Source organism: Coregonus clupeaformis, chromosome 6 (genome assembly GCF_020615455.1).
Source record: "Coregonus clupeaformis isolate EN_2021a chromosome 6, ASM2061545v1, whole genome shotgun sequence".
In the NCBI taxonomy this organism is placed as follows: Eukaryota; Metazoa; Chordata; class Actinopteri; order Salmoniformes; family Salmonidae; genus Coregonus; species Coregonus clupeaformis.
Window position 1 is genome coordinate 41,514,762 of NC_059197.1, and position 60,948 is coordinate 41,575,709.

Consider the following 60,948-nt stretch of genomic DNA (forward strand, 5'->3'; position numbering starts at 1 on the left):
GGCAGAAAATTGACGAACTGACTTGTTGGAAAAGTGGCATCCTATGACGGTGCCACGTTGAATGTCACTGAGCTCTTCAGTAAGGCCATTCTACTGCCAATGTTTGTCTATGGAGATGTGCTCAATTTTATACTCCTGTCAGCAACTGGTGTGGTGAATAGCCAAATCTAGAATTTGAAGGGGTGTCCACATACTTTAAGGAGAAGAGATCAGAGCAGCCTCCCAATACAGTAAGGGGTTGTGTTTCAAATGGCACCATATTCCCTATATAGTGCACTACTTTTGACAAAGGCCCATATGACTCTGGTCAAAAGTAGTGCACTATATAGGGAATAAGGTCCCATTTGGGATGCACCCATGGTGTTGGCTGCTTCTGCTGCGGTACCTCAGTCTTTTGGGTGGGAGAGTGACGTGAGGGGAATCAGAGAGTACACAGGAAATACAGTGGCTTGCGAAAGTATTCACCCCCCTTGGCATTTTTCCTATTTTGTTGCCTTACAACCTGGAATTAAAATGGATTTTTGGGGGGTTTGTATCATTTGATTTACACAACATGCCTACCACTTTGAAGATGCAACATATTTTTTATTGTGAAACAAACAAGAACTAAGACAAAAAAAAACAGAAAACTTGAGCGTGCAAAACTATTCACCCCCCCCCAAAGTCAATACTTTGTAGAGCAATTACAGCTGCAAGTCTCTTGGGGTATGTCTGTATAAGCTTGGCACATCTAGCCACTTGGATTTTTGCCCATTCTTCAAGGGAAAACTGCTCCTGCTCCTTCAAGTTGGATGGGTTCCGCTGGTGTACAGCAATCTTTAAGTCATACCACAGATTCTCAATTGGATTGAGGTCTGGGCTTTGACTAGGCCATTCCAAGACATGTAAATGTTTCCCCTTAAACCACTTGAGTGTTGCTTTAGCAGTATGCTTAGGGTCATTGTCTTGCTGGAAGGTGAACCTCCGTCCCAGTCTCAAATCTCTGGAAGACTGAAACAGGTTTCCCCTCAAGAATTTCCCTGTATTTAGCGCCATCCATCATTCCTTCAATTCTGACCAGTTTCCCAGTCCCTGCCGATGGAAAAACATCCCCACAGCATGATGCTGCCACCACCATGCTTCACTGTGGGGATGGTGTTCTCGGGGTGATGAGAGGTGTTGGGTTTGCGCCAGACATAGCGTTTTCCTTGGTGGCCAAAAAGCTAATTTTAGTCTCATCTGACCAGAATACATTCTTTCTGCTTATTTTTTTCTTTAAGCAATGGCTTTTTTCTGGCCACTCTTCCATAAAACGCCCTGCTCTGTGGAGTGTATGGCTTAAAGTGGTCCTATGGACAGATACTCCAATCTCCGCTGTGGAGCTTTGCAGCTCCTTCAGGGTTATCTTTGGTCTCTTTGTTGCCTCTCTGATTAATGCCCTCCTTGCCTGGTCCGTGAGTTTTGGTGGGCGGCCCTCTCTTGGCAGGTTTGTTGTGGTGCCATATTTTTTCCATTTTTTAATAATGGATGTAATGGTGCTCCATGGGATGTTCAAAGTTTCTGATATTTTTTTATAACCCAACCCTGATCTGTAGTTCTCCACAACTTTGTCCCTGACCTGTTCGGAGAGCTCCTTGGTCTTCATGGTGCCGCTTGCTTGGTGGTGTGCCTTGCTTAGTGGTGTTACAGACTCTGGGGCCTTTCAGAACAGGTGCATATATACTGAGATCATGTGACACTTAGATTGCACACAGGTGGACTTTATTGCACTAATTATGTGACTTCTGAAGGTAATTGGTTGCACCAGATGTTATTTAGGGGCTTCACAGCAAAGGGGGTGAATACATATGCACGCACCATATTTCCGTTATTAATTTTTTTGAATTTTTTGAAACAAGTTATTTTTTTCATTTCACTTCACCAATTTTGACTATTTTGTGTATATCCATTACATGAAATCCAAATAGAAATCCATTTAAATTACAGGTTGTAATGCAACAAAATAGGAAAAACGCCAAGGGGGATGAATACTTTTGCAAGGCACTGCAGGAAGTGTTATCTGTCTCTGCCGTGAAGATAATAAACTGACTGATTGTTATCTTGGATCAGTGGGTTTCAGCTCCAATCGATATCACATCATGGAAATGCAATACGGACCTTATGGATCGCACAAACTTACTGCCCTTTTTATTTACTTACTGTACCGTACTTAACGGAAGCTCTAGTGGTCTAGTGAAATCAATGACCTATTCTTACATCATTGCTGTGTAATAAGAGATTGAATCTTAAACTGGGATCTCGTTAATGCAGGATTGGAGTAAAGCTCCTTCTCTCTCTGCGACCTGTCCTTTACCATCCTCTCCTCTTGGAAACACATCATTAGCCCGGCTGTTTCATTAACCTGGCTACACATTGATTAGGCTAAAGATAGACAGGTTTTTTTCTCTCAACTTCTGATATTAAATGTACATTTCAAATCGGATCATCCTCTAGCTAGCCTGTTAATACGCCTCAATCTACCTCTTGACAAATTAGCTTCTGTTAGCAGCTGTGACTGTGTACTCCTCAAGATAATGACAGTCCTAGTTTCATTCTCTCTGAAGTGTGTTTGAGCACCAGAGGATGAATATTCCATGTAATTGTATTGTCTGTAGGTCGTGTGACAGTCTAGTGTATGTATTCCACTCCACTGATAAATGTGCATCAGGTGCCTAAATGCAGACTAGGTATTCTGTTTGAGAAGTGCCGTCATACTGAGTGGACTAAGCCGGCGGTGGATTAATGGGCTGTGTGTGTGTGGTGTGCGTGTGTGTGTGTGTGTTCATGTAGCTCATGCGATGCGACAGTGTGAAGACCCAGGAAGCTAACACCAAGGACTCAGCCCCCTTCTCTCCATCCAGCCCACGGGAGAAGTGGCTTCGCAGGAGGACGCCTGTCAAACTGAGGGTGAGGAAACCAACATGACTTATTAATGGAAGATAAAGGACAATTCAGTAGGAAGTGTCAATATCACATTTAGCCTCACACTGTTGATTATATGGCTGTGTCCGAAATGGCACCCTATTCCAATATATATATATATATATATATATATATATATATATATATTTATATATATAGTGCACTAGTTTTGACAAGGGCCCTGGATAAAAGAAGTGCGCTATATAGAGAATAGGGTGCCATTTTGGACACACCCTACTGTGTGTATTGGAGAAAGAAGCAGCTTATAATCTGTTCAATCGCTGTATGAAGAAATTCCAATGAATATTTAATCATCTTTAGCTGAAATCTGCTCGAGATGTTGAAACGTTTTATAATGGAATCTCAGTCAGAGACAAAGCGATAAGGACGTGCGCACACACACTAAGTCGCGCGAGCACGCACTCGCACTTGCACACACACACACACACACACACACACACACACACACACACACACACACACACACACACACACACACGCGCGCACACGCACACACACTTACACACGCACTTTTAACATCAGCTTCACACATCTTTTCACAGCTTTAATAATTTCTGCCTCAATAGCCTTGGTCTCCTATAACAAAAAAATACACCAACACTGAATGGGTGAAGAGCTTCTGCAATCTTGTGCAATTGTTGCTTGTGTGTCATTGTGTGGGCTGAGACCTGAATGTTTGAAAAAAGACTCAGTGTTTCACCTTGGATCATCGATGCTAGCACAACAACACAATTACCTGACGCTCCAGCATAAAAGACACCAAGACTACTGCCAGGCTGAAAGGTCAGCCCAGTCTATTTCTGGGACATCTTTTAGTCACAGTATATTCAAAGGAAATAATTCAATAACAATGGGCTTTTGTCCTGTTATATTATGTACTGTGTGGCCCACTGGAACATATACAGTATATTTAAGGAAACTTGCCATAGGTTTTATTTTTGGACTGTGTCTTACATGCACTGCTCCAGCCTCCAAGCCTGTGATCTGTGTCTCTTGTGTAAGTGGTAGAGTAGGAACAGCTGGAGGAGGAGCAGCTTGGAGAACATGACCTGAATATGATATTTGTTATAGCTGTATTGCTATACAGTCTCCTGGTGCCATGTATAGACTTCATCAGGGCTCTGCCAGCTCATCCAGGGGATCGTGATACCATTCAGAGTTGCCTGCCTGGCGTCTGTGACGCTGTGACTTCAGTTCACTCTCCGAGGAAGGGGCTTTTTGTCACTGATGGAGTGGGGCCACTGCTGTCTATGCTGCTACCTGAGCACCGCTGTGACCAGGAAGACAGGGGTCTGCCTCTCTTCACCATCTCCTCCTCTCAGTGTGTGTGTGTCTGAGGGCAAGGTGAACTCACCACTCACCCGGTGTGATAGCGATATGTTCTGCTATTTTGTCATAAGACAGGCATTCATGCAGAAAGATTCGGCAGTGACCTGTAGCAGAGACATGTGGCCACTGGCCAGATATTAGAATCAATCTGGCCTTTCAGCCTATTCACAGCAGTAGACAGTGCTGTAGACGTGCCAGTGTTTAGAAGTCTCTCTCTCTGTGTGTGTGTGTGTGTGTGTGTGTGTGTGTGTGTGTGTGTACGGCATGCTGAGATGCCACAACTTCAGCATGGCTAGGTACTGGCAAGGATTCATTATTGACAAACTTAATCAATATGCAAATTGTGTTGTGTCTGGAAATGTTTAACTGCTTCATTAGCTGACATTAGCTGGGGTCCCACTATTCATGATACAGAGACTATCACATCAGTCTACACCATATGTTAGTGTGCTCAAACTATGCTCCTGGAGCTATATTTTAAGAGTATTATGGAGACCTATATACAGTTCCGCTGCATATGATGTGGTAGTTCATGTACAATAAACGATGTACCATTTGGTAACACTGTGATTTTCTGTGACATCAATTATGCTCAGAAATGCCCCAAAAAGCATGTCAGGTTTCATTAGATACTTAGGGCTCTATTTTCAGCTGGCGTTAAGGCAGCGCTAGTGTCTAACTCACTCTCTTTGGCAATTGTGACTTGTAAAAGCAAGTACTCTGCTAGGGTTGGTCATTTATCTGTCTTATATCAGCTCACTTGCGCTGAGGTGGGAGGGGTGGAAATATTGAAGGTGTGTTCTTAAAAACGTGCGCCAATGTGCCAATTTCAATCAGCACTACTGGTGATATTTAAGACTGACCAAAAACTGGTCTTAGCGGTAATGCAATTGGTTATGGCGTCGATTTTGCCATCGGAAGCGCAGTAGCCTAATCAGTAGCCTATAACCAATGTTTTATTATATCACGAGCATGCAGCTTGTTCTTCATTAGGCATATGTGCGATGTCCATTGAATGAAAGGTTTCAGTGACTGTAGGAAGTTTGTTTAGGAACATCAAGTTATTACAATAGACTGCTTATTGTTTTCCTTCATCAGTTTGTAAAAAAATTGCATCTTCCACTTTCATCTGTTGGAATTAACAGTCAAATCACGGGAATTCCAATCACTGTCCTTGGTGCTATATCCACTTGTAGCCTAGGCTATTTGCCAGTTCATTTGTTTACCTTTCACGTGGGCCATATCAACGGTGATGGTAGGCTTATCTTATTATAACGTTTGGGCAATGTCCAATTGTCCATGAATCGAACATGCAGTGCATTTTCCAAATGCGAATGCAATGTGTGTAGTCAAATATTTCCATGTTGAAGCCAATTAAAGAACTAGATTGGCTACATGTTTGTTATAACTAGGCCTATTGTAGGGTTACTGTTTAGTGTTTAATAAACCATATTTAATGGATAAGACAAACATCCATGCATACATTGCCTTATGCTCATAAAACGAGATTTGTGATTTATGATATCACGCTTCTGAGCCGATCCTACGCTGAACAAAAATATAAACGCGACATGTAAAGTGTTGGTCCCATGTTTCATGAGCTGAAATAAAAGATCCCGAGTGGCGCAGCGGTCTAAGGCACTGCATCTCAGTGCTCGAGGCATCACTACAGACCCTGGTTTGATTCCAGGCTGTATCACAATCCGGCTGTGATTGGGAGTCCCATAGGGCGGTGCACAATTGGCCCAGCGTCGTCCGGGTTTGGCCGGGGTAGGCTGTCATTGTAAATAAGAATTGGTTCTTAACTGACTTGCGTATTTAAATTAAATAAAATCCATAAGCACAAAAGGTGTATTTCTCTCAAATGTTGTGCACAAATTTGTTTACATCCCTGTTAGTGAGCATTTCTCTTTGCCAAGATAATCCATCCACCTGACAGGTGTAGCATATCAAGAAGCTGATTAAACAGCATGATCATTACACGGGTGCACCAACACAAAACAATGGCACAGCTGTCTCAAGTTTTGAGGGAGCGTGCAATTGGCATGCTGACTGCAGGAATGTTCACCAGAGCTGTTGTCAGAGAATTGAATGTTAATTTCTCTACCATAATCTGCCTCCAACGTTGTTTTAGAGAATTTGGCAGTACGTCCAACCGGCCTCACAACCGCAGACCACGTGTATGGCGTCGTGTGGGTGAGCGGTCTGTGAACAGAGTGCCCCATGGTGGTGGTGGGGTTATGGTATGGGCAGGCAGGCATAAGCTATGGACAATGAACACAATTGCATTTTATCGATGGCAATTTGAATGCACAGAGATAACGTGACGAGATCATGAGGCCCATTGTGAGGCCCATTTTTTTAAGGTATCTGTGACCTACAGAGGCATATCTTTATTCCCAGTCAGGTGAAATCCATTAATTAGTGCCTAATCTATTTATTTCAATTTACTGATTTCCTTATATGAACTGTAACTCAATAAAATCTTTGAAATTGTTGCATGTTGCGTTTATATTTTTGTTTAGTATATTTAGAAATATTGTTGTTTTAAAAAACAGATTGATTGTTTTCCGTTGACTTTGATTAGAAACCAAACTTACTAGAAAGATTCACCATCCATGGGTTTAGGTTGCGAAAACGTACGTGGCTCGAATGCAATGCAATTTCGTCTGCTATTTCAGAAGAAGATGGTTTCATGATGTTTATAAAACATGACATTTGGGAGCAGTATAACAGCTTTCTCTTTATATTGGATCTTTATCCAGCTCCTGTGAAAAGTTTGGATGTGCGTAAAACCCTCCATAGTCTAAGTAACCTTGTCTGTATTATACGCCCACAAGGAGCAATTATGGTGCCTGTAACTTTAGTTAGACATAGCCTATTTAAAACAAGTTGTTGTTTCTTTTATTTCATTTTTTATTAGAATTATACACTTTTTAGGCCTTATCAGTAGCCTAGTGAATTGAATCTTGCTTATTGACTACGTTTGGCATGTCCATGTCCAGACTGCAATTTACAGTAGGCCTTAGCCCCTATATCAGTGTGAATGCTATAGCCTATGTTTAACAATGTAATTCCATATTGAAGCAATACAATTAGAACAATGTGGACTGCAAACGTGTTCAATATATTTAGCAAATATGGGGCTGGCTATTTAACAAACTAGGCTATAGCGGACTAACATTCGAATTGGAGTTGATGACAATGCAATACGTAAATACACAACTTGAAGCAACCACATATTTAGCCATTGAGCATGTTCTGACTGGCCAGTGAGGCGTCAATCCTCGACACACCCACAACTTGTTTATTCATCAAAACCCAGCCCTTTCGCGCCACCTCCAGCTACTGCTCCCATAATTCCGGTTGTGAAAATAGCATAAATATTTCAGACACACCCCCTAACCTATAGCGCTACCGCCAGCGCAAAAATGTACCATTGTGTTAGGTTTGTTAAAATAGAGCCCTTCATGTACAGATGCTACTGCACCACAGCCCTTTAAGTGTTCCTGAAAGTTTCCTTCAGTCAAACCCATCCCCAATTACTCTATCACCAACCACCTGTGGTTATGACTTATGTTATGACTGAGGTAACGCAGCTGGCATTGCTGTAACAGAGCCAGGGAAATACATCTGCAAACTCCTCTGCTTTCAATTCTCATTAATATCTCACCAGCCTAGCAATAAAGTTGGTTTGTGTCCCAAATGGAACACTATTCCCTATGTAGTGCAATACTTTTGACTAGAGCCATATTGGCCATGGTCAAAAGTAGTGTGCACTACATATAGAATAGGGTGCCATTTGGGATGGAAGCATAGAGTTAGAGGATTTCTTCTTTAGGTTTATTCATCCTGCTCTTTGAAATGAGAAGGGGAAGCAGAACCACACTGCTATTGTAGCCAGGCTTCATGGAGATTTGACACCCTCTTTTGGTAAGGTCCTGTAGTGCACACTTCTGAGACTCCTTCGACACACGTCTCAAATGTGATACATCAAAACAGGGATACATTGAAGAATAGGGCTCTATTTTCAGCTGGCGTTAAGGCAGCGCTAGTGTCTAACTCACTCTCTTTGGCAATTGTGACTTGTAAAAGCAAGTACTCTGCTAGGATTGGTCATTTATCTGTCTTATATCAGCTCACTTGCGCTGAGGTGGGAGGGGTGGAAATATTGAAGGTGTGTCCTTAAAAACGTGCGCCAATGTGCCAATTTCAATCAGCACTACTGGTGATATTTAAGACTGACCAAAAGCTGGTCTTAGCGGTAATGCAATTGGTTATGGCGTCGATTTTGCCATCGGAAGCGCAGTAGCCTAATCAGTAGCCTATAACCAATGTTTTATTATATCACGAGCATGCAGCTTGTTCTTCATTAGGCATATGTGCGATGTCCATTGAATGAAAGGTTTCAGTGACTGTAGGAAGTTTGTTTAGGAACATCAAGTTATTACAATAGACTGCTTATTGTTTTCCTTCATCAGTTTGTAAAAAAATTGCATCTTCCACTTTCATCTGTTGGAATTAACAGTCAAATCACGGGAATTCCAATCACTGTCCTTGGTGCTATATCCACTTGTAGCCTAGGCTATTTGCCAGTTCATTTGTTTACCTTTCACGTGGGCCATATCAACGGTGATGGTAGGCTTATCTTATTATAACGTTTGGGCAATGTCCAATTGTCCATGGCTCGAACATGCAGTGCATTTTCCAAATGCGAATGCAATGTGTGTAGTCGAATATTTCCATGTTGAAGCCAATTAAAGAACTAGATTGGCTACATGTTTGTTATAACTAGGCCTATTGTAGGGTTACTGTTTAGTGTTTAATAAACCATATTTAATGGATAAGACAAACATCCATGCATACATTGCCTTATGCTCATAAAACGAGAGATGTGATTTATGATATCACGCTTCTGAGCCGATCCTACACTGAACAAAAATATAAACGCAACATGTAAAGTGTTGGTCCCATGTTTCATGAGCTGAAATAAAAGATCCCGAGTGGCGCAGCGGTCTAACGCACTGCATCTCAGTGCTAGAGGCGTCACTACAGACCCTGGTTCGATTCCAGGCTGTATCACAATATGGCAGTGATTGGGTGGTGCATAATTGGCCCAGCGTCGTCCGGGTTTGGCCGGGGTAGGCTGTCATTGTAAATAATAATTTGTTCTTAACTGACTTGCCTAGTTAAATAAAAAAATTTCCATATGCACAAAAGGTGTATTTCTCTCAAATGTTGTGCACAAATTTGTTTACATCCTTGTTTGTGAGCATTTCTCTTTGCCAAGATAATCCAGATTTTTCATCCTTCCTTTGACATCCCATTTCCTCCTGCCGATGTAAACACTATGTCTGAGGAGGAGTGATGCAGAAAATAATGAAAGACATACAGAGTCTGCCCCTGAGCAAGGCAGTTAACCCACTGTTCCTCGGGCGCCTATGACGTAGATGTCAATTAAGGCAGCCCCCGCACCTCTCTGATTCAGAGGAGTTGGGTTAATTGCGGAAGATATTTCAGTTGTACAACTGAGTAGGTATTTCCCTTTATAGTGCATTACATTTGACCAGGGATCATAGGTCTCTGGTCAAAAGTAGGGCACCATATACACCAATTTGTAAGTCGCTCTGGATAAGAGCGTCTGCTAAATGACTTAAATGTAAATGTAAATATACGTAATATACTCTTAGAAAAAAGGGTTCCAAAAGAGTTATTTGGCTTTCCCCATAGGGTAAACCTTTTTGGTTCCAGGTACAACCCTTTTTGTTTCCAGGTAGAACCCTTTTCGGTTCAATGTAGAACCGTCTGTGGAAAGGATTCTACATGAACCCAAAAGGGTTCTATCTGAAACCAAAAATGGTTCTTCAAAGGGTTCACCTTTTTAGATTTTCTAAGAGTGTAGGGTGCCATTTGGGACGCACACAAAGGCAAAGAGAAGTGACAGTAAATCTCTTCTCCTCATGCAGAATGTGACTGGCAACCACAGGGTGAATGATGTCATCGCCACAGAGGAGGGACCACAGACTCTGGTTGGTCGGTTCATGTATGGCCCCCTGGACATGGTGACTCTGACTGGAGAGAAGGTGACGACACGACATAAACATTATTCCTGAACCTTTTTGCATCATTTGCAAACACTATTTGCACTATTTACAACACTATAGTTGCAACACTTTTAAAAGTGTCTGCATTTCAATAAAGTGAAATTGATACTTCTCTTATAGTGGTCTGACAAAGGAATTTGCTTTGACAGACGTCAACACTGAAGTTTATTGAAGGGATTTAATTGCTGCCCTGAGCATTTTATCTTATCATGAATCTATCTTGTCCTCTCCCAGGTGGACATTCTCCTGATGACCCAGCCCCAGTCCGGCCGCTGGGTCCACTTTGACACGGAGGTGACCACCAGTAGTGGCAGAGTGGTTTACACCATCCCCAAGAGCAAAAAGCTGGCCACCGGGGTCTACCCTATCAAAATGGTGGTCAAGTAAGCAAATAACTCCTTTTCATTTCTTATTGAGATGCAACCACAGAATATTTGATACAGTATGTTAGAGGTTGTATCAGTAATGAAATGGATGCGGGTTGGGACGAGTTCCCATGAAAGTGGAGGAATACTAAATGTAATTATGGCCCATATCAGTGATGGAGGTAAAGTACTGTGAAGCTCTAACAGTGTACTCACAGGTTGTTGAATAACAAGGAGCCCCAGAGCTGCTGCGGCTGTGAATTGCCACCATACCTAGCAATCATCCTCCCCCCTCTCCCCCTCTCTTTACCTCTTTCTACCCAGGGGAGATCAGACGAGTGCGGAGGCCTACTTGACGGTGCTGCCCAGGGGGATGGAGTGTGTGGTGTTCAGCATCGATGGCTCCTTCGCTGCTAGCGTCTCCATTATGGGCAGTGACCCTAAAGTCCGCCCCGGAGCTGTGGATGTCGTCAGGTAACTCATGCCTCCAAGTGTGTGTGTGTGTGCATGCGTGCGTGCGAGTGTTTGTGTGTGTGTTTGTGAATGTGAATGTGCCTTCCAGCTTTTGTTTGATTAAGGAGCAGTTCGAGCAGAGATAAATTATTAATGGAATAAAAATACTAACTAAATTACAACGCCAACAAGTCATCTGTTCAGCTCAGAATATTATCCTTGTATTTTGTCACATTAAAGGGAGTTTGAAGGAAGTTGCTAACTAGTGTTAGCATAATTGCTAACTAGAATTAGCGCAATTGCTAACTAGCGTTAGCGCAATGACTGGAAGTCTACATGAACAGCTGTAGACTTCCAGTCATTGTGCTAACGCTAGTTAGCATTTGTTCGCAAACCTACAGTGCATTCGGAAAGAATTCAGACCCCTTTACTTTTTCCACATTTTGTTACTTTACAGCCTTATTCTAAAATGGATTAAATAAAAAGAAATCCTCATCAATCTACACACAATACCCCATAATGACAAAGCAAAAACAGGTTTTTAGAAATGTTTGCGAATTTATAAAAAATAAAAAACTGAAATTCCTTATTTACATAAGTATTCAGACCCTTTGCTATGAGACTCGAAATTGAGCTCAGGTGCATCCTGTTTCCGTTGATCATCCTTGAGATGTTTCTACAACTTGATTGGAGTCCACCTGTGGTAAATTCAATTGATTGGACATGATTTGGAAAGGCACACACCTGTCTATATAAGGTCCAACAGTTGACAGTGCATGTCAGAGCAAAAACCAAGCCATGAGGTCTAAGGAATTGTCTGTAGAACTCTGAGACAGGATTGTGTCGAGGCACAGACCTTTGGCACGGTACCAAAAAAATTCTGCAGCATTGAAGGTCCCCAAGAACACAGTGGCTTCCATCATCATTCTTAAATGGAAGAAGTTTGGAACCAGCAAGACTCTTCCTAGAGCTGGCCGCCCGGCCAAACTGAGCAATCAAGGGAGAAGGGCCTTGGTCAGGGAGGTGACCAAGAACCCGATGGTCATTCTGACAGAGCTCTAGAGTTCCTTTGTGGAGATGGGAGAACCTTCCAGAAGGACAACCATCTCTGCAGCAATCCACCAATCAGGCCTTTATGGTAGAGTGGCCAGACGGAAGCCACTCCTCAGTAAAATGCACATGACAGCTCGCTTGGAGTTTACCAAAAGGCACCTAAAGGACTCAGACTATGAGAAACAAGATTCTCTGGTCTGATAAAACCAAGATTGACCTCTTTGGCCTGAATGCCAAGCATCACTTCAGGAGGAAACCTGGAACCATCCCTACGGTGAAGCATGGTGGTGGCAGCATCATGCCGTGGGGATGTTTGACTGGGAGACTAGTCAGGATCGAGGGAAAGATGAATGGAGCGAGATCCTTGATGAAAACCTGCTCCAGAGCGCTCAGGACCTCAGACTGGGCCGAAGGTTCACCTTCCAATAGGACAACGACCCTAAGCACACAGCCAAGACAACGCAGGAGTGGCTTCGGGACAAATCTCTGAATGTCCTTGAGTGGCCCGGACTTGAACCCGATCGAACATCTCTGGAGAGACCTGAAAATAGCTGTGCAGCGACGCTCCCCATCCAACCTGACAGAGCTTGAGAGGATCTGCAGAGAAGAATGGGAGAAACTCCCCAAATACAGGTGTGCCAAGCTTGTCGCATCATACCCAAGAAGACTCGAGGCTGTAATCGCTGCCAAAGGAGCTTCAACAAAGTACTGAGTAAAGGGTCTGAATACTTATGTAAATGTGATATTTCAGGTTTTTATTTTTAATACACTTGCCAGAAATTCAAAAAAACTGTTTTTGCTTTGTCATTATGGGGTATTGTGTGTAGATTGATGAGGGGGGAAAAATAATTTCATCAATTTTAGAATAAGGCTGTAATGTAACAAAATGTGGAAAAAGTAAAGGGGTCTGAATACTTTCTGAATGCACTGTACCTTTAACTTCCTTCAAACTGGACACAGATACATAAATAATGTATCCACGAGTTCATCTGACTCTGGGGAAGTAGATAAAGGGCTTCATTGCTAAAGATTCTGAAGTATTCCTTTAATACATGAAGGGAGAAAACAAAGATGACTGAAAAAAAGAAGAAAATAAACCATAAATCTCAGAGGAATATTATTGATGTCAATCTGTCTTTATGTTCAGTGAAAATGATAATTCTCAGAGGAATGTATCTATTTATCTTTGTGTCCAGACACTGGCAGGACTTGGGCTATCTTATCATCTACATCACAGGGAGGCCAGACATGCAGAAGCAGCGCGTGGTGTCATGGCTGTCCCAACACAACTTCCCCCAGGGCATGATCTTCTTCTCTGAGGGCCTGGTCCATGACCCACTGAGACAGAAAACCATCTTCCTCAGGAACCTAGTGCAGGAGGTACAACACATTCATAATACAGTGGATCTCTTTTTCATTCTCTCTATCTCGACTCCTTCTCTTTGTGTATCTCTTCCTGTTTTTCTTTCTTTCCTTCTCTCTCTCCCTCCCTCCTCTATTACTCACGCACACTTCCTTGGTTCTCACATTGACTTTGTAGGCACAGCAGTATAACCTCTGGTCGCGCTGCATAAAAGTCACAAACTCATTATAAAGTGTTACTTCTCTCTCTCTCTCTCTCTCTCTCTCTCTCTCTCTCTCTCTCTCTCTCTCTCTCTCTCTCTCTCTCTCTCTCTCTCTCTCTCTCTCTCTCTCTCTCTCTCTCTCTCTCTCTCTCTCTCTCTCTCTCTCTCTCTCTCTCTCTCTCTTCTCTCTCTCTCTCTCTCTCTCTCTCTCTTCTCTCTCTCTCTCTCTCTCTCTCTCTCTCTCTCTCTCTCTCTCTCTCTCTCTCTCTCTCTCTCTCTCTCTCTCTCTCTCTCTCTCTCTCTCTCTCTCTCTCTCTCTCTCTCTCTCTCTCTCTCTCTCTCTCTCTCTCTCTCTCTCTCTCTCTCTCTCTCTCTCTCTCTCTCTCTCTCTCTCTCTCTCTCTCTCTCTCTCTCTCTCTCTCTCTCTCTCTCTCTCTCTCTCTCTCTCTCTCTCTCTCTCTCTCTCTCTCTCTCTCTCTCTCTCTCTCTCTCTCTCTCTCTCTCTCTCTCTCTCTCTCTCTCTCTCTCTCTCTCTGCCAGTGTCACATTAAGATCAACTCAGCATACGGCTCCATGAAGGACATCTCTGTGTACAACATGCTGGGTCTGAGTCCTTCCCAGATTTATATTGTGGGCAGGCCTTCCAAGAAGTACCAGAATCAATGCCAGGTAGACATCAGGGGACTGTACACTCCTCTTCTACTTTTCTTTATCGATCAAGCTAATGGCATTGACTCACTAATAGCTATTGATCGTGTTTTGATGTATCTATTCTGGTCTGTCTGTGGCTTTTGTTCATTCCTGTCACTCTCCATCTCTCTCTACCTGTTTAATCTTCGATTATTTTATCTAACATGGCCTCTCTCTCTCTCTCTCTCTCTCTCTCTCTCTCTCTCTCTCTCTCTCTCTCTCTCATAGTTTCTAAGTGATGGCTATGCAGTGCACCTCTCCTCACTGCAGTTTGGCCACCGGGCCAGACCCAAGAAGACCTCCTCGGTCCGCATGGTCCTAAGGAAAGGCTCCTTCGGCCTCTCTGCCAAACCTGACTTCCTGTGTAAACGCACCCACCTGAGGAGAACCATGTCTGTCCAGCACGCTGACCCTCCCTGCACTCCCAACCCCAAGCCTGAGCGGGCCCAGAGCCAACCAGAGTCTGACCAGGATCCCGAGGGAGGAGGAGGGGGCGGCGGCCATGGTGTCTGGGGGCGGGCCTCCATGCACCGTGGAGAAGCCACACCCTGACGGACAGAGAGAGATGGAGGGAGGATGGAAGAGGAGGAGGACAAGGGTCACATTGTCCAGGGCCAAGGTGAGCACTCACACTTAAATGGTTTCAATTTCCCTATATTATACTCCTAGAAATACAGTGCATTCGAAAAGTATTCAGACCCCTTGACTTACAGCCTTATTCTAAAATGGATGAAAATGTTTTTTTCCCCCTCATCAACCTACACACAATACCCCATAATGACAAAGCAAAAACAGGTTTGTATTACAAATAAAAAAATGAAATATCACATTTACATACGTTTTCAGACCCTTTACTCAGTACTTTGTTGAAGCACCTTTGGCAACGATTAGTCTCGAGTCTTTTTGGGTATGACGCTACAAGCTTGGCACACTTGTATTTGGGGAGTTTCTCCCAGTTTTCTCTGCAGATCCTCTCAAGCTCTGTCAGGTTGGATCGGGAGCGTCGCTGCACAGCTATTTTCAGGTCTCTCCAGAGATGTTTGATCGGGTTCATGTCCGGGCTCTGGCTGGGCCACTCAAGGACATTCAGAAACTTGTTGCGAAGCCACTCTTGCATTGTCATGGCTGTGTGCTTAGGGTCGTTATCCTGTTGGAAGGGGAACCTTCGCCCCAGTCTGAGGTCCTGAGCGCTCTGGAGCAGGTTTTCATCAAGGATCTTTCTGTACTTCGCTCCGTTAATCTTTCCCTCGATCCTGACTAGTCTCCCAGTCCCTGCCGCTGAAAAACATCCCCACGGCATGATGCTGCCACCACCATGCTTCACCGTAGGGATGGTGCCAGGTTTCCTCCAGACGTGAAGCTTGGCATTCAGGCCAAAGAGGTCAATCTTGGTTTCATCAGACCAGAGAATCTTGTTTCTCATGGTCTGAGAGTCTTTAGGTGCCTTTTAGTAAACTCCAAGCGGGCTGTCATGTGCCTTTTACTGAGGAGTGGCTTCCGTCTGGCCACTCTACCATAAAGGCCTGATTGGTGGATTGCTGCAGAGATGGTTGTCCTTCTGGAAGGTTCTCCCAACTCCACAGAGGAACACTAGAGCTCTGTCAGAGTGACCATCGGGTTCTTGGTCACCTCCCTGACCAAGGCCCTTCTCCCCCGATTGCTCAGTTTGGCCGGGCAGCCAGCTCTAGGAAGAGTGTTGCTGGTTCCAAACTTCTTCCATTTAACAATGATGGAGGCCACTGTGTTCTTCGGGACCTTCAATGCTGCAGAAATGTTTTGGTACCCTTCCCCAGATCTGTACCTCGACACAATCCTGTCTCGGAGCTCTACGGACAATTCCTTCGACCTCATGTCTTGGTTTCTGCTCTGACATGCACTGTCAACTGTGGGACTTTATATAGACAGGTGTGTGCCTTTCCAAATAATGTCCAATCAATTGAATTTACCACAGGTGGACTCCAATCAAGTTGTAGAAACATCTCAAGGATGATCAATGGAAACAAGATATACCTGTGCTAAATTTTGAGTCTCATAGCAAAGGGTCTGAATACTTATGTAAATAAGGTATTTCTGTTTTTTATTTGTAATACATTTGCAAAAAATTATTAAAACCTGTTTTCGCTTTGTCATTATGGGGTATTGTGTGTAGATTGATGAGGATATAAAAAAAATTTTTTAGATTAAGGCAAAATGTGGAAAAAGTCAAGGGGTCTGAATACTTTTGGATGCACTGAATATGATCATACTGTCTCTCTATAATAGCAATAAACTGAAAAATATCCCCCCAGAACCTGTTTCTGAGTTGTCGTACTTGAGGCTGTGAAAATATATTGTTCCCTCTTCCATTGTGTATTTTTTGTAGCCTTTCCTGCAGCATATTGGCAATTATGTAATGTGAATAAATGATTCATTTGGAAAAATGTAGACATTCACCTTTGGCTCTTCAGCATTGTGTTCTAAGCCTTTGAGAACACAAGGCTTTGTAAAGCTTAGACTCCAACACAGATTGATTTGCTTTGCTCGTATTGTACTCTGGTGCAGTCAATAAATGTTCACCTTGATTTTGTTATGTTTTGTGGTGTGATACACATCACAGCTGAAGTAGGAGCTGCAGGCATTATGATTTATACAGAATAATAATAACAGCTTTACTGTCTGAGAGGAGGAGAGAGGGGCAGAGAGGGAGAGGAAGAGGAGAGAGAGGAAGAGGAGAGAGAGATGGAGAGAGAGGGAGAGGAAGAGGAGAGAGAGATGGAGAGAGAGGGAGAGGAAGAGGAGAGAGAGATGGAGAGAGAGGGAGAGGAAGAGGAGAGAGAGATGGAGAGAGAGGGAGAGGAAGAGGAGAGAGAGATGGAGAGAGAGGGAGAGGAAGAGGAGAGAGAGATGGAGAGAGAGGGAGAGGAAGAGGAGAGAGAGATGGAGAGAGAGGGAGAGGAAGAGGAGAGAGAGATAGAGAGAGAGGGAGAGAGAGGGAGATAGAGATTAGACTGAGAAAGTGAAACATGGAGAGAGATGAAAGATAGAGAGGGATGGAGAAAGAAAGCAGACAGGGAGAAATAGAGAGAGGGGGAGAGCAGACAGAGAGAAACAGAGAGAAAGCAGAGATCAGTCTGTATACTGCCTCATAAATATTCATGCAGGAACCTGAGGTAGATGTGCTATCATTATGAGCAGCTCCTTTATTTTCAAAGCCCACTGCCTCCTATTTTCCGATTTAACAGAGCCGCATAGAGGGCCTGATGAGCTACAACTGGAGTGTCCAGTCAAGCACGAAATCCACTCATTTCTAAATTTGGGAATAGTGTTTCGCAATTATGGAGATTGGAGCATAGGTGCTTTGTCACTGGGCCTGTAGCAACTAATCTAGTTTGCTTTTGTTGGTAATGGTAATATACAGGTGTATAGGAGAATTCACTGTTCACTTATATATGGCTTTGGGCTTTGATTGGAATTCGAACTATACTAACTGAATCTTTCTTTCTTTTGGCAGTGTTGTCACCTATATTGGATCTTCTGCTGGTATTAGTTATGTTAACCTCCTGCTTGGCCCTCTACACTTCTTCAACAGCAGACCTTCTCCACTCCCAGGACTCAATAGATAATGTCTAATATTCCTCAAGCTTTCGCCTAATGCTTGAAACAGCCATGGATTCACCCAAATGCTGCCTCTCAAGCTCAAATTACGTATAATGTGGCAAAAGTTTTTTCAGTCGCAGTGCTATTGAAACAATGTGTTATATTTTGTCAAGCAGAGAGAGAGACACTTTGGTCATTTGTATCATGGTGCAGAAACACTTGCTGCAAAACAGGAGATCAACACACAGACGCGACCACAGTCGAATGCTAGAAGACTCCCTCTCGTCCCCCACTGGGAATAGTAACAGAGGAGATCCTGTTGAAACCTATGGAGGAACTTTCTAGCCCATGCAATATACCATCAGGAGCTGTTCCAGACAGTGTGTTTATTGACCTGGTGTGTTGACAGGTGGCAGAGCTGCACTGACAGACTCCTGCAATTATCCTCTATTTAAATAGGACAGACATCTTGTCCTTCTCTATGGTCTCTGTCCCCAGGAGCGCTGTGGGGCCTCTGGCTGCTTCACGCTGGGGACATTAACCTTATGTTCCTCAGCCTGGCTGACCTGACCTAACCCCACTCCAGCCTCAGCCCTATAGCCATCCATCCATCTCTCCCTCTCTCATTCAGTCAGTCAGTGAGGCAGAACACGGCTTCAGACAGCAGCCTGGTAGGGGGTCCATGGCCACTGAACTGATGACAGAGTGGACAGCTCGAGGTTGCTCTGACTTGCACTCTCCAAGTACTACAGTATACCGCGGTGCTTGGTGTCCTGTAGTTCTCAATCCTAAAGGTTGTGTTGTATCTCAGCAAACTCACTGCAGACTGTGACAATGCCTGTGGAATGCTGTTACTCCTGGTGGCTCAGATACAATAGCGGGATTTGCTTGCTGTTGTTGTGATCTTATATCTGACCCCAGAAGTTGAACTACGTGTTTTACTCCTTCTCTGTCGGGTTCCTGGGCTTGTATGGATGGACTGAGTATGATATGCTTTGTAAAGCTGTTTGAGGGAATTGTTATACTGAATTGACCGAAATTCTTTACAGGGTTGTGATGAGATACAGTGGGGAAAAAAAGTATTTAGTCAGCCACCAATTGTGCAAGTTCTCCCACTTAAAAAGACGAGAGAGGCCTGTAATTTTCATCATAGGTACACGTCAACTATGACAGACAAAATGAGAAAAAATATTCCAGAAAATCACATTATAGGATTTTTTATGAATTTATTTGCAAATTATGGTGGAAAATAAGTATTTGGTCAATATCAAAAGTTTCTCAATACTTTGTTATATACCCTTTGTTGGCAATGACACAGGTCAAACGTTTTCTGTAAGTCTTCACAAGGTTTTCACACACTGTTGCTGGTATTTTGGCCCATTCCTCCATGCAGATCTCCTCTAGAGCAGTGATGTTTTTGGGGCTGTCGCTGGGCAACACGGACTTTCAACTCCCTCCAAAGATTTTCTATGGGGTTGAGATCTGGAGACTCCAGGACCTTGAAATGCTTCTTACGAAGCCACTCCTTCGTTGCCCGGGCGGTGTGTTTGGGATCATTATCATGCTGAAAGACCCAGCCACGTTTCATCTTCAATGCCCTTGCTGATGGAAGGAGGTTTTCACTCAAAATCTCACGATACATGGCCCCATTCATTTTTCCTTTACACGGATCAGTCGTCCTGGTCCCTTTGCAGAAAAAACAGCCCCAAAGTATGATGTTTTCACTCCCATTCTTCACAGTAGGTATGGTGTTCTTTGGATGCAACTCAGCATTCTTTGTCCTCCAAACACGACAAGTTGAGTTTTTACCAAAAAAGTTCTATTTTGGTTTCATCTGACCATATGACTTTCTCCCAATCCTCTTCTGGATGCACTCTAGCAAACTTCAGACGGGCCTGGACATGTACTGGCTTAAGCAGGGGGACACGTCTAGCACTGCAGGATTTGAGTCCCTGGCGGCGTAGTGTGTTACTGATGGTAGGCTTTGTTACTTTGGTCCCAGCTCTCTGCAGGTCATTCACTAGGTCCCCCGTGTGGTTCTGGGATTTTTGCTCACCGTTCTTGTGATCATTTTGACCCCACGGGGTGAGATCTTGCGTGGAGCCCCAGATCGAGGGGAGATTATCAGTGGTCTTGTATGTCTTCCATTTCCTAATAATTGCTCCCACAGTTGATTTCTTCAAACCAAGCTGCTTACCTATTGCAGATTCAGTCTTCCCAGCCTGGTGCAGGTCTACAATTTTGTTTCTGGTGTCCTTTGACAGCTCTTTGGTCTTGGCCATAGTGGAGTTTGGAGTGTGACTGTTTGAGGTTGTGGACAGGTGTCTTTTATACTGATAACAAGTTCAAACAGGTGCCATTAATACAGGTAACGAGTGGAGGACAGAGGAGCCTCTTAAAGAAGAAGTTACTGGTCTGTGAGAGCCAGAAATCTTGCTTGTTTGTAGGTGACCAAATACTTATTTTCCACCATAATTTGCAAATAAATTCATTAAAAATCCTACAATGTGATTTTCTGGATTTTCTTTTCTCAATTTGTCTGTCATAGTTGACGTGTACCTATGATGAAAATTACAGGCCTCTCTCATCTTTTTAAGTGGGAGAACATGCACAATTGGTGGCTGACTAAATACTTTTTTTCCCCACTGTAGACACAGACATCAGAGTAGTCATGACGACCTACCATGAGGAATGATGAAACAAATGATTTAATATTGTTATGGTCAAAAGTCTAAGACATGGAACTGACAATTGGAAGAGAATAAGTCCTATTAACGTTATATCTTGCAAAAGACCCTAACTTTCTTGTCAGGTGAAATAACATCATTCAGAATGTTCTAGCTAGCATCCATTTTAGGAAAGCTACATCTTGAACTGTGAGGGTCGTTGGGACTAATGAAGGGGTATGTCTATTGATATGAGATATCATGTCATCATATCTACTGTACTATGGTGGGTTAGGAAAAGATCTGACCGCTCTGTGCAACTCACATATTTTTCTATGATGAAATACTGTGTATTTTTTTTACTTTGTTGTTTAACGTGACTGATAGTTACTTTTGCCTTAAATTGTATTTTGTTGTTGTGTAGAATTATGAAAATGACATTATTATCCTAATTGCTTGACCAAAGTATGAGTTTGACATTCATGAGAAAGTGCATTGTATTTACTTGATATTTTGTCTTGTATACATTTGAAGTATATTCTGAAATGGAGTCATGCGTCATGCATGCACCGTGAGTGTGTGTGTGTGTAAGTTTCTGTATATTCAAGTATTAAGTATTTATGGTGTAAATACCTGTAGCTCCAATATGCTCCTGAGCATGACAAGTAAAGACCATCTATTCTGGAGGGAAAAGTCAAAGGTTGTTCAGTGTTGCCTGTTGTTAAAAGCAGGAGTAGTGTGTTTTCATATGGGTCAGATTTAAGATGAGTGTCTCACCAAGAATTGCACTGGCAAGGTTTTTATAACTGTCAAGAAAGAGAAAGAGCTTTAGAGTTGTGTCAGGGTTAAGCTTCCAACCCATTGACTAGAGAAGAATCCGCTCTGTTGTTTGAAATCAGAAGCTTAGAGAGAGAGAGAGAGAGAGAGAGAGAGAGAGTTAGTTGTTTGCTTTCCTCTTTTATTGAACCACCTAGAGTAACACACCTTTGGGCCGGTACCTAAGCTTACCAAACTAATGAAAGAACAGTAGCTATATTAAAACGTGAATGTTAAAAAGTCCCTGTATCTCCATCCCTATAATAATGTCAATAACATACCAGCAACAATGTCCTGGTCTGGGTGAATACTGTTTGAAAGGATGATATACAGTTTGACTTGTGATTTGTATCTTGCTCATGATGATGTCATCTGATAATGGCAATGTCTTAACTGATCATTCCCATCAATATAATGTGATGTACACTGTATGATAATCGCTGTATTTTCAACAACACTACCATAGGTGTTGTACAGTAGGACATTTACAGTGATTCTGATATCAGCTGGCCTGTTTCCTATCAAATGTGGTGGGAAGGGCAAACAAATTGCCATTAAATATTGTACATAATTGATGTACATGAAGTGATATTTGTTTATTTCTTGTCATGCTATTCTATCTTGATGTAAACTGTATGGTCAGAGTTACACTGCTGCAGAAATCCTATTGAACATTTTGTACAGTTTTAATGTAGTGGACATTTTTTTTATATGATATGGTTTCCTGTAATTGTGTTATTGGACTTCAACCATCTCTCACTATCCTGTCAGTAATAAAAAAAAGAGCACAGACAGAGGCTCAATTTGGTCCAATGCTCCTGTGTCTGTATAAATTGCCTTCAAAGCTGCTGCTATAGACCCTCCTGTATAAAGAGCATAGACAGAGGCTCAACTTGGTTTTAAAACAATGCTCTTGTGTCTGTATTAATAACCTTCAAAGCTAGTATGCTACTGTTTAGAGCCATTCAGAGCCACCTAATTCCTGTAGTGAAGCACTAGCTGCTAAATACCTATGAACTAAATACCTTTGCTACTGTGATGTGATAGAGCACAGACAAAGGCTCAATTTTGTGTCTGTATTAATTATCTTCAAAGCTACTGTTATAGACACTCTGTACTTGATTCCTGTAATGAAAAGCTAGCTGCTAAATACCTTTGAACTAAATAGGTTTGGTACTGTGATTGTCACAGTTCCCTCAGACAGAACCCAGAAGCAGACCAGGACAAGGAGAGTTGAACGAAGGTGAGGGTTTATTACAGATTCAAACGGTGCAGAATAATCCAGGGAACAGAGCGGGCGGCGTGGATGAGTTGTTGAGGGTGCAGTTGTTGGTCCAATGATGGCTCGGCAGCCGCCGACCATCAGGCAGAGGTAGGGTGAAGGTTCCGGACTGGTGACTGTAGATGGAACAAAAACGGAGGTAAGTAAAACAATAGACCAACAAGGTACAAAACAACAAAACTAACGCTAGAAGCTCTAGGACTGATACACTGATAAACCTACTGTTCATGGCTAACGATCCGGCAGGAACTGGATGTTCGGCCAGAGCCTAAGAAGGGTGATGATCAGGACCAGGTGTGCAGATTGCTGATGGGATGCAGGTGCGGAAAACAAGAGAGCTCCCCGGAGCGCTTCCCGAACCCTCGGGAAACTGGAGATCACGAACAGGAAAAACTCGTCACCAGACAGGACCCGACTCAGACTGCCGGGATCGTTACAGTACCCCCCTCCGACGAACGCCACCGGGCGGACCTCCCGGAGCGCCAGGATGGAGGCGGTAGAAATCGCTGATGAGGTCAGCATCTAGGACCTGTCGCCGCGGAATCCAACTCCTCTCTTCAGGGCCATACCCCTCCCAGTCCACGAGATACTGGAAACCCCGGCCCCGCCGTCTGGAATCCATGATGCGACGCACCGTGTAGGCAGGACCACCTCCGATCATCCGAGGAGGAGGAGGAGGAGGCGGAGGAGGCAACAGAGGACTGAGGAAGACAGGCTTGAGGCAGGAGACATGAAAGGTGGGATGGACTCTGAGCGTCCTCGGTAGTTTGAGTCGAACTGCCACTGGATTGATCACCTTCTCCACCACAAACGGACCAATGAACTTCGGTAACAACTTCCTAGACTCAGTCCGTAACGGAAGATCCCGTGTAGCCAACCAAACCCTATCTCCGATGGTATAGGTGGGAGCCGGGGATCCGGCGACGATTCGCCTGGAGCTGATACCGGTCCGAAACTCTAAGGAGTGCCTTTCTGGCCCGATGCCAGGTCCGGTGGCAACGACGAATATGGGCCTGAACAGAAGGCACTGAGAGCTCCTTCTCCTGGGAAGGAAACAGGGGAGGTTGGTAGCCATACAGGCACTGGAAGGGAGACATCCCAGTGGCAGATGTAGGAAGAGTATTGTGGGCATACTCAACCCAAGGCAACTAGAGAGACCCAGGAGGTGGGGTTGGAGGAGACCAGACAGCGTAGCGTGGATTCCATCTTCTGGTTGGCTCTCTCCGCCTGACCATTGGATTGGGGGTGAAAACCAGATGTGAGACTGACTGTAGCTCCAATGGCCAAACAGAAGGACTTCCAGACAGCAGAGGTAAACTGAGGGCCACGGTCGGAAACGATATCACTGGGCAAACCGTGGACCCTGAAAACCTCCCTAACCAGGATCTCGGATGTCTCCGAGGCAGAGGGAAGCTTGGCAATAGGCACAAAGTGGGCGAACTTGCTGAATCTGTCCACGATAGTCAGAACGACCGTGTTCCCTCAGAAGCGGGCAACCCAGTGACGAAGTCCAGGGCCAGATGCGACCATGGTCGCCGGGAATAGGAAGGGGGTGAAGTAGTCCAGAGCTGGGCCGATTGGTACTCTTATTCTGCGCACACACTGGACAGGCAGCAACAAAACCCCGAGTATCCCTCGGCCATGGCAGGCCACCAAAAACGTCTGTGAAGAAACGCCATCGTCCGAGCCACGCCAGGGTGACAAGCCATCTTGCTGGCGTGGGACCATTTGAGGACAGCAGGACGAACCGACTCAGGCACAAACAACCGACCGGGTGGACCGTTACGGGACCGGGCTGAGTCCGGGCGGGGCCGCCAGCACCTCCTCCTCAATCTTCCACATAACTGCTCCCACGACGCAGTTCCGGGGGAAGAATAGTCTCGGTCTTGGACCCACTCTCCTCCGTCTTGGAGAACATCCGGGGACAAGGCGTCCGCCTTGCCGTTCTTAGATCCAGGTCGGAACGTCAGGACAAACTTGAATCGTCCGAAAAACAACGCCCACCTGGCCTGACGGGAGTTGAGACGTTTAGCCGATTGCACGTAAGCAAGATTCTTGTGGTCAGTCCAGACAATAAACGGTTGCTCCGCCCCCCTCCAACCAGTGGCGCCACTCCTCCAAGGCAAGTTTCACCGCGAGAAGCTCCCGGTTACCCACATCGTAATTCCTCTCCGAGGCGAAAGGCGACGAGAGTAGTAGGCGCAGGGATGGAGTTTACTGTCCGTGGAGCATCGCTGCGACAGGATGGCGCCAACTCCCACATCAGACGCGGCCTCCACTTCAACGACGAACGACGGGCCGTGTCCGGTTGAGAGAGAATCGGTGCGTTGGTGAATCGCCCTTCAAATCCAGAAACGCTCGATCCGCCTCCGGATTCCACTTGAAGGTCCTGATACTGGAAGTCAAGGCAGTTAATGGAGCGGCCACACGGCTGTAATCCCGGATGAATCTGCGGTAGAAATTCGCAAACCCCAAAAATCTCTGGAGCTGCAATCTCGTACCGGGCTGGGCCCATTCCAGAACCGCTCTAACCTTCTCCTGGTCCATCCTAATCTCTCCCCTGGAGATGATGTACCCGAGAAAGGATGTCGTGTGGGCGTGAAACTCGCACTCTCGGCCTTCACGAACAGGCGATTCTCCAACAATCGCTGCAGAACCTGCCGGACATGCTGGACGTGGTCGGAAGGTTCCTTCGAGAAGATCAGAATGTCATCCAGGTAAACAAACACAAAGAGACCGATCATATCTCTCAGGACGCCGTTCACCATACTCTGGAATACCGCTGGGGCATTGGTCAATCCAAACGGCATCACCTGATACTCGGCGACCCATCGGTGTATTGAAACCCCGTCAACCACTCGTCCCCCTCTCTCTGATCCGGACCAGGTGATACGCATTGCGTGGGTCTAGCTTGGTGAACACCGTAGCACCCTGTAAGGAGTCGAAGGCAGAACTCATCAAGGGCAGGGGGATACTTGTTCTTGACCGTGATGTCATTCAACCCCGATAATCAATACACGGTCGAAGAGAGCCATCCTTCTTACCCACAAAGAAGAATCCTGCCCCAGGGGGTGATGACGAGGGACGAACGAGACCAGCAGCTAGGGGACTCCTTGATGTAGGTCTCCAACGCCTCACGTTCAGGTCGGGGAGATACTGTATAACCTCCCTTGGGGTAGACAGCTCCAGGGACCAGGTTGATGGCACAATCATAAGGTCGGTGGGGGAGGGAGGACAGAGCCTTCTGCTTACTGAAAACTTCCCCCAAATCGTGATATGTCTCGGGAACCAGGGACAAATCTGGGGGTTTAGCCTCAATCACCTGACTGGGAACCGAATGGGGGCAGGCAGTCTTGAGACAGTTAGCATGACAATCAAGGCTCCAACTCGTTACCTTGCCCGTCACCCAATCGAACGGGGTTGTGTTCCTTCAGCCAGGGGTATCCAAGGACCAGAGGAACATGGGAAGACGGCAGAATGAAGAATGAAATCATCTCAGAATGATTCCCCGACAACCGCATCTTAACCCGGTTCAGTCCTCATCGTGATACGTGCCAGACTACTGCCGTTCAGAGTGGTCGCTTCAATGGCTTCCGGCAATTGCTCCTTGGAAAGCCCCAGCTGTTCCACCAACTCGGCATCAAGAAAGCTTCCATCGGCACCTGAATCGATAAAAGCGTTAAGCGCTAAGCTCTGATTCCTGTTCACAAGGGTAGCCGGGAAACGGGGTCTGACAGAGGTACTGAGAGGTTGAAACTGGCTCGCTAAAAGTCCTCCCAACTTTAGCGAGCCGGGCAGTTTGACGACCGCCGGGAACAAGTGGAGATGTAATGTCCCGAGCTACCACAGTAGAGGCAGCAGTTGGTCTTACGTCTATGTTGACGCTCCTCCTTGGTTAACCCGTGCCGCCCCACTTGCATGGGTTCAGAATCGGGAGAGCGGACCTCTCCACTAATCCATTGTGGTGGAGAATGATCGACGTGTTCTGGTCCACCACCCGACCCGACTGGGAACTGAGAAGCTGATCGATTGGACGGACCCCATTGCTTCTCCCTCCTTCGCTCTCGGACTCGATTATCCACCCCGAATAGACAAGGCTACCAAGCTGTCCAGGTCACTAGGCTCCGGATAGGAGATCAACTCATCCTTGAGCTGCTCCGACAGACCCTGGTAAAAGGCCGCTTGCAGAGACTCCTCGTTCCACCCACTCTCCACCGCCAACGTCTTGAACTCGATCACGAAGTCGGCCACGCTACGAGTTCCTTGGTGAAGCGAAAACAGGCGCCTAGCTGCGTCCCTCCTCGGACGGAATGGTCGAAGAGCTTCCTCATCTCGGCCGTGAACCCCTGGTATGAAGCCATGCAGGGATCCTGTCGTTCCCAGACGGCTGAAGCCCACTCCAGCGCTCGACCACGCAGCAACTCAATCACAAAGGCTATCCTAGCCTTGTCTGTGGCATAAGAGTAGGGCTGTAGATCGAACACTAATCCACACTGCATAAGGAAGGAACGGCATCTTCCCAGCTCCCCTCGTATTTATCCGGCGTCGGAACCTTGGGCTCACGGAGGGACACAACTTCAGAAGCGGCAGGCGAGATGGGTGAAACCGGTAGTGGGTCCTCCACCGGACACTGGCGTTGGTTCTGGACCTCCGTCAGACCGGTAGAAAGGTTCCGAACTGACAACGCGATCTCCTGTAGTACCGTGCTATGATGGCCCAACATCTTCTCCTGCTGGGTAATGGCATGGCGAACAGAGTCCAGGTCCGCTGGGTTCATTACTGGCCGGATTGTTTCTGTCACAGTTCCCTCAGACAGAACCCAGAAGCAGACCAGGACAAGGAGAGTTGAACGAAGGTGAGGGTTTATTACAGATTCAAACGGTGCAGAATAATCCAGGGAACAGAGCGGGCGGCGTGGATGAGTTGTTGAGGGTGCAGTTGTTGGTCCAATGATGGCTCGGCAGCCGCCGACCATCAGGCAGAGGTAGGGTGAAGGTTCCGGACTGGTGACTGTAGATGGAACAAAAACGGAGGTAAGTAAAACAATAGACCAACAAGGTACAAAACAACAAAACTAACGCTAGAAGCTCTAGGACTGATACACTGATAAACCTACTGTTCATGGCTAACGATCCGGCAGGAACTGGATGTTCGGCCAGAGCCTAAGAAGGGTGATGATCAGGACCAGGTGTGCAGATTGCTGATGGGATGCAGGTGCGGAAAACAAGAGAGCTCCCCGGAGCGTTCCCGAACCCTCGGGAAACTGGAGATCACGAACAGGAAAAACTCGTCACCAGACAGGACCCGACTCAGACTGCCGGGATCGTTACAGTGATCTGAGATGTCTGTGATAAACTGTCTCCTCCAGCTCTAATAATCAGTCCTGGGAACTTCATCCCATCATTCTAATGACTCCATCAAGCCTATTATCACACAGTTTGTGCAGACCTCTTCTTAATATTTATGCTAATCCACAGCTATTTGGAAAGCTTCACCAGATAGACCGCATTGAAAAATCTTACCCTGAAATTGATCCCCTCACAGTCTTATTTCGACTTCCTGTGTCCTTATACTTGTTGTTATGAATCTAATTTGTCCTTGATATATTAATGGGGAGAAAGTTAGTTCACAGGAAGTCTGTAGAAAGTAGTGCCTACCTTTTGACATCATTTGTCATACTGCCAAGCCCCTCTGGCCCGATCAATATCTGGAATCAAGGCAGTTTCCCTATAAGACTCATGTACTCATTGTCACTGGTAATGACAAAGTCAAACAAACATTTACCTCTCCTTGATAGTAAAGGGATTATGATCACTGCAACTCTATTTATCCTCATTCACAGTTAACAGGCCTACAGTATGAAGTAACTATTCACAGTTAACAGGCCTACAGTATGAAGTAACTATTCACAGTTAACAGGCCTACAGTATGAAGTAACTATTCACAGTTAACAGGCCTACAGTATGAAGTAGCTATTCACAATTAGAGGGAACACCCCCCCATCCACAACGACAGGACAGCAGTGGAGAAGGTGGAAAGCTTCAATATCCTCGGCGTACACATCACCGACAAACTGAAATGGTTCACCCACACAGACAGTGTGGTGAAGAAGGCGCAACAGAGCCTCTTCAAACTCAGGAGGCTGAAGAAATTTGGCTTGGCACCTAAAACCCTCACAAACCTTTACAGATGCACAATTGAGAGCATCCTGTCGGCTGTATCACCGCCTGGTACGGCTACTGCAACGCCCGCAACCGCAGGGCTCTCCAGAGGGTGGTACGGTCTGCACAACACATCACCGGGGACAAACTACCAGCCCTCCAGGACACCTACAGCACCCGATGTCGCAGGAAGGCCAAAAAGATCATCAAGGACAACAACCACCCGAGCCACTGCCTGTTCACCCAGCTATCATCCAGAAGGCGAGGTCAGTACAGGTACATCAAAGCTGGGACCGAGAGACTGAAAAATAGCTTCTATCTCAAGGCCATCAGACTGTTAAATAGCTTTCACTAGCACATTAGAAGCCACTTTAATAATGTTTACATATCTTGCATTACTCATCTCATATGTATACAGTATACTGTCTTCTATACTATTCTACTGTATCTTAGTCTATGCCGCTCTGACATTGCTCGCCCATATATTTATTTATATATACAGTATTCTTAATTCCATTGCTTTACTTAGATTTGTGTGTATTGGGTATATGTTGTGAAATTGTTAAATATTACTTGTTAGATATTACTGCACTGTCGGAGCTAGAAACACAAGCATTTCGCTACACCCGCAATAACATCTGCTAAACATGTGTATGTGACCAATAAGATTTTATTTGATTTTGATTTGATTTGTTAATGTGATAGAAATGATAATAATCTCAGTTTAACCCAGACTTTAACTATATGTTTACCACAGTATAATAGCACCACTCAGTTCTCTCTGATCTCTCTATAACAGCTCTAACCTTCCACAGTGAGCTGGAAGAACTTGGTGGTGTCTCCATACTCTGTGGACGTTGCCATGCAGCTGAAGAGTCCTGGGTGGAGGTCCCTGAGGGCCTTGGTGATGGTGACCTTGGCCTCTCTGCCGTCCTGGTACAGGGTGTAACCACCGCCAACCAGCTCTAGGGCCTCCCTGTCCAGTAGCCACGACACCGTCACAGGGGGGTTGGCGTAGAAGGGACAGGACAGCGCCATGTCAATGAACTCCTCCACTGTCACAATGTCTGTGCCTGACAGATCTGGGGGGACAGTAGGAGGAGAGGAATACAGGGATCAGGAGAGGAATATTATATTATGATAGGGATCTCAAACTAAATTGAGTGTCATGCTATGAATTCTATTGCGAATGTATATCTCTACAGTATTCTTCATGTAGAAATGATTGCTGTGTCATCTGTATTTGATGACAGGCAATACTAGTACAGTATCTCCTGTCATCCCGTAAACCATCAGATCCTCCTCTCCACCCTCTCAGGGCTGGGCATCTCTGGCTCTGCATACTATTGGATTGCATCCTACCTGGCAGGCCACTCCTACCAGGTGACGTGGAGAGGATCTGTGTCTGCACCACGTACTCTCACTACTGGTGTCCCCCAGGGATCGGTTCTAGGCCCTCTCCTCTTCTCTCTATACACCAAGTCACTTGGCTCCGTCATATCCTCATTTACATTTTAGTCATTTAGCAGACGCTCTTATCCAGAGCGACTTACAGGAGCAATTAGGGTTAAATGCCTTGCTCAAGGGCACATCGACAGATTTTTCACCTAGTCGGCTCAGGGATTAGAACCAGCGACCTTTTGTTACTGGCACAACGCTCTTAACCACTAAGCTACCTGCCGCCCACATGGTCTCTCCTTTCATTGCTATGCGGATGACACTAAACTACTTTTCTCCTTCCCCACTTCTGACAGCCGGGTGGCGACATGCATCTCTGTGTGCCTGGCAGATATGTCGGTCCACCACCTCAAGCTCAACATCGACAAGAAGGAGCTGCTCTTCCTCCCGTGGAAGGCCTGCCCACTCCACGGTATCCCCGTCCCAGAGTGCAAAGAACCTTGGTGTGACCTTGAACAACACCCCGTCATTCTTTGCAAACATCAAAGCAGTGGCTCGCTCCTGCAGGTTCATGCTCAACAACATCCGGAGTACGACCCTACCTCACACAGGAAGTGGCGCAGGTCCTAATCCAGGCACTTGTCCTCTCCCGTCTGGACTACTGCAACTCGCTGTCGGCTGGGCTCCCCGCTTGTGTCATCAAACCCCTGCTCTTATCCAGAACGCTGCAGCCCGCCTGGTGTTCAACCTTCCCAAGTTCTCCCATGTCACCCCGCTCCTCCGCACACTTCACTGGCTTCCAGTCGAAGCTCGCATCCACTACAAGACCATGGTGCTTGCCTACGGAGCAGCAAGAGGAACTGCCCCTCCCTAACTTCATGCTATGCTCAAACTCTACACTCCAACCCGAGTACTCTGTTCTGCCACCTCTGATCTCTTGGCCTTCCCAGCCGTAGAGGCCCTCCCCCAGTAACTTTGCTGATAGCTTATTTTAAGGAAAAATGTACTTACTATGACTGAGATATATGGTTGTCCCACCTAGCTATCTTAAGATGATTGTACTAACTGTAAGTCACTCTGGATAAGAGCATCTGCTAACTGACTAAAATGTAAAAATTTAAATGTAGAACATATGAGTGAATATGTTCTACATTTACAGTGGCGCAGTGGTCTAAGGCACTGCATCGCAGTGCTAGCTGTGCCACTAGAGATCCTGGTTCGAATCCAGGCTCTGTCGTAGCCGGCCGCGACCGGGAGACCCATGGGGCGGCGCGCACAATTGGCCCAGCGTCGTCCAGGGTAGGGGAGGGATTTGGCCGGCAGGGGATGTAGCTCAATTGGTAGAGCATGGCGTTTGCAACGCCAGGGTTGTGGGTTCGATAAAAATAATGTATGCACTAACTGTAAGTCGCTCTGGATAAGAGCGTCTGCTAAATGACTAAAATGTAAATGTAAATGAATACATTTGAGAAAGCACTCATGCTTTATTCCCTCATATTCTGATCCATGCTGTTTGTTCTTCCTGAGAAAGAGGACTCGGAGTAGGATAGATGTCTGTCCATCAGTACTCATAGTGGACAATCAGCATCACAGAGGCTTTGATGCTGGGGTCTCTCTTTAGCTGGCAGGTGAAGGTGACCTGGTGGTCGGCTTGGGACATGTCCTGTAGACACAGACTGCTGACATTCACCCTGTTCCCCTGGCCCAGGTTAACCTGAGGAAGGCACAAGCCCAAACTTATGCGTATGGTTTAATAACACATCTTGCTACTATGAGTTAAAGAAAATAAACACAAAGATTAAATTGCAAATCAACCAGATTTCTGGTTCCAAGCACCCTTATTACTTGTTTACAGAAGACGATTTAGAGTTGTCCCACCTAGAGTTGAGCATGTTCCCTTCCTTTACTGAGACTACAATGTAGAAAATAGTAAAAATAAAGAAAAACCCTTGAATGAGTAGGTGTTATAAAACTTTTGACCGGTAATGTAGTTCCATTACTAGTGTGGATTAGGATATATTTATAGGACTATTGTTTAACCCTTATTGTACACTTTTTTCCACCTTCCAATATTTCATGGATTGAACTTTAATATGACAACTTTCAGGATGAATCAAACCACTGTATTTTTGATTCGTCAATATATTTTGTGCGTAAAGGACAGCCCTAAAATGTGCCTAAATAATCTACAAGATCAGAGTATTTTTAAATCTACCAGTTGGTGCTGAAACTGAGAGGAATATGCATATATTTGCATGGCCTTCTTTCATCGATACCTATATTCTGAACCAGTTCTCCCTATGTCTTCTAGTTTGTCGACAAAATTCATATTACAGGTACACCATTTTTAAAGGGATGGCTTAAGATAAATGTACTGAAAATCTGTTGGCTAGCAAGTGGGAGGGTTTTCAGCGGTTGAATTAAATGTATTCAGCGTGTGCAAGGCAACCACGCTCATTACCATAGCCACGGGAAAATCTGAATTAAACACAAATATTAATCAAAATAATAATATTTGAAAATGAAGAAAATTTCTCACAAAAGTAGTGCACAGGGCCTTTACTAATCATGTATTAGCAGACTGATGTAGCGTGGGCAAAAATGTATAATGCTACACCTCCCTCTGAGAAGAAATCGCAGCACCCTCACCCCCAAACATCTTCCCGTGGCTATGCCCGTTATGCACCTGTATATAGTCTGAATACCAACTACATTTCCTAAGTCAGAATCAGGCCCCTACAGTACATCCAAGACTAGAGAACAATATAATTAGTTATGGTACCATTATAAAAGCACCAGACATGATTACAGTACATGGGTGTTTTTAATGTACAGTCGTGGTCAAAAGTTTTGAGAATGACACAAGTATTGGTCTTCACAAAAGTTTGTTTTTAGATATTTTTGTCAGATGTTACTATGGTATACTGAAGTATAATTACAAGCATTCCATAAGTGTCAAAGGCTTTTATTGACAATTACATTAAGTTTATGCAAAGAGTCAATATTTGCAGTGTTGACCCTGCTGTTTCAAGACCTCTGCAATCCGCCCTGGCATGCTGTAAATTAACTTCTGGGCCACATCCTGACTGATGGCAGCCCATTCTTGCATAATCAATGCTTGTAGTTTGTCCGAATTTGTGGGTTTTTGTTTGTCCACCCGCCTCTTGAGGATTGACCACAAGTTCTCAATGGGATTAAGGTCTGGGGAGTTTCCTGGCCATGGACCCAAAATGTCAATGTTTTGTTCCCCGAGCCACTTATCACTTTTGCCTTATGGCAAGGTGCTCCATCATGCTGGAAAAGGCATTGTTTGTCACCAAACTGTTCTTGGATGGTTGGGAGAAGTTGCTCTCGGAGGATGTGTTGGTACCATTCTTTATTCATGGCTGTGTTCTTAAGCAAAATTGTGAGTGAGCCCACTCCCTTGGCTGAGAAGCAACCCCACACATGAATGGTCTCAGGATGCATGACACAGGACTGATGGTAGCGCTCACCTTGTCTTCTCCGGACAAGCTTTTTTCCGGATGCCCCAAACAATCGGAAAGGGGATTCATCAGAGAAAATGACTTTACCCCAGTCGTCAGCAGTCCAATCCCTGTACCTTTTGCAGAATATCAGTCTGTCCCTGATGTTTTTCCTGGAGAGAAGTGGCTTCCTCGCTGCCCTTCTTGACACCAGGCCATCCTCCAAAAGTCTTCGCCTCACTGTGCGTGCAGATGTACTCACACCTGCCTGCTGCCATTCCTGAGCAAGCTCTGCACTGGTGGTGCCCCGATCCCGCAGTTGAATCAACTTTAGGAGACGGTCCTGGCGCTTGCTGGACTTTCTTGGGCGCCCTGAAGCCTTCTTCACAACAATTGAACCTCTCTCCTTGGAGTTCTTGATGATCCGCTAAATGGTTGATTTAGATGCAATCTTATTAGCAGCAATATCCTTGCCTGTGAAGCCCTTTTTGAGCAAAGCAATGATGACGGCACGTGTTTCCTTGCAGGTAACCATGGTTAACAGAGGAAGAACAATGATTTCAAGCACCACCCTCCTTTTAAAGCTTCCAGTCTGTTATTCGAACTCAATCAGCATGACAGAGTGATCTCCAGCCTTGTCCTCGTCAACACTCTCACCTGTGTTAACGAGAGAATCACTGACATGATGTCAGCTGGTCCTTTTGTGGCAGGGCTGAAATGCAGTGGAAATGTTTTTTGGGAGGGACTTTGCAATTAAATGCAATTCATCTGATCACTCTTCATAACATTCTGGAGTATATGCAAATTGCCATCATAAAAACTGAGGCAGTAGACCTTGTGCAAATTCATATTTGTGTCATTCTCAAAACTTTTGACCACGACTGTACTGTACTGTACTTACAGTAGCTATTTATTTCTGTTTGTAATTTATGTCATCTGAATGTGACATGCTGTGTGAAAGACAATAGAATTCATGGAAATACTATAATTAGGTTGGGTGACTCGTGTTGGCTTTCCTCCAAGGCTTTTATTCTTCTGTTTGATTTTGTTTAAGTGTTTCCTGTTTCACACTGTATACAGTATATATACCTCAGACATAACACATGCCCATCTATAATAGGGTCAATTAATTATACACCAAGCACTGGTACTCACTGTGCTGGAAAAACGTTGTCTTAGTGCTGAAAGGGGATAGTTTCCATGGTGGAGAGGTAGATATCGGTAGTGTATTTTTGGAATGAAGGAGGGTTGTTTTTTATTTACCTGCTGCTAGCTGACACAAACAGCCCAGGAAGAGAAGTGGGGGAAGGGCTCTTATCAGGGGGTTTATTTTCATCCTGAAGGCTGGAGACCTAGAGGAGGAAGCCAAGGGAAAATAATATGTTATAGCTGACAGAAATAGCTTCCCTCTGCAGTGCTTGTGGTCAAGTGGTAACACTACCAGCTCTTAGCACATCAGCTATATAATGACCACGAAGACCAGAGGGTTCGATCCCCACGCTGCATCCAATCTTCCCACTGTGTCTCCTCTTCACATATCTCTGTCCCTGTGTTTCTAAGCTGTCAGAGAGAGAGAGAGAGAGAGAGAGAGAGAGAGAGAGAGAGAGAGAGAGAGAGAGAGAGAGAGAGAGAGAGAGAGAGAGAGAGAGAGAGAGAGAGAGAGAGAGAAAGAGCGAGAGAGAGAAGCAGGGAAAATGAAGTGCCATCATCAGTCCAGGAGTTTGTGAAAAACACAATATCAGAGGGGAAACAACAAGATGTCAAGTGACACGGCACATGATGTCTGATGTGGCCTGATTGATTTAGTCAGGCTAGAGCCTGGGATGGTCCAAATACTGGCACAGTACACTCTTAGAAAAAAAAGTTGCTATCTACAACCAAAGGGTTCTTCGGCTGTCCCCATAGGAGAACCCTTTGAAGAACCCCATTTAACATGGAACCCAAAATGGTTCTACCTGGAACCAAAAAGGGTTCTCCTATGGGGACAGCTGAAGAACCCTTTTGGAACCTTTTGATAACTGTTGAGATTTTAGACAGCTTTCATCCCTCCAGGTATTTACAGCCCTGTTGCCCCCTCCAGTGCTGAGAGAGTTGGAGTGCAGATAGATACTATATCTCCCTGTCACTGTCATCAGTTCTCTCTACCTGATAGGTGTCTTCATAGTTTGTGTGTGTTTCTACTGGTTTTGGTTTGTAATTCTCTTCCATAAACGAACTTCAGACAACAGTCACGTTTCCATAAAGTGTTTATAAGGATATATTCCATCCATAAAATATATTTTTCCCATTTGCATTACCGTCTGCTGTTGCAGTGGTACAGATAGCCAGGCAAATGAAGCTTTCCCCTGCCAATACCACAGGCTGCATCTTCTGTTGCAATATGCCAGTGTACTGACTGGGTGATCTTTGCTGCTCTGACTTGGGAGATTGTCAGACACTTTAATATTTGATGCTACATCCTTCCCAATGAAAAATAGTCTGAAATTGACTTTGGGGTTGACGTGGATTGCTTGGTCAGAAGCTAAGATTGTTGTCATAAAAATATTATCAACAACCATTGTATGCTTTTAATCACCTATCTAATTTCTATTCACATTGAGCACAGAGGAAGAGGATAAGGTTAATTGCATCTATGCCACTTTGTAACTCATTATGTTTCTCTCTGTTGGCACACCCATAATGATTCATTCCACTCCACCCCCTCCCCATCCATGAGATACAAACAAAGCCTAAATACCCAACAAGTATTAGTCATTCAGTTACAGTTTTTTCCAACTGCTTACACACAAAATCTTTTCATGTCACACCATTTTTGAAACCTCTCACTCAAAGTGCAAAACTACAAACCAAATCTCCAAAACCATAAGCTATTTCTCAGCCTTTGACTCAGTTGTCAATAGCAGAAAACACTTTTTTCAAAACACTACACACAATTCTCTACCTACAGTGGGGAAAAAAAGTATTTAGTCAGCCACCAATTCTGCAAGTTCTCCCACTTAAAAAGATGAGAGAGGCCTGTAATTTTCATCATAGGTACACGTCAACTATGACAGACAAATTGAGGAAAAAAATTCCAGAAAATCACATTGTAGGATTTTTAATGAATTTATTTGCAAATTATGGTGGAAAATAAGTATTTGGTCACCTACAAACAAGCAAGATTTCTGGCTCTCACAGACCTGTAACTTCTTCTTTAAGAGGCTCCTCTGTCCTCCACTCGTTACCTGTATTAACGGCACCTGTTTGAACTTGTTATCAGTATAAAAGACACCTGTCCACAACCTCAAACAGTCACACTCCAAACTCCACTATGGCCAAGACCAAAGAGCTGTCAAAGGACACCAGAAACACAATTGTAGACCTGCACCAGGCTGGGAAGACTGAATCTGCAATAGGTAAGCAGCTTGGTTTGAAGAAATCAACTGTGGGAGCAATTATTAGGAAATGGAAGACATACAAGACCACTGATAATCTCCCTCGATCTGGGGCTCCACGCAAGATCTCACCCCGTGGGGTCAAAATGATCACAAGAACGGTGAGCAAAAATCCCAGAACCACACAGGGGGACCTAGTGAATGACCTGCAGAGAGCTGGGACCAAAGTAACAAAGCCTACCATCAGTAACACACTACGCCGCCAGGGACTCAAATCCTGCAGTGCCAGACGTGTCCCCCTGCTTAAGCCAGTACATGTCCAGGCCCGTCTGAAGTTTGCTAGAGTGCATTTGGATGATCCAGAAGAGGATTGGGAGAATGTCATATGGTCAGATGAAACCAAAATAGAACTTTTTGGTAAAAACTAAACTTGTCGTGTTTGGAGGACAAAGAATGATGAGTTGCATCCAAAGAACACCATACCTACTGTGAAGCATGGGGGTGGAAACATCATGCTTTGGGGCTGTTTTTCTGCAAAGGGACCAGGACGACTGATCCGTGTAAAGGAAAGAATGAATGGGGCCATGTATCGTGAGATTTTGAGTGAAAACCTCCTTCCATCAGCAAGGGCATTGAAGATGAAACGTGGCTGGGGCTTTCAGCATGACAATGATCCCAAACACACCGCCCGGGCAACGAAGGAGTGGCTTCGTAAGAAGCATTTCAAGGTCCTGGAGTGGCCTAGCCAGTCTCCAGATCTCAACCCCATAGAAAATCTTTGGAGGGAGTTGAAAGTCCGTGTTGCCCAGCGACAGCCCCAAAACATCACTGTTCTAGAGGAGATCTGCATGGAGGAATGGGCCAAAATACCAGCAACAGTGTGTGAAAACCTTGTGAAGACTTACAGAAAACGTTTGACCTGTGTCATTGCCAACAAAGGGTATATAACAAAGTATTGAGAAACTTTTGTTATTGACCAAATACTTATTTTCCACCATAATTTGCAAATAAATGCATTAAAAATCCTACAATGTGATTTTCTGGAATTTTCTTTCTAATTTTGTCTGTCATAGTTGACGTGTACCTATGATGAAAATTACAGGCCTCTCTCATCTTTTTAAGTGGGAGAACTTGCACAATTGGTGGCTGACTAAATACTTTTTTTCCCCACTGTAAAACACAAAAATCTAACAGGAAGTGACTTGCTTTCCTTTTCCAAACACAACCAATCAAAATGCTACACTTATTCACCAGGTCACACACACACTCCTCACATGTGCAAACACTAATTGCTTAACTGATCACTGCTTTACTGTAGTATAGGCCTATAAATAGGTCAAAGGTCAGATTACCTGTTTTGAACAATGGATGCCAACAATGGACAGAGAGCAAGAGGAGTAGGAGGGAGAGGCAGGACACAACAACGAGGACAAATTTAAAGACGAAGAGTTGGAGGAGGAGGAAGAGGAAGGAGAGCCATCTCTGATGAGAATAGGGCAACACTTGTTGATCATGTGATCAACCACGGTTTGACCATGAGAGAGGCTGGACTGAGAGTCCAGCCCAACTTGAGTCGATTTACAGTGGCGTCCATAATTCGAACCTTCAGAAATGAGAAAAGGTATGCAACTATCTAATGACTATTTTAGCATTACAGTAATGTACAGTAAAATACGTATGACTGCATAGTATTGCATAAATCTAAGCCATCCATTTACTGCACTGCATTGAATGAATGAGGTTGGTTATCATGCTGTACTACCTTTTTTTGTACATTGTTTACAGTTCCTATGCTGAACACATATTGTGTTTGAATTCTGTACAGAGTGGAAAGGCAAAGACATCATGGAGGACGAGGACGCTTGTTTACAGATGTACAAGAGACTGCAATTATAAATATGGTTTTGGCCAACAATGCAATTAGGATTCGAGAGATAAGAGAGCATATCTTGAATAATGACACCATATTTAACAACATCAATGCTGTAAGCCTGTCGACCATACAATGCATCCTCCAACGGCACCAAGTGACGATGAAACAACTTTACAAGGTGCCATTTGAGAGAAACTCTGACAGTCAAGAATCTGCGACATGACTTTGTAGAGGTATGTATGCAACACTACTTCCAGTACTTCAGACATACCATATTTACTCATCTGTATATCCTTTTGTCTGTTACAGAGAGTATTGGAGATGGATGCCCATGTAATTCGCCATGAATTTATTTATGTGGATGAGGTTGGCTTCAACCTCACCAAAACCAGGCGCCGCGGAAGAAATATAATAGGACAGAGGGCAATTACCAATGTCGCTGGACAGCTTGGGGGTAATATAACTACAGTGAGGGGAAAAAAGTATTTGATCCCCTGGTGATTTTGTACGTTTGCCCACTGACATAGAAATTATCAGTCTATAATTCTAATGGTAGGTTTATTTGAACAGTGAGAGACAGAATAACAACAACAAAAATCCAGAAAAAATGCATGTCAAATGTTATAAATTGATTTGCATTTTAATGAGGGAAATAAGTATTTGACCCCTCTGCAAAACATGACTTAGTACTTGGTGGCAAAACCCTTGTTGGCAATCACAGAGGTCAGATGTTTCTTGTAGTTGGCCACCAGGTTTGCACACTTCTCAGGAGGGATTTTGTCCCACTCCTCTTTGCAGATCTTCTCAAAGTCATTAAGGTTTCGAGGCTGACGTTTGGCAACTCGAACCTTCAGCTCCCTCCACAGATTTTATATGGGATTAAGGTCTGGAGACTGGCTAGGCCACTCCAGGACCTTAATGTGCTTCTTCTTGAGCCACTCCTTTGTTGCCTTGGCCATGTGTTTTGGGTCATTGTCATGGTGGAATACCCATCCACGACCCATTTTCAATGCCCTGGCTGAGGGAAGGAGGTTCTCACCCAAGATTTGACAGTCCATCATCCCTTTGATGCGGTGAAGTTATCCTGTCCCCTTAGCAGAAAAACACACCCAAAGCATAATGTTTCCACCTCCAGTTTTGACGGTGGTGATGGTGTTCTTGAGGTCATAGGCAGCATTCCTCCTCCTCCAACCACGGCGAGTTGAGTTGATGCCAAAGAGCTCAATTTTGGTCTCATCTGACCACAACACTTTCACCCAGTTCTCTGAATCATTCAGATGTTCATTGGCAAACTTCAGACGGGCATGTATATGTGCTTTCTTGAGCACAGGGACCTTGCGGGCGCTGCAGGATTTCAGTCCTTCACGGCGTAGTGTGTTACCAATTGTTTTCTTGGTGACTATGGTCCCAGCAGCCTTGAGATCATTGACAAGATCCTCCCGTGTAGTTCTGGGCTGATTCCTCACCGTTCTCATGATCATTGCAACTCCACGAGGTGAGATCTTGCATGGAGCCCCAGGCCGAGGGAGATTGACAGTCCTTTTGTGTTTCTTCCATTTGCGAATAATCGCACCAACTGTTGTCACCTTCTCACCAAGCTGCTTGGCGATGGTCTTGTAGCCCATTCCAGCCTTGTGTAGGTCTACAATTTTGTCCCTGACATCCTTGGAGAGCTCTTTGGTCTTTGCCATGGTGGAGAGTTTGGAATCTGATTGATTGCTTCTGTGGACAGGTGTCTTTTATACAGGTAACAAGCTGAGATTAGGAGCACTCCCTTTAACAGTGTGCTCCTAATCTCAGCTCGTTACCTGTATAAAAGACACCTGGGAGCCAGAAATCTTTCTGATTGAGAGGGGGTCAAATACTTATTTCCCTCATTAAAATACAAATCAATTTACAGTGGGGAAAAAAAAGTATTTAGTCAGCCACCAATTGTGCAAGTTCTCCCACTTAAAAAGATGAGAGAGGCCTGTAATTTTCATCATAGGTACACGTCAACTATGACAGACAAATTGAGAAGAAAAAAATCCAGAAAATCACATGGTAGGATTTTTAATGAATTTATTTGCAAATTATGGTGGAAAATAAGTATTTGGTCACCTACAAACAAGCAAGATTTCTGGCTCTCACAGACCTGTAACTTCTTCTTTAAAAGGCTCCTCTGTACTCCACTCGTTACCTGTATTAATGGCACCTGTTTGAACTTGTTATCAGTATAAAAGACACCTGTCCACAACCTCAAACAGTCACACTCCAAACTCCACTATGGCCAAGACCAAAGAGCTGTCAAAGGACACCAGAAACAAAATTGTAGACCTGCACCAGGCTGGGAAGACTGAATCTGCAATAGGTAAGCAGCTTGGTTTGAAGAAATCAACTGTGGGAGCAATTATTAGGAAATGGAAGAAATACAAGACCACTGATAATCTCCCTCAATCTGGGGCTCCACGCAAGATCTCACCCCGTGGGGTCAAAATTATCACAAGAACGGTGAGCAAAAATCCCAGAACCACACGGGGGGACCTAGTGAATGACCTGCAGAGAGCTGGGACCAAAGTAACAAAGCCTACCATCAGTAACACACTACGCCGCCAGGGACTCAAATCCTGCAGTGCCAGATGTGTCCCCCTGCTTAAGCCAGTACATGTTCAGGCCCGTCTGAAGTTTGCTAGAGTGCCTTTGGATGATCCAGAAGAGGATTGGGAGAATGTCATATGGTCAGATGAAACCAAAATATAACTTTTTGGTAAAAACTCAACTCGTCGTGTTTGGAGGACAAAGAATGCTGAGTTGCATCCAAAGAACACCATACCTACTGTGAAGCATGGGGGTGGAAACATCATGCTTTGGGGCTGTTTTTCTGCAAAGGGACCAGGACGACTGATCCGTGTAAAGGAAAGAATGAATGGGGCCATGTATCGTGAGATTTTGAGTGAAAACCTCCTTCCATCAGCAAGGGCATTGAAGATGAAACGTGGCTGGGGCTTTCAGCATGACAATGATCCCAAACACACCGCCCGGGCAACGAAGGAGTGGCTTCGTAAGAAGCATTTCAAGGTCCTGGAGTGGCCTAGCCAGTCTCCAGATCTCAACCCCATAGAAAATCTTTGGAGGGAGTTGAAAGTCCGTGTTGCCCAGCGACAGCTCCCAAACATCACTGCTCTAGAGGAGATCTGCATGGAGGAATGGGCCAAAATACCAGCAACAGTGTGTGAAAACCTTGTGAAGACTTACAGAAAACGTTTGACTTGTGTCATTGCCAACAAAGGGTATATAACAAAGTATTGAGAAACTTTTGTTATTGACCAAATACTTATTTTCCACCATAATTAGCAAATAAATTCATTAAAAATCCTACAATGTGATGTTCTGGAGAAAAAAAAATCTCATTTTGTCTGTCATAGTTGACGTGTACCTATGATGAAAATTACAGGCCTCTCTCATCTTTTTAAGTGGGAGAACTTGCACAATTGGTGGCTGACTAAATACTTTTTTTCCCCACTGTATTTTGCAGATGTTATTGCAGGTGCAGCGAAATGCTTATGTTTCTAGCTCCAACAGTGCAGTAATACCTAACAATACAAAACAATACACACAAATCCCAAAAAATTCAAAGAAAGGAATTGAGAAATATCAGAACAAGCAATGTCAGAGTCCAGAATGTAAATATATACAGTACCAGTCAAAAGTTTGGTCACACCTACTCATTCAGGGGTTTTTCTTTATTTTTACTATTTTCTACATAATAGAATAGTGAAGACATCAAAACTATGAAATAACACATATGGAATCATGTAGTAACCAAAAAAGTGTTAAACAAATCAAAATATATTTTATATTTTAGATTCTTCTAAGTAGCCACCCTTTGCCTTGATAAGGTAGGGGGGGTATACAGAAGATAGCCCTATTTGGTAAAAGATCAAGTCCATATTATGGCAAGAACAGCTCAAATAAGCAAAGAGAAATGACTGTAGGAGTTCTTAAACCTTTGACAGGTAGTGTATATGAATAGAAAAGGTGTTTACAGCAGTAGTTATATAGGATGAGCCTTGACTAGAATACAGTAAAGACATATGAAGTGGGTAAAACAGTACTGTATGTAAACATTATTAAAGTGTCCAGAGTTCAATGACTATGTAGGCTACATAGGGCAGCAGTATCTAAGGTGAAGGGTAGAGTACTGGGTGGTAGCCGGCTAGTAACAGTGAATAAGTTCAGGGCAGGGTACTGGGCGGAGGCCGGCTAGTGGTGACTATTTAACAGTCTAATGGCCTGGAGTCTGACTCACACTATAGTATCCTAACACTTATATTAGGGCCTGGAGCTAGTCATGGGCCCTTGTTATACCCTATGACTAGCTCCAGATTTGTTCCTGACCTTGGTTATACGCTGTGACTAGCACCAGAGTTGTTCCTGACCTTGGTTTATGACTCAGACCTGAGCACAGCACAGATACAGCCGATGCACGATGAGGTGCCTCTGATGCTGGATAAAGATAATGTGCTTGTTTGTATGCTAATTGGGGAGAACAGAACTCCTCATTCTCTTAGCTGCAATAACACCATCTCTGGCTGCTCTCAGCATCAAATGTGGCCCCTGGCAATTCCACAAACACTCCATTCAGTGGAAACGCCAGCAATGTTTTCACAGACAATTGACTTACTCAATGAGATGTACAGATTGCTGTTAGTTTCTAGAAGCAATAAACATTTTGACACTGCTGCCTGAATAGGTGATTTTTACGGACAACATAATGGTAAATGGATAGAGTGTAGCAGTATGTGGTGTGTATAGGGTAAATACATGGAAACAGGTGTAGTAATTGTGTGTGATTTAACAGCGAATACATGCTCTGTATTTCAGGATAGCACAGCTGTATGTCATTGCCTACCTACCTGCAGTGCCAGTGAGTCATCTGTTATATCAAATACCCACTTGTTTCGAGTGGCTTCAATTTTATCTGAGTTTTCAACTCGCTGGCTCCATTAACCTATTCTTATCAGATGAATAGTACATTTAGTGTTTTCTCATTAAATTGCATTAAACATCCTCTCCTCCCTGTCTTTCTAATTTACTCTGTATCTCTTTCTTTTAGGCTATTTTTCTGCATCAACTTCAGGCTTCTTATCTCCAGAACCAGGTACACTGACTGTGCTGCTGGGCTACAAATGACTTGTTTTGTTCCTCACACCTCATCGCATCCATAGAAATAAGAATGAATAGAACAGCCTTGGAAGCTCTAACCCTAATTAACTGGTAAACTCATAGCTACACTCGCAATGGCTGCCTGGTATTGTGATGCAATCATTTTCATATTATTTTGGATTGTTCTATCAAGTGATGCTGGATTGCCATGGTAATGTAGAATGCTCATTCAAATTATGCTAACTGATGTGGCTCATGCAATGGAATGTATTTTTTGTAATGTCAGTTGAGTTGACTCAACAAATCACAGCACAGATTAAAGGGTACACTTCCTGATTTTAATTCCTGGCATGGGTACACTCAAAATGGCTGCCAGTCCACCCATTATGCCATCATTGACTTAAATGGAGACACCCTTTCTATTCATTCTTATTTCTATGATGGCATCCTCATCCCAGTCTCTTGTGTCATCTGAGTTAAGGAGTAAGACAGTCATAGGTGTGAATCTGATGTTTATGATCATATCAACGTGTGTGTGTCTGTGCTCAGGGGATAATACTGCCTCAGATGTACACAGCAGCAGCGGCCAACATCGCCAATGTGGTGACAAACTATATCCTGCTCTACTGGATGGACCTGGGAGTTATGTAGGTGTGCTCACACAAGAAACATTGATAACAGTTCCATATTCTTAACAGTCAGTAACATAGTCAGAGTATCAATTATGTACCAAGTACTGTAATTATGGTCATTATCATTTCATGGAGTGTGTTTTTGTTTGTGTGTATTTGTTTTATAGAGGGTATACAGCAGCTAATACGCTTTCCAAGCTCTACATATGTTCTGTCTTGTTTGCTTACATTTGTTGGAAGAAACTATATGTGAAAACATGGGGAGGTAAGAGAAAGTCCACATCCCTCTGATTGTGCCTAATGAATGTGAGCCATTGAAATAGACTGGTTTGTGTTGGGATGAACAGGCTTTTGTCTCCCCCTACAGGTTGGACTACATTTACATTTACATTTACATCATTTAGCAGACGCTCTTATCCAGAGCGACTTACAAATTGGTGCATTCAATTTATGATAGCCAGTAGGACAACCACCTTTTTTTTAAAACTTTTTTTTTTAAATGGTGGGTGGGGGAAGAAGGATTACTTTATACTATTCCAGGTATTCCTTAAAGAGGTAGGGTTTCAAGTGTCTCCGGAAGGTGGTCAGTGACTCCGCTGTCCTGGCGTCGTGGGGGATCTTGTTCCACCATTGGGGTGCCAGAGCAGCGAATAGCTTTGACTGGGCTGAGCGGGAACTGTGCTTCCGTAGAGGTAGGGGAGCTAGCAGGCCAGAGGTAGATGAACGTAGTGCCCTCGTTTGGGTGTAGGGTCTGATCAGAGCCTGAAGGTAAGGAGGTGCCGTTCCCCTCACAGCTCAGTAGGCAAGCATCATGGTCTTGTAGTAGATGCGAGCCTCAACTGGAAGCCAGTGGAGTGTGCGGAGGAGCGGGGTGACATGAGAGACGGGCTGCAGCGTTCTGGATAAATTGAAGGGGTTTAATGGCACAGGCAGGGAGCCCAGCCAACGGCGAGTTGCAGTAATCCAGACGGGAGATGACAAGTGCCTGGATTAGGACCTGTGCCGCTTTCTGTGCAAGGAAGGGTCGTACTCTGCGAATGTTGTAGAGCATGAACCTGAACTACAGAAGCTTTGCAGGAGTGGGGCTCTTATATGAAACTAGCCATCCCCAGGACACTGATGCTGTGTTTCGAATGGTGGATCTATGAGCTTGGGGGATTCCTTGCAGGTTCATTTCAGCTCTTAAGGTTAACACCAATGAACAGTCACATTCAAAAGGCCAAAACAACCATATCTACAGTTGGAGTCAGAAGTTTACATTTTAGCCAAATACATTTAAACTCAGATGTTCACAATTCCTGACATTTAATAATATGCCATCTTGTGGAGGTCTACTATTTTTTTTCTGAGGTCTTGGCTGATGTCTTTTGATTTTCCCATGATGTCAAGCAAAGAGGCACTGAGTTTGAAGGTAGGCCTTGAAATACATCCACAGGTACACCTCCAAGTGACTCAAATGATGTCAATTAGCCTATCAGAAGCTTCTAAAGCCATGACATAATTTCCTGGAATTTTCCAAGCTGTTTAAAGGCACAGTCAACTTAATGTATGTAAACTTCTGACCCACTGGAATTGTGATACAGTGAATTATAAGTGAAATAATCTGTCTGTAAACAATTGTTGGAAAAATTACTTGTGTCATGCACAAAGTAGATGTCCTAACCGACTTGCCAAAACTATAGTTTGTTAACAAGACATTTGTGGAGTGGTTGAAAAATGAGTTTTAATGACTCCAACCTAAGTGTATGTAAACTTCTTCCCCCTCTCTCTTTCCTTCTCTATTTCTCAGGCATGCTGAGTGAAGTGGACCTGGCTGCTCAACACGTGGTCATAATGCTGGCTTTAATCAACTACATGGTACTGTGTACAGAACTATTTACACACCCACTCTAACACTTAGTCCTATCATGGAAACCAAACGAAACCCAATGCCCTGGCTATCCAGTCCAAATAAGTTGAAGAATAACCCAACATTTACTATACATGTATGTACGCTACAGATCAACATTAAATCTGAGTCAAAAGCAGACATTAACTTTGTTTGAGCATGCCCTGGCTATCCAGTCCAAATTCTAAATGTAATGTACGTGTAGGCTACAGGTCAAAGTAAAATCTGAGGCAAAAACACACATTAACTTTATTTGAGCCATGGTTAGACTAAGACAGCAAGCTGTTTATGAGGCATCTAGTTAATGTGTTGTGTTGTGTGGGTAAAGTTCTCCCTGGGGATCCAGGCTGCAGCATGTGTTCGTGTGGGGAACGCCCTGGGGGCCAGAGACAGAGCCGGGGCCATCCTCACCAGCAAGGTGTCTCTCGCCCTCTCAGGTCAGTCACACACTTACTCTAGCTCATATGGCACTTATTTCAACCATCACAACTATGGTGATCTATGGTGAACAAAAATTATAATAATTACTTTGACAAACTAGTAGTTATTTTGCAGTAGTGCATGTATTTTTCCTCTGTCCCATGCTCTAGGTTCAATGGCAGTAATTCAGGGAATCATGCTGATCTCTACTAAAACAGGGATCGCCTTCATGTTTACTTCTGATGAGTAAGTAGAATGTACATATAGTCAACATAATGAATCAAATCAAGACAGTCAAAAAATGGAACCTAACTATCTCAATAGCGATTATTTATTTCCTTTTCAGGCAGGTAATAGATCTGGTCCCGTGTAGCTCAGTTGGTAGAGCATGGCGTTTGCAACGCCAGGGTTATGGGTTCGATTCCCACGGGGGTCCAGTATGAAAATATATACAGTCACTAACTGTAAGTTGCTCTGGATAAGAGCGTCTGCTAAATGACTGAAATGTAAAATACTTCTCAACGTGTATTGTGTCCTTCAGTTCTTTGATGGGCTAGTGGTAAGTACACTCAAGTGATTTGTAACCATTGAAAAATGAATAACATTTTGTATAATAAGAACTCATTAATATACAGTGGAATAAGTGTGTGTAATCTGTGTAATTTTCCAGGACCCGGGAACATTGGTTGAATGAGTGATAAGACATGAAACGTGGTGACAGCCAGCCAACAGTGTTTGTCTCTCTCTGTAAACACCCACTAATCTGAGATTTGTCTGTCTGTCCCACTGTGTGTGCATGGGAATCATCCTGGGCACGGGCCAACAGAAGATAGCAGCGATGGCTAATCTCATCACCTACTACTGTGTGGGCCATCCACTGGGCATCTCTTTGATGTTTGCAGCTGGTCCTAGGTATGTACTCATTTCTGAATTTTATGAAAACCAAACACAATTTTAGACTTCCTTTTCTAGACCAGAGGTCTTCGCTCATTCTTACTGCCTTGCCACATACTTGCAACAGAAGTATGGTTATGATCAAATTCAGAAATGTGGTACAAAAACATTCAGAAAAACAGTTTGCTCTCACTAGCAATCAAGAATCATGAATAGCAGGGGTATTCTGTATTGAAGATGACACAATGTTCTCTGTCCTTATACAAAGCCAGTCTAACCTCCTCTCCTCCTCTCCCCCCTCCTTTACTTTATTTCCTTTCCTCTCTTCTCCTCTCCTTTCCTTTCCTTTCCTCTCCTTTCCTTTCCTTTCTTCTCCTTTCCTTTCCCCACCTCTCCTCTCCTTTCCTCTCCTCTCCTCTCCTCTCCGCTCCTCTCTTCACCTCCCTCTACACAGTATGAAAAAATGTATGCACTCACTAACTGTAAGTCACTCTGGATAAGAGCGTCTGCTAAATGACTCAAATGTAAAAATGTACACAGGGTTCTGGTTAGGTCTGTTCATCTGTGTCATTCTACAGTCCATCTTCTTCATCACTGTCATCTTCAGGCTCAACTGGAAGAGAATGACAGAGAAGGTAGGTCACCAGTGGCTTTTCACTTCCCTATCTGGAACATACAGGGACTCAGGTGATTGAGAGACTGACAGCCCACACCTCTATCTTTATGGTTTCTGTGAAGCATAGTAGTGGCCTGGTGTGGGTGAAGGAAAATGTTTGCTGTCAGTTGAGAGCATTACGGAGTTGATCTGTTTATGACAGGCTGTGAAACGAGCTGGAAAGGCTGGACATATGGTGTCAATGAGGAGTATAGTTGCACCTGACCACACAGAGAACAATGGGAGGGTGAGTAGAGAAATGTTGCTCAGTCCTATTTATTTATATTATTTATACTATACTCTCGGAAATAACATTGTTCTAACCCAGATTGTGCCTGCTTCCACACCCAGACAGTGAATGGATACATGTCAGTGCCAGGGGAACCTCAGGGGAAGCAATTGGACCCCAGAGGTGCAGAGGGAGGATGGGAGCCCCAGAGCATTGCTCTCCACCACCCAGCTGGTCCTGAGGAGAGGTCTCACTGTACTGGCTGCCATTGCCATCCTGGCTGTGGGGACCAGTGTCCATCTTCTACTGCCTCTACCAATCAGCTCATGGAGCAATCTGAGTATAGACTGGAGCAACACTACCTTTACCACTACCTACCCCCCTGAACTGGTCCCGTCAACAGTTCTCATCTAGGAGTAATACCTGGGCGACCCAGAACAGACCCTGTAGCAAGACAATTAAGTCATAGATATGCTGTGTCAGTGAATCTGTTGTTATACCAACTATTACACCTGAAACAACCTTTTCCTGCAATCTAGAGCCATAATCATTATGGTCTATTTTTCTGTATAGGTTATCAATGCATACCTCTTTACCTGTTCAATTGTCATTTTAATTAATGATGCAAATTGTTTCTTTAAAAACTTTTATGCCTTCAGTACATTTAGTAATTTATAGATTTTCTAAAGTGTAGCAACATTGGCAGCAGGCATGCCAGCTAAGATAATTAGACAAGCTACTCTAACTTGATTGATAGCCTGAAATAGCTTGGTAGCTACACTCTTTGGCTGTCCCCATAGGAGAACCCTTTGAAGAACCCCTTTTGGTTCCAGGTAGAACCCTTTTGGGTTCCATGTAGAACCCTTTCCACAGAGGGTTCTACATGGAACCAAAAATAGTTCTGCCCCACAAAAAGGCTTCTGCCTGGAACCAAAAAGGCTTCCCCTATGGGGACAACCGCAGAACCCTTTTGTAACTCTTTTTTCTATGAGTGTAGGTATGAGGTTGGGAACCTATCTAGCTGGTTAGCTAAAGCCAACTTCCTAAAATTGCTAGGTGGCTGGTATTACAGAGAAACAATAAAACATTTTCATTTGATTTATTCATCAAGAAGGAATCAATGGGCTACACAGCTTGATCAACTTAATTTACAAACATACCCTTCTGCCCATCACCGGCAGCTAAAATCAAATCAAACGCTGTGTGTGTCACTCTACACTATCTCTCTCCTTCTCCATTGACGATACTGCACGCACTAGAGTATCTAGTGTACTCTTTGCCTGGTCCAGTCAGTGTGCTCCTCCGCAAAATACAGCTGACAGATCTTCTTATAAATAATTATGTTAAAACATGGGCTTAAAAATTATGTTTAGAAATTAATTGAACACCTGAAAAATGTAAAAACAGGACAATTCTGAGGCAGCACGTGCATTTGTGCCCCCTATGGGCATGACGCCACTGGTTTTGGAATGAATGAATAGAATACTAACATTTTGGATGGTACCACGTGAGTCTGTCTTTACTTTTTGGTTTACAATATATCACATTACCATCAGAAAACATTAGGTTTCATTGGTTTGTGTAATCAGCTCAGACAGTGTGATACAGTTTCATTCAGATGATTAATGAAAAGCCCCAGAATAAATAATCCCTTGGCTCCTCACAGATCAACAGTACTGGAATTTTGGCACCATACTGTAGTTTGGCCAACTCCTCTCCACTCCTATCTTCTCTGCATCGTTGCTTGGATGGTCCTCTGACCACTCTGGCTGAGTGAAGCGATCTCTGGAACCCATTCGTTCTGAAACCCATTCTCTCCGGAACTCACTCTGTGTTCATCAAGTGAGGTTGGTGAGCAGTAGGTTGATGATGATTCCCAGGGCCAGGATGAAGAGCATGACACACAGAGCCAGGCCCCTCCGCATTACCAGGGCCCTGTGGGCCAGCAAGGCCTCCACCTTGCTGAGGGCCACCCTGTCCCCAGCCTCACCGTCAGCATCAGCCCCATCCTCAGCCAGGGCATTTCTGTTTGTGTGGCCCTCACAGGGAGCTGAATCATTTGAATGTGCCTCCGGGGCCTTGTCTGTCACACAGAAACACACCTATTAGAAAGAGCATGCATTCTTACATAACCCCAATAATAAAAGTATACCTTTGTAAAGCCATCTAAAGAGTTATGATGATGAGTAAAGTGAAGGGTCAATGATTAATGGAGACTTTCTTACCCGTGTCTGTAGAGTTCCCCTGTACCCCAGCTCTGATCTGGGCCTGCAAACAACCCAACACATCCCCATTAAGATCCTCTTCAAGGCGTTTACATTTAATGAAATAAAGACTTGAGGGTTATGCCTGTGTTCACCTCTACAGAGGCTTTCTTCCAGTTCATTCTGGATAGGTAGACGATGAGGAAGGAGGACTGTAGGAACACACAGGTAAACAGACCGGTCCACAGGCCTGGGGGAGGAGAGGAAACATAACAGTAACAGTCAAAGAAGAGAAGACAACTGAAAGAGGCAGTAGGGAGATTGGCGGCAGTTTGTCTTTGCTTTAGCCAACTTGTCACCTTGCCACACAAACCAACAATGTGATGTTAAATTACGAAAGTCAGGCACCCAGGTGCAATATGGGAACAATCAAAAGACTGAAAAATAAATTAAATACTGTATTACCCCAGAAATTCATAGGACAAAATGCAGAACACATTTATAGATGTTCTTACCCATGATTCCTAGTTTGGCAGCAAACATCAGGGACACTCCAATAGGAAAGCCAACCCCATAGTAACCCAAGATGTTGCATATCGCCCCAACCTTCTGCTTCCCTGCCCCCCTTATAATACTACCTGAGGCAGCCTGGGGAACCAGGAGAAACAGACACGGTTACTGTTGCACTATAAACATGTGTACAGTGCCTTCAGAAAGTATTCACATCCCTTGACTTTCTCCAAATGTTGATGTGTTACAGCCTGAATTTAAAATAGATTCAATTGAGATGTTTTGTCACTGGCCTCCACACAATACGCCATAATGTCAAAGTGGAATTATGTTTTTTTAGTTTTGTTTTGTTATTAAATAAAATATGAAAAGCTGAAATGTCTTGTGTCAATAAGTATTCAACCGCTTTGTTATGGCAAGCCTAAATAAGTTCAGGAGTAAAAATGTGCTTAACACATAATATTGCATGGACCCACTCTGTGTGCAATAATTGTGTTTAAAATGATTTTTGAATGACTACCTCATCTTTACCCTACACATAGAATTATCTGTAAGGTCCCTCAGTCGAGCAGTAAATTGCAAACACAGATTCAACCACAAAGACCAGGGAGGTTTTCCAATGCCTCACAAAGAAGGGCACCTATTGGTAAATGTTTTTTTTTTTAAAAACATGGTGAAGTTAATTACACTTTGGATGGTGTATCAATACATCCAGTCACTTCAAAGATAAAGGCGTCATTCCTAACTCAAGTGCAGGAGAGGGGGGGAAAACGCTCAGGGATTTTACCATGAGGCCAATGGTGACTTTTAAACAGTTACAGAGTTTAATGGCTATGATAGGAGAAAACTGAGGATGGACCAACAACATTGTAGTTACTCAACAATACTAACCTAATTGACAGAGTAAAAAGAAGGAAGCCTGTACAGAATACAAATACTCCAAAACATGCAACCTGTTTGCAACGAGGGACTAAAGTAATACTACAAAAAATGTGGCAAAGCAATTACATTTTTGTCCTGAATACAAAGTGTTATGTTTGGGGCAAATCCAATACAACCGAGTACCACTGTCCATATTTTCAAGCATAGTGGTGGCTGCATCATGCTAATTGTATGCTTGTAATCGTTAAGGACTGGGGAGTTTTTCAGGATAAGAAAGAAATGAAATGGAAAGCACAGGCAAAATCCTAGAGGAAAACCTGGTTCAGTCTGCTTTCCACCAGACACTGGGAGATTAATTCACCTTTCAGCAGGACAATAACCTAAAACACAAGGCCAAATCTACACTGGAGTTGCTTACCAAGAAGACAGTGAATGTTCCTGAGTGGCCAAGCTACAGTTTCGGCATAAATCAACTTGAAAATCTATGGCAAGACCTGAAAATGGTTGTCTAGCAATTATCAACAACAAATTTGACAAAGCTTGAAGAATTTAGAAAATAATAATGGGCAAATGTTGCACAATCCAGGTGTGGAAAGCTCTTAGAGACTTACCCAGAAAGACTCACAGCTGTAATCGCTGCCAAAGGTGCTTCTACAAAGTATTGACTCAGGGGAGTGAATACTTAGGTAAATAAGACATTTCTGCATTTAATTTTCAATAAATTTGCAAATATTTCTAAAAACAAGTTTTCACTTTGTCATTACGGGGTATTGTGTGTAGATAGGTGATTTTGTAACACAACAAAATGTGGAATAAGTCAAGGGGTATGAATACTTTCTAAAGGCACTGTATATACAGGTAACTTCCAAAATAAAGGAAACAATTGAGTAAATGAGGGATGCAAAGTATATTGAAAGCAGGTGCTTCCACACAGGTGTGGTTCCTGAGTTAATTAAGCAATTAACAATTCATCATGCTTAGGGTCATGTATAAAACGGCCCATTATTTTGGCTACCATGGCTAGAAAAAGAGATCTCAGTGACTCCCTCAACTTGTAGAAATCATGCCAAGGTGCATTGAAACTGTTCTGCCTCGTGGTGGCCCAACGCCTTATTAAGACACTTTATGTTGGTGTTTCCTTTATTTTGGCAGTTACCTGTTCGATACATGTTACAATAATACCTTTGATATTATAAAAAGTGGATCCATATTGTGATGAGTAAAGGGAGCTATAAGTTGTGATACAGTAGAAGCATTGACTCTTTACCGATATTGCATCTAACAGAAGAAAAGGGGCGTAGAAAGCCATAACTTGAGCAACCCTCTCTCTGATCTGCCTGTTGGCAGAAATTCAGGGTGAAGAAATACATTCAGTTATGTAGAATCAATGACAGAGACACCTCACCCTAGTTAAAGTGTAAAGGAATAGATAATCAAAGTTCATGACTCTGTACGTCTGTATTACAATGAGTGACTTAGTTATGTCATAGAGAAAGGTTATTCATGTTCACTCTCATACACAGATCTGGTGTTAACAATACAATACACCAGTAATGTAGTAAAACACAACAAACTGCTTAGTCATGGTGACGATCAACAGATCCCGAAGCCACAGAAAAAAATCTGTAGTGGTAAATGACCATAGACTACATTACTCACTCATCATATGTAAAGACGTAGGAGATTTTGTCCTTCAGTATCCCAACAAGAACCGACAAGCACACAGAAACTGACCCTGGACAGAGACAACAGGCCAACACATTTCTTCAGTAACACTTTTCATCATTTAATTATCGTATGAATGCTTCATTTGTTGTTGTCAAGCGTTTAAATATTATTTGAGGTGTTTGGCAGGCACATGTACCAGCACAGAACATGGCCAGCTTGGCAGACAGCTTGGCCTGCTCTGTATCTCCAGCCCCCAGAGCATTGCCCACCCTCACACTGCCTGCCACACTGAACCCTAGAGGGAACTGACAACACACACACACACACACACACACACACACACACACACACACACACACACACACACACACACACACACACACACACAAACCATGATCAATCTCTGGGACTACACCCAGATTATTCACTTTCTATGTGACTGGTGTGAATATATAATATGATGGATGAACATTTGCCGAAAAGTTAAAAGTCTCAACTATATATTTACCATGTAACAAATGCTTGCCAGTTCGAAGACGACTGATTGTGCTCCAAGCTCTACCTCACTTATCAGACCTGCCATTGAGAGGTAGTGAAACATGATATAAAATCAAAGCAGAAACACTGTAGCATCTAAACAGTTTGTAATGTGTAGAAGTACCCACGAGAAAATAGTAAAATATAGAGCAACATTTCACATAAAAAAATTGATCAATGGCATTCACAGAGATCAAAACAACCCAAATATACCTGCTTCTATCTGTTGTCCTACCTGCTAGAAAGCCTCCAATCTCATAGGTCCACCACTCCACACACAGCATGATCATGCTAGGAATGGCCAGGTGGATGTAGGTGCCCCAGTCTTCCAGGCACTCCCAAGACCAGCCTACAGGGGAACACAAGGCTCAGGCTCAGACACTGGGATCGTGCCTGGGTAATGCTAATGTTCTCACAGAAGGTGTTTGGGTCTAAACCAAAACCATGCTGTGTTAATGCATTAGGAAGCCAGATCACTTGGTTTGACATTGCACTGCGGTTCCCCTTAATAAATGAATACTAATAAATGCATATTATGCATCACTTTGTATGTGATCCATTCAAGTCACAGACTGGGAGTTCAGAGAGTTCAAAGAGTTTGTGGATTTGGCGGTATAAGCTCTACTTCAGTGTAATCATGTCTCACCTGCCCATGTGGCCTTATGTAGTTCCTTCCACAGGATGTAGGCATAGAGCATAGCAGCCAGAGAGAGCTGAGAGATGGTGTTGGCCCACGCAGACCCACTGTCAACGGAAAACAATCCACAACATACATTACATCCTATAGCCCTCAGTGCTAACAATTACCATCCCATCCTATATCCCTCAATGGTAATGGGTGTTGACAGAGGAATCACTGTCTGGGGAGGACACTCACGCTACACCCAGGTCCAGAGCATAGAGGAAGATGTAGTTGATGAGGGCATTCAGTAGGTTGGCCACCAAACCTGTGATGACCTGCGGCCATATGATTCCCTGAAGGACAATAAAGTCTTATTCAGATCAAATGGTCAGGTGATTATTCTCTTTGCAGGGCAACTGACTGAGGTCTAGGTTAGCTCTTACCTGATTCTGTAGATATCTGGCCTCCAGCTGGTAAATAAATGTGGCCTGTTAAAAAATTAATGATAAACATGTTTAAGTAAGTTATTGACATGGGGAATTAATTATTATCTTAATCGACTGGGTGCACGTGTGTCTGGGTAGATAGATAGATGTACTCACTGGGAGTGCTGGCATAAAAATCTTCACATACATCTGAGACAGCCTAAAGTGAGATAAAAAGCTCTATCAGAATGATCCAAAACAATAATCACATTCTACAAACCAATCTCTACTTGTCACTTTGTGAATGACAGAAAACAGCCAAATTCAGAGATCCTATTCCCTGTTGTACCTGGTCAAAAGTAGTGCACTATATAGGGAATAGGGTGTGATTTTAGACATCTATTAAATCTGGGGTAACTGTGTGCAGTGACTGGAGTGGTCTGACCTACCTGGCAACCTCTGGGCTCTGTTTGACAGCCAGGAGGATGGGTTCTGTGTTGATGAGAACAGCCCAGCATGGGAAACAGGCCAGAAGTTGAATGAGGATGGCTCTCTGTAGAATGACCCCAACTTTCAGGAGGTTACGGCTCCCAAAGGTCTGCAGGGAGCAATAATCAAGTTCATCTTTGAGTGGCACGGCAGGACAATGTACTGCAGCTCTGATCCAGGGCGTTAAATGCTGCTTGCTGAAGCTGAGCGCCAGCAAGCCGCGTGTGATCCCCTGGACCAGAGCTAGGATGACGGTGCTTTTGATAACATTTTGGGGACAGTGCTCTGTGTTAGGAGGAGGAAACAGACCAGGTTTCATTCCTACCTGAGATATGAGTGTGTCACACGCTGATGATAAACCATACCCAATGGAGACACCTGTAACATTAATCACCTGGAAGACCAGAACAGAGATTTTGAGAATTTGTTGAAAATGTCAAGTTCATAGTGTGCTGTAATTTCAATATTACCACAGCCAGGTACAAGTCTGTTTGGAGTGGCAGAAGTCACACGATGGCACAAACAGACAAGTACCCGGGTAAATATTACCCAAAATTGTTGTAATAAAAAAGTGGTATAAACTCATAAATCAATCAATACTTACAGCTATGGCGAGAGCCACCCCTGCCAGTTCTGTCTTCCCCAAATGGCCACAGAAAACTGTACTGACGAAACTCACTAAAAAGACCATGAGCTGAGCCATAACCTGGTAAGAATAGAATACAACCACAACATTTGATAAATCAGTTGATGTAGTTGTACATACTATCAGGAATATGTGTAGAGAATAGGCCTAACACTCTGAAGTGTTAAACATGCATCAAATTTACGGTTTGAGGTCATTCAAAGTGATTCAGGTTAAACAGGCCAGGTGATAGATGAATCAATGAAAAAACATCTATAGTGTGCCAGATGCCAGTAACCTATAATTATCCAGTGTGCCAGTGGCCTTTAAGTGAATTCAATATTATGCAAGCAACCAAATAACAATAATAATGTAATCTAGAAATGTAAGGTTTTATATAACTTTGACCTAATTGTGGACAAAATGTAATAAAGATGTTTCTTACCACAGGCCCAGCCATTGTTGCTAATTCAATCATTTCTTTTTTGAATTCAACAGGAATCAACCTGCGAATACATCTCAAACAGTTCCCACATATTGTCAATGAATGTGAAGAACTTTCATTCCCATTCGTCCTGCTCTCTACAATTCCATTAGTATCCATTTCTAAAAACTGTCACTCAGAAAAGTCTGCATGGTCAGGTGAGAACAAGGTGATATTCTAGCTGCCAGCTGCCAGTGAGACTTCCTATCTGATGACGTCCTATGTCACTTCCTATCTCTGACTTAGCTGTACACTGGCAATCTCAACTAGCATTGTTTAACACGATTGCCAATCCACTGCTGGACAAAGTTCACAGTGTTTTGTCAATTCTGCAACTGCACCAGATGATGGAGCTCTTTCCTTCCTCTGCAAACATCAACATGGTTTGAAAATAAAGTATTTTTTCTCTGCGGCCGTGTTCAAGAGCATCAATTTTGCTCAGTATCTGATCACCGACTGAACAGAAAAATAGTGAGTATTCATTTGGGATGATTTGTAGATCAGTCAGTCTTTTGTCGGAGACTGCAATATAGTCAATTTCAAACACGACCAGGCAATTTTAACAATTATATTTACAAAGGTCTAAAGCTCAAAAGCCTCTGAAAGAAAGTCTATGGTAGGTGACAGTCCCATCAGTTGAAAAATCAAACATATGAGGCACTAGACAACTGAGTTGTGACACTTCCTCTGTCTACCTTACTGTAGACTCAGCGTATGGCCCAGTTGTCACGACTTCCGCCTAGGCTGCCTCCCCTCCTTGTTCGGGCAGGTTTCGGCGTTCGGCGTCACCAGCTTACTAGCTACTGCCGATCCATTTATCATCACTCCATTTGTCTTGTCTTCAATCACACACACCTGGTCCTTATTCCCTCATTAGTCATGGTATAAGTGTTCCCTCTGCTTCCTTGTCTTTGTGGGTGATTGTATATTGTGGAATTTGTGTAGCTCGGTGGAGCTCGTGTATTGTGTATCGACGGAAGTATTCTCCCGTGTGCCTTGTATTTTCCAGTGCGCCTGTTTTGTGCCCTGGAGTGTGTTTGATGCATTTCTGCATAATCCTGTATTTTGTGGATTAAAGCCTATTATTCTGTGATTTACCCTCCTGCGCCTGACTTCTTCAACACCACCTCATCACAGAATCACCCACCCGATATGGAGTCAGCGGGAGAGACGCACATGCCTGGAGTCGTGGAACGGGTCCAGAAGCATTCAACTATGCTAGCCAGCTTGGGTGAAGCGATGGGTCGGCTTCTTCAGGTCGTCCAACGCCTGGAGAGGAAAAAGCCTGATCCGTCGAGACCAGCTGGTCAACTGGATCCCGCCACCTACACCCCAGCACCCGGAGGGATCCAGATATCCCGACCAGGGGAGTTCGACGGGACAGCGGCGCTGTGCCAAGGATTTCTTCTCCAACTGGAGCTCTACTTCTCCAGCATCCGGCCGGTCGGAGCGGGAGAATGTGTCCACCCTCGTCTCCTACCTCTCGGGGAAAGCCCTGGAGTGGGCCAACGCGGTGTGGAACGAAGGAGGAGCCGCGTTGGAGAACTACGGGGAGTTCGCTCGCCTCTTCCGGGCAGTCTTCGATCACCCGCCCGAGGGTCGAGAGGCGGGCGAGCGGCTGGTCCACCTGAGGCAGGGGACGAGGACTGCGCAGGACTTCTCATTGGAGTTTTGAACTCTGGCAGCTGGGTCCGGGTGGAACGAGCCGGCCCTGATCGACCAGTCCGGTGCCATCTGCGAGAGGACGTCCGACGGGAGCTAGCCTGCCGTGACACCATGTTGTCCTTCTCGCAACTGGTGGACATGGCCATTCGTTTGGATAACCTGCTGGCAACCAGAGGACATCCTGGAGGAGGTCTGCCCGTTTCCATCCCGGCCGACTCGGATCCAGAACCGATGGAGATGGGTGGAACCGCTAGCCGAGAGAGCGGAGGACGACAGCGCCAGTGCCACAATGGTCGCGCGAAGGGACATTTCACCACACGTTGTCGCAACGCTCTTCTGGGTTTGGAGGCGGCAGGTATTCTCGCATCACCCCAGGTATCGAACACCCACACTCGTTCAGAGCCCTCTGCTGCGCACTGTAAAATACTCGTCTCCTTTCCTGAGCACATGGATGTTCCCCAGTATAAGGCGCTAGTCGATTCAGGCGCAGCTGGGAACTTTATGGACAGGGCATTCGCACACCATATAGGCATTCCATTGATTCCCCTATCCATTCCACGCCCCATCAGAGCACTTGATAGTCGACCATTAGGGTCCGGGTTGGTTAAGGAAGTTACTGCACCAGTCACCATGGTAACCCAGGAGACTCATTGTGAGCAGGTTACTTTTTCCATTATTGAGTCTCCTGCTTTCCCTGTGGTATACTCCACAACCCCACCTTCTCATGGCCGCAGAGGGTTCTCACGGGGTGGTCGCGAGAGTGTCAGGGTAGGTGTCTAGGTGTTTCCGTTGGTGCAACCACGGTGAAAAGTCCAGACGGTACCTCCACCGTGCGCATTCCCCCTGAATACCTCGATCTGGCGCAAGCGTTCTCTAAAACGCAGGCGACTAAATTACCACCTCATCGGGCGGGGGATTGCACGATAAACCTCCGGGTAGACGCTGTACCTCCCAGGAGTCATATATACCCCCTGTCACAGGCTGAAACGGTGGCTATGGAAACATATGTCACGAGTCCCTGTGCCAGGGGTATATATACGTCCCTCCACTTCACCCACCTCCTCGAGTTTCTTCTTTGTGAAGAAGGAGGACGGAGGTCTGCACCCGTGCATTGATTATCAACCACTGAACAGGGAGACGATAAGATTTAGCTATCCTCTCCCCCTCATTCCTTCAGTGATTGAATCAATGCATGGGGCGCGCTTCTTCACCAAATTAGATCTCAGGAGTGCGTACAACCTGGTGCGTATCCGAGCGGGAGATGAGTGGAAGACAGCATTCAGCACAACCACGGGGCATTATGAATACCTGGTGATGCCCTATGGTTTGATGAATGCTCCCTCAGTTTTCCAGTCCTTTGTGAACAAGGTGTTTCGGGACATGCTTGGTCGTGGTGTAGTGGTCTACATCGATGACATCCTGGTGTATTCCGCTACGTGCGCCGAGCATGTGTCCCTGGTTCACAAGGTGCTGGCCCGACTGTTGGAAAATGACCTTTATGCTAAGGCAGAGAAGTGTGTGTTTTTCCAGCAGTCCGCCTCCTTCCTTGGATACCGCATTTCCACCTCAGGTGTGGAGATGGAGGGAGATCGCATTTCAGCCGTGCGTAATTGGCTGACTCCAACCACGGTTAAGGAGGTGCAGCGCTTCCTTGGCTTTGCCAACTACTATCGGAGGTTTATCCGGGGCTTTGGCAAGGTCGCAGCTCCCATTACCTCCCTGTTGAAGGGTGGGCCGTCCCGGCTCTGCTGGTCTGTTGAGGCTGACCTGGCTTTCAGCAAACTACGGGGTCTGTTCACCTCAGCCTCAGTACTGGCCCACCCCGATTCATCACCACCGTTCGT

The 60,948-nt window shown here is 44.4% G+C and overlaps 2 protein-coding genes and 1 pseudogene across 4 annotated transcripts in view; 2 read left to right on the plus strand and 1 right to left on the minus strand.

The window, feature by feature from the left end:
- Positions 1 to 19,158, plus strand: part of LOC121567966 (membrane-associated phosphatidylinositol transfer protein 3) — a 126,977-nt gene extending 107,819 nt beyond the window's left edge. For all 3 annotated transcript variants that reach the window (XM_041878388.2, XM_041878389.2, XM_041878390.2), the window contains 8 exons: positions 2,809 to 2,925; positions 10,257 to 10,373; positions 10,629 to 10,777; positions 11,084 to 11,233; positions 13,462 to 13,645; positions 14,371 to 14,499; positions 14,749 to 15,139; positions 18,011 to 19,158. In XM_041878388.2, coding sequence (XP_041734322.1) covers positions 2,809 to 2,925; positions 10,257 to 10,373; positions 10,629 to 10,777; positions 11,084 to 11,233; positions 13,462 to 13,645; positions 14,371 to 14,499; positions 14,749 to 15,072 — 1,170 coding nt within the window. In that variant the 3' untranslated portion in view covers positions 15,073 to 15,139; positions 18,011 to 19,158. The remainder of the gene's footprint in view (positions 1 to 2,808; positions 2,926 to 10,256; positions 10,374 to 10,628; positions 10,778 to 11,083; positions 11,234 to 13,461; positions 13,646 to 14,370; positions 14,500 to 14,748; positions 15,140 to 18,010) is intronic.
- A 24,440-nt stretch (positions 19,159 to 43,598) lies between these two features.
- LOC121568175 lies at positions 43,599 to 49,745 on the plus strand (annotated as a pseudogene).
- A 333-nt stretch (positions 49,746 to 50,078) lies between these two features.
- Positions 50,079 to 57,655, minus strand: LOC121567967 (multidrug and toxin extrusion protein 1). Its single transcript, XM_041878392.2, has 17 exons — positions 57,401 to 57,655; positions 56,935 to 57,036; positions 56,656 to 56,724; positions 56,291 to 56,439; positions 56,019 to 56,061; positions 55,860 to 55,904; positions 55,672 to 55,769; positions 55,441 to 55,538; positions 55,030 to 55,143; positions 54,766 to 54,833; positions 54,454 to 54,562; positions 54,249 to 54,324; positions 53,857 to 53,926; positions 51,713 to 51,845; positions 51,353 to 51,447; positions 51,219 to 51,261; positions 50,079 to 51,076 (listed from the first exon to the last, which is right to left on the minus strand). The coding sequence occupies exons 1-17, from the start codon at positions 57,557 to 57,559 to the stop codon at positions 50,832 to 50,834; spliced, it is 1,716 nt and encodes a 571-aa protein (XP_041734326.1). The 5' UTR covers positions 57,560 to 57,655; the 3' UTR covers positions 50,079 to 50,831.
- Between the last annotated feature and the right edge of the window lie 3,293 nt (positions 57,656 to 60,948).

Bases quoted from the DNA above. Each gene is read 5' to 3' on its own strand.
- LOC121567967 (XM_041878392.2), bottom strand. From the start codon at position 57,559: ATGGATACTAATGGAATTGTAGAGAGCAGGACGAATGGGAATGAAAGT. The intron at 56,440-56,655 runs GTAGGAATGAAA...TGCTCCCTGCAG, and splicing joins GTGACACACTCATATCTCAG to ACCTTTGGGAGCCGTAACCT. The intron at 54,563-54,765 runs GTAAATATATAG...GTGTGTTGTCAG, and splicing joins TGGCAAGCATTTGTTACATG to TTCCCTCTAGGGTTCAGTGT.